The following is a 68,507-nucleotide window of genomic DNA, read 5'->3' as shown; positions in this document are numbered from 1 at the left end:
GCCTTTAGAGTTATGTTTAGAGAGGCTACCCCCAACCTAAAACTACATTTAATGTCTGTAGTTTTATCACAGAAAATAAGTTTTGGTAGCTGGTAGTTTAAGTACTTCCCCTACACAAAGATTCTGGGTTTTTTTATTCTTCATAACTTCTTGGGTAGAATCACTTCATTTATTCTTCCAAACTGACATGCAGCCGGCACCCCTCTTACAGGCCCGCAGGAAGTGGGGAGGGGGCAAACATGGAAATAAAGGAAAATCTTGAATTCCTTCAAGGGAAATTCCAGGCACCCAGCTAGCAACCTAATAAACAAGAAGGTAACCGTAGCTTAAAACAAGGAAGTTAGAGTCACAAAATGTTTGGTTCCCTAAAGAAACTAAAGATAACATCTTAATATATGTCCCTGAGTTGCTCTTCAGAAACCTGGGCCCCCCTCCCAAATGGATGCCCTGGCCTGTAGACCTCAGACAAGAGGGAGCTGAGGACTGAACTCTGCTGTTCTTTGTTGTAAATTTCTTCCTGAGGATCCTGATGGAAGTTGGGCCAGACCTGAACATTCCTTTCTGCTAACCCCAAGGTTTTAGACAAAGCTTCGCTTCCTTAACTTATCACAAATCAGAGTCTTTGAATTCACATATGACCTTTAAGGCTTCTCCTTCAAAATACCCTGCCCTTTGAGGGCAGACCAGTGCATAACCTCCATGTATCAATTCACGATTTTGCCCATAACTTCTCCTTTCCTGAAATTTACCCCTGCTTTTAAAAACCCTTGCTTGTAGCTGGGCCCAGTGGCTCATGCTTGTAATCCCAGCATTTTGGGTAGCCGAGGCGGGCGGATCACAAAGTCAGGAGTTCAAGACCAGCCTGGCCAACACAGTGAAACCTCGTCTCTACTAAAAATACAAAAATTAGCTGGACATGGTGGCAGGAGCCTGTAATCCCAGCTACTCGGGAGGCTGAGGCAGGAGAATCACTTGAAGCCAGGAGGCAGAGGTTGCAGTGAGCCAAGATCATGCCACTGCACTCAAGTCTGGGCGGCAGAGCTAGACTCCCATTGGGGGAAAAAAGAAAAACCTTGCTTGTAAGCCATTGAAGAGGTCGTATCTTAAGTATACCCGCTTCTCCTCGCTTGGTGCCCTGCAAATAAATGTGCTCCTTTCTACGGATGCAAAACCTCAGTGTTGGTGTTTCCTCTTACTGCACCAGGCAAGTAGACCCCAGTTCAGTTTTGTAACAAAATGAACTTTAGAATTTCTTTTCAATATTTTAAAAACGTGATTGTCTTTAAGATTCATTTCTCTCCACTCCATTCATTCAGGTCTTATTTTACCTGTCCCAGTCAAGTTGACTGTACATTAACTACTTAACTTTTATACTTTTTTTTTTTTTTTGAGACAGTGTCTAGCTCTGTCACCCAGGTTGGAGTGCAATGGCGCAATATCAGCTCACTGCAACCTCCGCCTCCCAGGTTCAAGTGATTCTCCTGCCTCAGCCTCCCTAGTAGCTGGGATTACAGGCACGCACAACTACGCCTGGCTAATTTTTGTATTTTTAGTAGAGATGGGGTTTTGCCATGTTGGCCGGGCTGGTCTTGAACTCCTGACCTCAGGTGATCGGCCCACCTCAGCCTCCCAAAGTGCTGGGATTACAGGTGTGAGCCACCACACCCGGCCCAACTTTTATACTTTATAAAATAAAATTCACAAATATGAAAAAAATCTTTGTCATATCATATAGTTTGGGGGTTCTGAAAATATGGTCATAGCATATTGTGGAATATAGGCCAAGTTTAGTAGTTATGGAAGAATGAATTTTTCTACCAACAGTACAATAAGAAGATGCTCCAGTTTTTACCTAAATACTTAGTAATTTAATAGTTAACATTTTGGGAGGCTTTACTTTGTGTCAGGCGTGGTGATAAACTCCTCACATACATATCTCATTTAATCCACTCAACAACCCTGTGCAATACGCTTCTGGTCCTTATTTTACAAATGTAACAACCGAGACTCTGAAATGCTCAGGAACTTACTCAAGGCCACTCAGCTGGATAGTGGCTGATTTGAACCCAAGCAGTGCCCCTCTGTCCTCAATGTTAACCACTAAAGTTGCATGTGTGCTGGCCCGGGCACAGAGTAAGCATGGGATCCCCCAGGGTTAACGAGTGAGTTTGGACATCTAATGCTTCTCCATTCCTAAAATTCAACTTGATCCCTACGTTCCTGCAAGAGCCTGAGAAGAATTCCTTCATAGACTCACAAAGTATCTTCTTCTTGTCTGTAATCCGTCTTTCATAGCAGAAAGGTTCTTCATTTAAACAAGGCCCTAACCTTCTTTCTGTCTCCCCAGCCTCCATTAGAGGAAATGTCTCTTCTCCCATTCAGGAGTTAACCACCTGCTGTAACTTCCTCTTTAGGCATAGCCAGAGGAAACTAAGTATGACTGTGCCTTCACTCTCCAGAAAGAAAATGAGTGGCGAAGGAGTTGTGAAGGGATTCCTGAGCCTTTATGCCAGCTGGAAGCTTAAGGCCTTGGTATTTGAGACTTCACCCTTCAAAATGTCTTAGAGGATGGCCCAGCAACCAGCCAAATGGCCCAATGGCCTAGCCCAGTGGAGACGGTCTCAGCTTTTGACAAGCTAGCCGGAGAAAGGGCTGGACAGGAAGGGGCCCACTGGACAGTGAATATTGATAGGGCCCCTGGGAGGATCAATTTTCCCCTCCAACAGTGCCTGGCTCCCATTATCAGATAGATGCAAAGTGGGCTGGCATGCCAGGGGGTGACAGGAACAGTGTCTCCAGAAATCCTCTATGAAGACACCCAAGTATTGTTTAGAAGCGGCCCTGTATCTGGAAGATGGAAAACTGCACCCACTTCTTGCAGACATACGGTTCCAGCTCCCCCTACAGGACTTGCTCATACATCCAACAAATATTTAATCAGTGCCCACCATCTGCCACTGTGCCAGGTGCCCGGCCTCATCATGAGTCAGGCAGAGGTGGTCTGTGCAGTTTTCCCACAATGTGAGAGGGTGCTGAGAAGACTTTTAATGCTTATTTAACTACGGAAATAACTCTTGGTTTGGTACCTACTACAAAATAAAACCAAGCGCTTCTTGATAATTTCTGGATGGATGACTGTGGAAAAGCTGGAGGAGACTGAGGATCAAGTGAGGAGAGATGGAAACTTAGCTCTAATGAACCTTCCCTTAACTATCATCACCATTACCTCCTGCCGCATCCCTACGGCGAATATGCAAGACTCTCACGCAGCTAATTTCCAGGGGTTTGCAGTTTGGGGAGGAAGCAGAAAGCACATTCCTCACTGACCCTGAGGAGGGGCAATTCGCTGGTAGCAGTCACAGGTACGTGCTGTACACACTTCCCATCCTTTGAGCCTTCCCAGCTGGAGGGCACCAAGAGAACGCAGTTGGGGAGGCCCCGAAAGATGAAGGGTTGTTGAGCTGAAGGCAGTGAAAAAGTAAATGGAAGAAAGCTCTCTGCCCTCCACTTGCCTAAATGCAGGATATAGATTTAGAAGGATAAAATGGGTCTGCTCCCTCTCTCGACCAGGGAAAAGTTAACCACTGAAGACAACTTTAGACTCTCGTGGGCCTGGAGCTGGAACCAGAGGAATCGACATGAAGGTGCTTTACTAACTCTATTTATCTGCCAGTTACTTACCTTTCTACAAGTTCTCCCCTTAGACACACAGAGTTCTTTTCCTTTGTCCTGTCGCTTCCCTAAAACTTGGCTTTTCTTTGTTGAAGATGCTATACAAGCTGGAATTCAAAGCTACCTCTTTGAGAACTACTCAATTCCTGCGTGTCTCCCAGGCAGATGTGAAATATACATGTTAATACACTTCCACTGGTTTTTCTCTTGTTAATCTGTCTTTTGTAACAGGAGTCCGTTCCAACCACAAATCTAGGGGGGGTTGAGGAAAAACCCCTACAGTGGCACACACTGAAGAAGGCCCCCTCACTTTCCAAGGTTTCCCATCTCAGGTGGAAGGAGGCCTGCTAAGTCATGTGGAAATTATTCAGGAAAAGATCAAAGTGCTTCTGCTTCTGCAGTTGTAAAAAGATCTTTAAGTGCATGAAAACATGTATAATGCATGACAGGGACGCAGGCTGTAAGAGTAGCCCTGGGCTGAGATCAAATGTCAGTCCCCAAATTCCACCACACAAGATGCTTTCCTGCCGCATATCTAGTTCCCAGAGTCTCTTGCTAAAAGAAAAAGAATCCAGCTGGTAAAATGAGTATCAGGTAGATGGCTCAGATTTCCTGCAGAGGAAACTGGTACATGTGTGTGCCCCATAACAGTGAGGCCTGCTTCCCACCCTTATCCCCCACCCCTGCACCATAGTCTCCCTCACCGGGACTCTGCAGCAGTGGCCAGCCACTCCTCCTGCCTCCACTCTGGCCCCATAAAGCCCTGTCTCCACTTAACCAGCTTGGCCCTTTAAACATGAATCAGATCAAGCAACTCCCTTGCTGGGGAACTCCGAAGCCTCCTGCTAACATTTGGACTAACATCCAACCCGCGGCCATGGCCTGCAGGGTTCCTGCAGACCTCATGCGCCTGCCAGACACTGCCCCAGCAGCCGCCACTCATTTCCACCTTAGGGCCTTTGGAGTTGCCTAGACGATCCTCCTCCAGGTCCGCATGGACTTCCGTTCTTCACTGTATTCAGATTTTGGCTCAAGTCTCCTCGCCTCAAAACATGCTTCCCAACAAACCCCTCTAAAATAGCTTCACACCTAGATGAGATTCCTAGGACTGCTCTAACAAATGACCACCAGCTCGGCCTGAAATAACTGGCATTTATTATCTCACAGGGCTGGAAGTCAGAAGCCCAGCATGTTTCACTGGGCCAAAGTCAAGGTGTCAGCAGGGCCCCATTCCCTCCAAAGTCTCTAGGGGAGAATCCTTCCTTGCCTTTTCTGGCTGGAAGAGCTGCTTCCCTGGCATTGCTGGGCTCAAGGCCCCTCCCTCTGTCTCCCAAGCCCGCAGCGCAGCATCTTGTTACACTTGTCACTTTGCCAGCCTGTGCTGCAGCTGAATTTCCCCCTGCACCCCCGCCAACACAAAGACACATGTAATTACCCAGATAGCCAGGAGAATTGTAAAAGCAAATACAAACCAAAAAGAAGAAAAATAAGTTTTCTTTCTCCCTGGTGAAAAAAGGCAGAGATGCTCCTCACCAACACCCCCTTTTCTTAGCACATTTACATTAGAAAGCTTGTGATTGTGAATTTTCCTCTGCCCATGTGAGATATATGCAAATCTTTTATTTTATTTTATTTTATATTTTTATTATTTTTTAGAGGCAGAGTCTTACTCTGTCACCCATACTGGAGTACAGTGATGCTCACTGCAGCCTCAAACTCCTGGGTTCAAGTGGTTCTTCTGCTTCAGCCTCCCAAGTGGCTGGGACTACAAGCATGCACCACCACACCTGCCTAATTTTTAAAAAAAAATTTGTAGAGACAAGGTCTCGTTATGTTGCCTAGGATGGTCTCAAACTCCTGGCTTCAAGTGATCCTCCTGCCTTGACCTCCCAAAATGCTGGGATTATAGGCGTCAGCCACCACACTGGGCAGAGATGTACATAAATATTTTTAAAAGCGAAGAAAAAACCATTTGGCAGCTTTACAACTCAGAACTGTTCTTCTCAAGGACCTGAGAGCTAGCTCTTTGAAATGCAAACATCAATAATCCCAGTACTTTGAGAGGCTGAGATGGGAGGATTGCTTAAAGCCAGGAGGTCAAGACCAGCCTGGGCAACACAGTGAGACTTCGTCTCTACAAAAGATTAAAAAAAGTAACCAGGCATGGTGGTGCACACCTATAATCCCAGCTACTCAGGAGACTTAGGTGGGAGGATCGCTTAAGCCCAGAAGTTTGAGGTTACAGAGAGCCATAATTGTGTCACTACACTGTAGCCTAAGCAACAGAATATGACCCTGTCTCTAAAATATATACATACACATATGTGTGTGTGTGTATATGTATATGAAATGTAAATGTCAAGGAAGACAGTGTCCCTATCTCCCAGTCTCCATGGGAGGGAGAGGGTTAGTCTCCTAACTTTGGCTCTAAATTGTAATATTATCCTCTATCATAAGATAAGAGTTTATTTTTCCTTTGGATAAAGGCAATTAGTAAACACAAGTGGTTATCCCAATTACCAAGTGAATTTAGAATGAACTAAGCGTGACAAATGGCATTGTCCAGTCTGCTCACTGAGGGTGAGTCACTTATTTTTGTGTGTGTGATGTTTGTGTGTGTGGTGGGCTGTGTGTGTGTGTGGTGTTTGTGTGTAGTGGGTTGTGTGTGTGTGGTGGATTGTGTGTGTGTGGAGTGTATGTGGTGGGTTGTGTGTTTGTGTATGTGTGTGGTGGGTTGTGTGTGTGTGGTGTTTGTGTGTGTGATGGATTGTGTGTGTTTGTGTGTGTGGTGGATTGTGTGTGTTGTGTGTGTGTGTGTGTGAGATGGGTTGTGTGTGTGTGGTGGGTTGTGTGTGTGTGGTGGATTCTGTGTGTTTGTGGTGGGGTGTGTGTGTGGTGGGTTGTGTGTGTGTGTGATGGGTTGTGTGTGTGTGATGGGTTGTGTGTGGTGGATTGTGTGTGTGTGGTGGATTTTGTGTGTGGTGGGTTGTGTGTGTGTGGTGTGTGTGTATGGTGGGTTGTGTTTGTGGTGTGTTTGTGTGTGGTGGGTTGTGTGTGTGTGGTGGGTTGTGTGTGTGGTGTGTTTGTGGTGGGTTGTGTGTGTGTGGTGTGTTGTGTGTGGTGAGTTGTGTGTGTGTGTGGTGGATTGTGTGTGTGGTGGATTGTGTGTGTGTGGTGGGTTGTGTGTGTGTGTTGTGTGTTTATGGTGGATTGTGTGTGGTGGGTTGTGTGTGTGTGGTGGGTTGTGTGTGTGTGTGTTGTGTGTGTATGGTGGATTGTGTGTGTGGTGTGTTGTGTGTGTGGTGGGTTTGTGTGTGGTGGGTTGTGTGTGTGTGGTGGGCTGTATGTGGGGGGGTTGTGTATGTGTGGTGGATTTTGTGTGTGTGGTGGGTTGTGTGTGTGTGGTGGGTTGTATGTGGTGGATTGTGTGTGTGTGGTGGGTTGTGTGTGGTGGGTTGTGTGTGTGGTGGGTTGTGTGTGTTTGGTGGATTGTGTGTGTGGTGGGTTGTGTGTGTGGTGGGTTGTGTGTGTGTAGTGCGTTTGTGTGGTGGATTGTGTGTGTGTGGTGGATTTTGTGTGTGTGGTGGGTTTGTGTGTGGTGGGGTGTGTGTGTGTGGTGAGTTGTGTGTGTGTGTGGTGTGTGTGAGTGGTGGGTTGTGTGTGTGTGATGGGTTGTGTTGTGTTTGGTGGGTTGTGTGTGTGTGGTGTGTGTGTGTGGTGGGTTGTGTGTGTGGTGTGTGTGGTGGGTTGTGTGTGTGTGGTGGGTGTGTGTGGTGGGTTGTGTGTGTGGTGGGTTGTGTGTGTGGTGGGTTGTGTGTGTGTGGTGGGTTGTGTGTGTGGTGGGTTGTGTGTGCGGTGGGTTGTGTGTGTGTGGTGTGTGTGTGTGGTGGGTTGTGTGTGGGGGGTTGTGTGTGTGGTGTGTGTGTGGTGGGTTGTGTGTGTGGTGGGTTGTGTGTATGTGGTGGATTGTGTGTGTATGGTGGGTTGTGTGTGTGTGTGGTGGGTTGCGTGTGTGTGTGGTGGGTTGCGTGTGTGTGTGTGGTGGGTGGCTGTGTGTGTGTGGTGGGCTGTGTGTGTTGGTGTGTGGTGGATTGTGTGTGTGTGGTGGGTTGCGTGTGTGTGTGTGTGGGTTGTGTATGTGTGTGGTGGGTTCCGTGTGTGTGTGTGGTGGGTGGCTGTATAAAAGAGTGAAGTTTCTTTTTGTCTTTGCTGTCTCCTAGTGGGTTTCCTGTGATGTGCATCTCACTCTGGTTTAATGGTTATTCAAGAATAAAACCTTTATATCTCTTCTGTTTTTGTGGAGAGGTTTTCTGGGTTAACAGGACATTTTGTTTTTAATTGTATTTCCCCACCGTAATATCCACACCTCAAAATTCTTAGCTTAATCACATGTGCAAAGTGCCTTTTGCCATGCAGGGTCATATTCACAGGTTCCAGAGATTAGGACCTGGATATCTTTGGGGCTCTTTGGGGCCCTTTTTTGAGCCTACGAAGCCCCTTCGCCTACCCCATCACCTTCCAGCCCCTACTCAGCTATATTGTTCATGGCATTCTCAGCTACCTGAAATTACTGATTCATTTATTCACTTGGATAGTTTTTGTCTAGTTCCCACCACAATAGAAGCCACACGAAGGCAGGGATTTGGCCTGTATTTTCACCACAATATAGCCAGTCTCTAGAAAGGTGTCTGGCCCGTGGTACATATTCAGTAAGTGTTTGTGGTTAAAATGAATGAGCAAATGTAAGCGCAATCCCATGGTTAAGCTAATTTGATTAGACCACACTGAACTGCCAATGCATTATACAGCAGTGGGAACCAATTTTTTTTTTTTTTTTTTTTTTTTTTTAAGAGACAGCGTCTCACAATGTTACCTGGGCTGGACTTGAACTCCTGGACTCAAGCATTCCTCCAGCCTCAGCCTCCTGAGTAGCTGGGACTACAGGCAAGAGTCCCCCGTACCCGGTATGTATGTGAACCAATTGTTAGCAGTAAATTTCAAACTGTTTTCCCTTGGCTGCTGCTTGGCAAGCAGGTGATGAGGGTCTGGTAGAACCTGCAGTGAGAGGAAATACCACCTTTTCTTAGAGAACGATTTAAATCAGCATATAAGTGAGGCAAAGAACAAAAACTTGGAAGAAAGGTTGTTTATAATTCTCTTCCTGGAAGGATTGATTATAGGTAGCAGGGCCTTAAATATACTCTTTTTTCAGGAACAGTATTCCAGTTAGGATAACTGGAACGCAAGAACCTTTAGGGCACCTCTTACGCCAAGGAGGACATGACATGGTGAGTCACCTGCTGGTGAGAGGAAGGCGCTCTGCTCCTTGCTGACCACTCTTAGCACTGTGCCTGTTGGTGATTTGGTCTTGGGGACTGCACACTGCCAACAACAATCTGCAACAAATCGTCTTGGTGCCTCAGTCAAGACAGGACATGCTCCACTTTAATTAGAAATTTGCTCTGTTACTGTTTTAAGGTCAAATCTCATTTATGATTACAATACTGTGTCTCTTTCTCCTCCAAACTGGTATCAGGTTTTATCTTCAACTTAAGTCAGAAGATGAATTTAGAGCCCAGGTGTACCTGTTCTTGAGTTTAATATCTGCTAACATCCAAGCTTGATTTGGAAATGCAAGGAGATTCTGAACAGACTCTGCTAAGTCTGTGATGCGGCAGAAGCAGGCGTATTGTCAAGCGGTAGTTTCCTGTAGGTGGCATGTGGGGCGGTTTATGAGCCATCTGTGCACATTTGCCAAATCACTGAAATACCACCGCTAACCTCAGCTCACTCCTGCCCAGACCCCTTTCACATGAAACCACTCGGTGACTTGGAGGAATCAGCGTGTAGACCTGGCTTCAACTCTTTACCCTCTCATCTGCTTCCAAGACTGAATCTGGGTCATGGTTCAACTTGATGCCTTCAGAGTTGGCCAGGAAAGTCCCAGATGCCTCCTAACTGGGTTGCCTTCACTTTCTTAAAACAGGAGAAGATAATATCTTCTTAACGGGATTTAAGAAGGTTTATTTTTGGAAATTATTAGAAATTAAAACAATGCCACATGTTTACTACATAATAATGTTCTATTAAATTACTACATTCTATAAATAATATACTAAAATTAAATTTTAATATACTAAATCTTAGTATACTATTAAATGTACTATATTATGTGTAATATAATATACAATATATTATTGATATATTCAAAATACATTAAAATTAATTTTACAAAGAACACTTGAAAAGCATTTAATTTCACAGCATCTAAACTACCCTAAGTGCCTTCCACTGGCTAAGATGCCACTCATTTTCTATGACCTGAGCTGGTTTATGGTTCTAACAAATAGGCACATGGCATATAAAACCAGTGCAACAAATTGGCATGATTTCTGGTTAGAATGAAATTAGGGGAAGTTCTTTTTACTTTTTAATATTTTTTAAAGTGGAAGATTGTATACCAACTTTAGTGACACTAATGTGAATCAATCCTGATAACTCAGTACCAGCCAAGAAGTTCTGAGGATGAAACCACAAATCAACACGGGATGATGGAAGTAGGTAAGAAAAATAATTCCACAGCATTGTTACTTGAAAAACTATAGAACCCCCTAAGTTTAAAGAGCAATGGACATGGGTTGTGCTCAGCATCTCCATCTAGTGGTAGTGTTTTTTGTTGGTTTTTTTTTGTTTGTTTTGTTTTGTTTTTTTGAGACAGGGTCTCACTTGCCTTGCCCTGGGGTACAGTGGTGCAATCATAAGCTGGGGTGCAGTGGTGCAATCATAGCTCACTGTAGCCTCCAACTCATGGGCTGGAATCCTCCTGCCTCAGCCTCCCAAGTAGCATGCACCACTATGCCCAGCTAAGCTTTTTTTTTTTCAGAGATGGAGGTCTTACTGTGTTGCTGAGGCTGGTCTCGAACTCCTGGTTTCAAGTAATACTCCCGCCTCGGCTGGGATTATAGGTGTGAGCCACAAGCCCTGTTTATAGCAGTGTTCATCCATTCATGAGGGCAGAGTCCTTATGACCTAAACCACTCCCATTAGGCCCTAATTCCCAACACAGTTGCATTGGAAATTAAATTTCCAACACATGAACTTTAGAGGACACAGACCATAGCTGGATTTAAACATATGAATTTGGGAAGGATATAGTTATGGGCTAAATTATGTCCTCCCCCCAAAAATTGTGTGTGTGCATATATATATATATATATACATAAATGTAGTAATTTGTCTTTCTAAGGAACTCATAGACTCTGGTTAAACATGGTGGATTAGATACATATGTTTATCCCCACCCACTCCTGTCGCATTTGCCGTGGTGGACTCAGCTTGTGTGCTAGGCCTCAACAGACCACACCAAAACGGGGTCGTTCATGATAAATGTGACATAATCAAACTGAAACTTCAAGGAAGCAGATAGTTCCTAAGACAGACCAGGTTTTGTTTTTCTATTGTAAACAGGAGATTCCAGCACAAGGAGGTCCCCTATACTCTCACTTTTACTCACCTTAGAAAACCTACTGTTCTACTATTTCCCAGTAGGATTTGGGACCAAATAAGTGCATTTATGATGGTGACAGGGTGACATTGATGCCTAAAGTTTTGAGACGTTGACTAAAAAGGGAAAATCATTAAGTTTAGCCCAAAGCTGCCTCCTTATGTGTTTTAAGTTTGGCCTAAAGGTTTCTCCTCCCTAGTGAACAGTGAGCTAACTGGATGTGTAAACAAATAACCTACTCTTGTGCCAAACACCAAGTTTCAGCCAATCAAAGGCAACCAACTGTTCAAACCAGGTTCAAATGAGGCAAACTCGAAGCTGCAACCAATCTGGCTGCTTCTGTACCTCACTTCTGTTTTCTTTCTGTCACTTTCCTTTTTCTGTCCATAAATCTTCTTTGGCCACATGGCAGCTCCAGTCTCTCTGAACCTATTCTTCTGGTTCAGGGGCCACTGGATTCACAAATTGTTCTTTGCTCAGTTAGCTCTGTTAAATTTAATTTATCTAAGGCTTCCCTTCTTTCCTTTTTTTTTTTTTTTTTTTTTTTTGTTTTTTGAGATGGGGTTTCGCTTTGCTGCCCAGGCTGAAGTGCAGTGGTGTGATCACAGCTCACTGCAGCCTCAATCTCCTGACCTTAAGTGATCCTCCCACCTCAGCCTCCTGAGTAGCTGGGACTACAAGCATGCACCACCACGCTCAGCTAGTTTTGAAAAAAAAAAATTTGTTTTGAGACAGAGTCTCGCTCTGTCACCCAGGCTGGAGTGCAGTGGTGTGGTCTCAGCTCACTGCAACCTCCGCCTTGGGTTCAAGCGATTCTCCTGCCTCAACCTCCCCAGTAGCTGGGATTACAGGCACGTGCCACCGCACCAGGCTAATTTTTTTTACTTTTAGTAGAGACAGGGTTTCATCATGTTGGCCAGGCTGGTCTTGAACTCCTGATCTCATGATCCACCCGCCTTGGCCTCCCAAAGTGCTGGGATTACAGGTGTGAGCCACCGTGCCCGGCCTGAAAAATTTTTTGTAGAGATGGGGTCTCACTATGTCGCCCAGAGTGGTCTCCCGCCTTGGACTCCCAAAGTGTTGGGATTGCAGTGCGAGCCACGGTGCCTGGCCAAGTTTTTCTTTTAACTCTCCTAAAACCCCATTAAGACAACAGCAAAGGAATAAAAACGTATAAATTCACAAGGAGAAAGATGGTGGGGAAGCAATAGTGGTAACGGACTGAGCAGAGCAGAGTCCCTGCAGTGGGGTGCAGCGGGGGGTAAGAGAATTGAATTGATTGAACCCTGAAAAGGCTCTGAACCAAGAGACACAAGGTGCAGGACAGACAGAATGAAGCTGGGGACACTGGAGAATGCCCCCTCAAATGCTCCACCACTGCAGGAGGCCAGAGTGTACTCTGCAGGGATGGAACAGGTAAGGGCGAAAGGCTCATACAGGGAAGTAAAGTCAAAGTCTCTGTGCTAAATGGTGGCTCTCAGCCTCCTGACCCCACTTGGCCTCCAGAACACAAACAGCCTGGTGGTGACAAAAGCTCTGAGGATTCTTTTTTGGAAAGACTGTATAGGCCCAAAGAAAAGACATGCAGGTAATACCGACATTTGGGATCATTTAAATAAACAAAAAATCAGCCTCGCTGCTTGATCACCCTACAACACAGCCCACAAGTTAACAGGGCCCCACCTTCCTATGAAGCTTTCAATCAGGCTTTTTAGGAATGATTCCAACATGAGAGACCAAAACCACAGCTGAAATAAGGAGATGAATGGAACTTTAAAAAGGAAATCCTATATTTATACGATGGTATTTTAAAACTAGGAATAAGCTTTTAAAAAGGAAAGAACTAGGCCAGGCGCGGTGGCTCACACCTGTAATCCCAGCCCTTTGGGAGGCCGAGACGTGTGGATCACCTGAGGTCAGGAGTTCAAGACCAGCCTGGCCAACACAGTGAAACCCCATCTCTACTAAAAATACAAAAATTAGCCAGGCATGGTGGTGCAGGCCTGTAATCCCAGCTACTTGAGAGGCTGAGGCACAAGAATCACTTGAACCCACGAGGCGGAGCTTGCAGTGAGCCAAGATCATGTCACTGCACTCCAGCCTGGGCAACAGAGAAAGACTCCCTCTCAAAAAAAAAAAAAAAAAAGAATTCTAGAAAGAGAAAATGGAGAGAAGGAGATTGTCAATGAAATAACGTAAAGACATATCCTCCAGCTAGAGAACATGAAAGTGCTAACTGAGAAACTGTCAATGAAATAACATAGAAATACATCCTGGAGCTAGGGAGCAGGAGAGTGCAAACTGAGGAAGCCCACGGTTGCTGAGATGAGGAACAGCACGGGACAATGTCCCGACAGGCCCCTCCCAATCAAAGGGCCAGGAATCAGAACACCTGACTTCCCTCCAGCAGCCCCGGATGCTGGAAGACAGTACAGCTGGCAAAATCCCAAGGGAAGATGATTTTTCAACCTAGAATCTTACCCACGAAGGATACATACAAATATATATATATATACATGTATTTTTTTTTCGAGACGGAGTTTCACCCTGTCATCCAGGCTGGAGTGCAGTGTGGCATAGTCTCAGCTCACTGCAACATCTGCCTCCCAGGTTCAAGCGATTCTCCTGCCTCAGCCTCCCAAGTATCTGGGATTACAGGTGTGCGCCACCATGCCTGGCTAATTTTTGTATTTTTAGTAGAAACAGGGTTTCATGATGTTGGCCAGGCTGGTCTTGAACTCCTGACCTCAAGTGATCCACTTGCCTCAGCCTCCCAAAGTGCTGGGATTACAAGCGTGAGCCCCCACACCCGACAAAGGCTATAATTTAAATGTAAGGTAGAATAAAGATATTTTCAGACATGCAAACGTGAGCATGTATTCCTTTGATGAAAATAAAAATTAATTTTTATTAAATTAACATACACACATGTTAAAAACAAAAAACAAAAAAACTCGGCCGGGTGCGGTGGCTCACGCCTGTAATCCCAGCACTTTGAGAGGCCAAGGCGGGCGGATCATGAGGTCAGGAGATCGAGACCATCTGGCTAACATGGTGAAACCCCGTCTCTACTAAAAGATACAAAAAAATTAGCCAGGCGTGGTGGCGGGCACCTGTAGTCCCAGCTAGTCAGGAGGATGAGGAAGGGGAATGGCGTGAATCCGGGAGGCAGAGCTTGCAGTGAGATGGTGTCACGGCACTCCAGCCTGGGTGACAGAGCGAGACTCCATCTCAAAAACCAAAACAAAACAAACAAAAAAAAAACTCAAGCATTTCAAAAGGAAGTAAAAAATAATTTCAATGATAAGACATTCTGGGAAAGGAAAAACTACGGAAACAGTAAAAAGACCAGTATTTGCCATGGTTTTGGGGACAAACAGGGATGAATAGGTGGAGCACAGAGGATTTTTAGAGGGTGAAATCATTTCCTATGATACTGTAATGGTGGATACACCTCACTGTGGAATGTGCTACAGGGACCAAACTCTAATGTAAACTGTACTTCAGGTAATAATAATCTATCAATATTGGTTCATCAATTTTAAAAAATTTACCAAACTAATGCAAAATGTTAATAATAAGAGAAACTGGGAGGGCAGCGGGGGTACAGGGAACCCTCTGTACTTTGTGCAGTTTATTCGTAAACTTAAAACAGCAGTAAAAAATAAAGTCTATTTTAAAAAGAGAAAAAAAGGACATGAAAGTTTCCTCCTCCCTGTAGTCCTCCAGTTAGCTTCGCTAGAGTCTGCTGTTCTTGCAAGTTCCTTGTAAATCTTTCCAGAATTACTCAATGCGATGTGTAAGCATGTGAGTACATTCCTATTTTTTACACAAATTGAAACATAGCACATGGCATACGTGGCTTTATATCTTCCTTTCTTTATCTTTTTATTTTTTAGAGATGGAGTCTCGCTATATTGCCCAGGCTAGAGTGCAGCAGCTATTCACAGGAGCGGTCATAGCACACAACAGCCTTAACTTCTGGGCTCAAGCCATCCCCCCCACCTATCTCCAAAAGTGCTGTAATTACAGGTGTGAGCCACCATGCCCAGCCTACACTGATTTTTTTTTTTTTAATCATGGAGAAACGTTTGATAGTCATGAAGTCAAATTCATCAATCTTTCCTCTGATGGCATTGGGTTTTGTATTATACTTCCCCAGTAAGAAGTTATTGAGCAAACAAATGAATAAAATCCTCAAGTTGTCATCTGGTACATTTAATTTCATTCATCTGGAATTTATTATAGTGTAAAAAGCGAGGCAGGAACCAACATTAATCATTTTCCTCTACAAGGCTAGCTATATATTCCAACACCATTTATTGGCTAATGCATCTTTTTCCTAAAGATTTGAAATGCCACCTTTATTTAATACATATATTAAATTCCCATATGTATTTGGATTTATGCCTGAGGTTTCTATTCTGTTCCATTTTTTTTCTATTCATTTGCTAATATCACTCTTTTCATTTTAGATTATTAATGCATTTTAACATCAAATAGACTATCTGAACATCTAAGAGGTCAACATTATTTTTATCTTCATACTTCTGTTTATTCTTGCTTTATTTTTCCATATAAATGTTAGAATCAATTGTCTTTTCTTGTTAAATTTAAATATTAGTTTAGGAATGATTTACATTTTTATTTTTTATTTTTTCCTTTTCAGACAGAGTTTCACTCTTGTTGCCCAGACTGGAGTGCCATGGCGTGATCTCAGCTCACCGCAATCTCCGCTTCCCAAGTTCAAGCAATTCTCCTGTCTCAGCCTCCCAAATAGCTGGGATTACAGGTATGGGCTACCATGCCCGGCTAATTTTGTACTTTTAGTAGAGACAGGGTTTCTCGATGTTGGTCAGGCTGGTCTCCAACTTCCCACCTCAGGCGATCCACTTTTCTTGTTAAATGTATATATTAGTTTAGGAATGATTTACATTTTTATGATTTTTTTTTTCCTTTTGAGATGGAGTTTCAGCCTTGTTGCCCAGACTGGAGTGCAATGGCATGATCTCAGCTCACTGCAACCTGCGCCTGCCAGGTTCAAGCAATTCTCCTGTCTCAGCCTCCCAAAGTGCTGGGATTACAGGTATGAGCCACTGCACCTGGCCACATTTTATGATTTGATTCTATCTATTTAGTCAAGGTTCCTTTCATATACCTTAATATTATGTTAAGTTTTTAAATATTCTTTTTGTTGTTGTTAGTTTTTTAAAATAGTCTTTGTATTTTTTTACTAAGTTCATTCCTAAGAACTTAACCTTTTTTTATTATTGTAAATGGGGTTTTAAAAAACTATATTTTCAGCCAGGCACAGTGGCTCACACCTGTAACCCCAACATTTTGGGAGGCCACGGAAGGCAGATCATTTGAGCCCAGGAGTTTGAGACCAGCTTGGGCAACATGGTGAAACTTCATCACTGCACAAAATACAAAAAAAAAAAAAAAAATTAGTTGGGCGTGGTGGTGCACACCTGTAGTCCCAGCTATCTGGGAGGCTGAGGTGGGAGGATCACCTGAGCCTGGGAGGTTGAGGCTGCAGTGAGCCATGAACGCATCTCACTGCATTCCTGCCTGGGCAACAGAATGAGACCTTGTCTCAAAATATATATATATATACATTTTTTTTTTCCGAATATATTCCTGTTAGAAAACCTACTGATTTTGTATATTAATCCCATTTCCTATCACTTATTATTTTATTGTTTCCAGTGATTTATTCCTGTTAGTTCTCTTGGATTTGGAAGGTACACAGTCCTACCATTTGCAAATAAGGATACTTTTCTCACTATTTTTCTTTTTTTTTTTTTGAGACAGTCTTGCTCTGTTTCCCAGGCTGGAGTGCAGTGGCGCGATCTTGACTCACTGCAAGCTCTGCCCCCTGGGTTCATGCCATTCTCCTGCCTCATCCTCCCAAGTAGCTGGGACTACAGGCACCCGCCACCATGCCCGGCTAATTTTTTGTATTTTTAGTAAAGACGGGGTTTCACCATATTAGCCAGGATGGTCTCGATCTCCTGACCTCATGATCCACCCACCTTGGCCTCCCAAGGTGCTGGGATTACAGGCGTGAGCCACCGCGCCCGGCCTTTTTCTCACCATTTTTCAAAAGAAATTTTTAATCATTGATTTTTTCATGTCTGCCCAATTACACTGGCTAGTGTTTCTTAAAAAAGTAAAATGATAATAGCAATAGAAGACATCCTTTTCTTGATCCTGAATTTGATGAGAATGTTTATTTTTCATCATTAAGTATGTTATATATAGTCATGTTAAGAAGGTACTCATAATCTATCTTATCAAAAGCTTTTATTTTTTAATTAGCAGAGGATATTAAATTTTCTCAAAGGTTTTTTCAGCATCTTTGGCAATGATTACATGGGGTTTTCTCTCTTTGACTGACTAATGTGATATATTAATGGATTTCCTGAATTTCCTCTTTTCTAATTTACATTTTTAGTTTTATTTGTTCTTTCCTTTTCCTTTCCATAAGTTTCACTGGTGGTTTTACTAGTTAACAATTAGCTTACTTTCATTTTGTCTTTCATTAGTAAAAAGAAAGGTATTTAATTGTACTTCTCAAAATACAGCTCATGGGTTCTAATATATAGTGTTTTCATTAATTTTCTTTGTTTGTTTATTTGTTTGAGACAGAGTTTCACTCTTTCCCCCAGACTGGAGTGCAGTGGTGTGATCTCAGCTCACTGCAGCCTCCGCCTTCCAGGTTCAAGTGATTCTTCTGCCTCAGCCTCCCAAGTAGCTGAGATTACAGATGCCCACCACCATGCCTGGCTACATTATTGTTATTTTTAACAATTCTGCAACATGTTTTATTTCTTGTTTATGATCATGTTTATTTCTTCTTATTGATCCAATAATTATTTGAAAAAAGTATTTTGCTTCTTTTATTGACAAGTTGTAGGATTTTTTGGTAAATTTTAGTTTTATTATTAATATCTTTTAAAATAATCAAGTTAATGACATATATAACAATCACATGCTGTGATTAAAAGTGGAACCTCAAGATTTCACATCAGAAAATGTCACTTTTCAAAGTCTTTTCAGGACCATCCTGAAAGATGGTAGATGGTAGCCATGGTTTCTGCATACAAGCTGTGGGCTTGCTCCTGGTAACAAAGACTGAAGTCTCATCATCAAAACATGGAAGCGGCAGCATATGGTCAGTTTCAGAACAATCCATGGGACAGAATTTGCTGTGCATCCCTCTTTATGTTCTGAAATTTACCTTTGATAAATGAGCAAAAGGAAAGGCATTTTCCAGATTGCAAAAAGAAAGGGGGAAAAATGAAAAACAAAGAACAGGAATGAGCAGTCAGTCTTCTGAAGGGGAGAGTCCCAGGCCTCACCACCAATCTGCTGCCCCAGACCTCCCTGGGTGGCACACGCCTGCCTGCATCCAACCCTACAGTTTGCTGCTTTCCCCTGCAGTGCCCCACTTACTATCTGCTTTCCTGTTGATTACTCCTGTCTTCTCTAAGTAAGACAAAGTACAACACACCTCTGTCTTTGTCCATTTGAGTTGCCACAACAGAATACCTGAGACTGGGTAATTTGTAATGAGCAGGAGTTTATTTCTCTTGGTTCTGGAGGCTGGGAAGTCCAAGGCTGAGGGTCCAACAACTGGTGAGGGCCTTCTTGCTGCATCACCCCATGGTGTAAGGGCAAAAAGAGGGCAAGACAGAGAAAGAGATTGAACCTGCAGCCTCAAACACTTTTATTATTTATTTGTTTATTTATTTTTGAGACAGGGTCTCACTTTGTCACCCAGGCTGGAGTGCAGTGGCGTGATCGCAGCTCACTACAGCCTCAACCTCCTTGAGGTTCAAGGGATCCTCTTGCCTCAGCCCCCCAAGTAGCTGGGACTACCACTATGCCCAGCTAATTTTTTTTTGTATTTTTTTTTTGTAGAGATGGGGTTTTACCATGTTGCCCAGGCTGGCCTTGAACTCCTAGGCTCAAGAGATCTGCCTGCCTCAGCTTCCCAAAGTGCTGGGATTACAGGCATGAGCCACAGCTTTATAATGGAATTAATCCACACATAAGCAGGGAGCCCTCATGATCTAAATACCTCTCATTAGGCCCCACCTCCCAACACTGTTGCACTGGGGATTAAGTTTCCAAAACATAGGCCAGGCACACTGGCTCATGCCTGTAATCCCAGCACTTTGGGAGGCCAAGGCAGGCGGATCGCTTGAGGCCAGGAGTTTGAGACCAGCCTGGCCAACATGGTGAAACCCCACCTCTACTAAAAATACCAAAATTAGCTGGGTGTGGTGGCATGTGCCTGTAATCCCAGCTTCTCGAGAGGCTGAGGCAGGAGAATCACTTGAACCCGGGAGACAGAGTTTGCAGTGAGCCAAGATCATGCCAGTGCACTTCAGCCTGGGCCACAGAGTGAGACTCTGCCAGAAAATAAAGAGGGAGGGAGGGAGGGAGAGAGAAAGGAAGGAAGGAAGGAAGGAGGGAAGGAGGGAAGGAGGGAAGGAAGGAAGGAGGGAAGGAGGGAAGGAGGGAAGGAGGGAGGGAGGGAGGGAAGGAATGAAGGAAGGAAGGAAGGAAGGAAAAAAGAGTTTCCAAAACATGTTTTCTGGGGAGCACATTGAAACCACAGCACCCTCGCTGGCCCTGGCTTCTCCCCAGACCCACCAGCTCTACCTTCTTCCTTCTTTCCCTCTGCCCTCCATGTGCTTCTACACTCACTCCACACTGAGACAGTTCTTGCTAAAGTCACCGCTGGCCTCGCTAGGTCCAGTGCTTTCTGGCATCATCTTCCTAAACCTCTGGGCACACACTGCCAGCCCTGCCTCCTCCTCCCAACATCCCCTTCCCCACCTCTGTGACACCACATGCTCCTGACCTGCCAGAGCTCCTACCGGCTCATCTTCATCCACCCACCCCTCTTACTCCATGTTGGATCCCCTCCCAGTGAGGTCCTAACCTCTTCCCTCCTCAATCTCCTGCCGCCAGGGCCAGCTACTTCCTGCTCCAATCCCCAATCTCATCTCTGCTCTGATCTCGATCTGCATGCAGATAACACAATTTCCCATCTGCAGCCAGAGCTCCACCAGCCCTGTTCAGTCAACATCTCCACTGGCATGTTCCACAGACACCTCACACTTCTCTCCTCACTGCCCTCCTGAGTCTCTCTCTCCCTGAGGATCAAAACCATGTCTACAGCTGTTCAAGCCAGAAACCTGGGATTCACCCCTCTCTGTTGACCTCGACCCCAACATCTTATCAATCACCAAACCCTGGTGCTTTAGTTCTGAGGTATTTCTAGACTTTGTTTTCCCATCTTCACTGCCTCCAGTTTTGTCCCTGCCACATTCATCTCTCACCTGGACAATCACAATTGTCTCCTGCTGAGATGTATTCCCTTTTATCCACTCTCCACACAGCAGCCAGAGTAAGCTTTCAGAAGTGCTACTGGGACCAGGCATGGTGGCTCACACCTGTAATCTCAGCAGTTTGGAAGGGCAAGGTAGGAGGATCACTTGAGCTCAGAAGTTCAAGACCAGCCTGGGCAACATAACGAGACCTCCTCTCTCCTGAAAATAATAATAATAATAATAATAACTAGCTGGGTGAGGTGGTCCTGTAGTTCTAGCTACTGGGAGGCTGAGGCAGGAAGATCAATTGAGCCTAGAAGATGGAGGCTGCAGTGAGCTCTGATTATGCCATTGCACTCCAGCCTGGGCAACAGAATAAGACTTTGTCTCAAAAAAAGAGAAAAGAAAAGAAAAGAAGACAAAAGAAAAGCTATTGCTTTGTTTTCTGATTTTAAAAGTATTAAGGCCAGGCACAGTGGCTCAAGCCTGTAATTTCAGCACTTTGAGAGTCCAAGGTGGGTGGATTGCTGAACCCAGGAGTTTGAGACCATCCTGGGCAATGTGACAAAATCCTGTCTCTAGAAAAAAATACAAAAATTAGCCTAGGATGATGGCATGCACCTGTGGTCCAAGCTACTTGGGAGGCTAAGGTGGGAGGATTGCTTGAGCACAGGAGATTGAGGCTGCAGTGAGCCATGATTGCGCCACTGCTCTCCAGCTTGAACAACAGAGCAAGACCCTGTCTCAAAAAATAGTTTTAAAAGTTATTTTTATATTTTAATAGACAAATTATCCACAAGTTATAAAAATTTAAAAGTACAAAGGGAGTACAGTTTTCCTGCCTCTGTTTTCCCCAACTGGAGAGATCCTCTCCTCATAGGCAAACACTGTTACAAGCTTCTTGTTTTTCCCTTCTAGAAATATTCCATGCATTTACAAACACATAAATTTGTCCATTCTTAGTTTTAGTTTTTACTCACATAATTGGTAACACATGCTCTGCCTGCACTATCCAATATGGTAGCCACCAGCCACAGGTTTAGGAACACTTGCCATGTGGCTGGTGTGACTGAGGTATTTATTGGAATGCTAAAACAAGAGATTGATGCTTCCAATGTTGCTTCATTTCACTTTAGGGTACATATTGAAGATATTTTTGCTCAGTTTTCTGAAATTTATTCTATGCAAGTCTCATGGCTACAGCCATTAAAACTAATTCAGTATTTAAGTGGAAATGCTATGAATCATTGCTGGTTTTATGGAACTGTTGAAAGCAATGAAAGACAATGAATTTAATGATCTTTTCTTTACCAAAGCTCATTGTCAGGGTTGTGGAAGAGTTTTCCTAAGATTTACTGTACTTTTAACTAACTCCAAGATTTTCTTGAGACAGAAGCCATGATTACCAAATATACAATAATAAGTATTATTATTATTTGTTTTGGGGACAAGGTCTTGTTCTGTGGCCAAGGCTGAGAGTGGTGGCTCGAGCCTATAATCCCAACACTGGGAGGCTGAGGTGGGAGGGTCATGTAGTGGCATGATCATAGCTCACTGCAACCTTGACTTCCCAGGCTCAAGTGATCATCCCCACCCTCCAGCCTCCTGAGTAGCTAGGACCACAGACTTTTGCCACCACACTCAGCTAATTAAACATTTTTTTTTTTTTTTGTAAAGATAGCCTCTCTCTATGTTGCCCAGGCTGGTCTTGAACTCCTGGGTTCAGTGATCCACCCACCTTGGACTCCCAAAGTGCTAGGATTACAGGCATGAGTCACTACTCTCAACCCAAATATTCAATAATTAAAAATAAAAAAGTCAGTGTTTTCTCACCAATACCACACTACATATAAATGGGCTAAATTTGAATATCCAAGGAAAGGAAACCTCATTTGTGACCTAGCCAGACAAATATAAGCATTTCAAATTAAATATTTTCATAATAGTGACAAATAATTACAATTTACATACTTTTGTCACAAGAATCAACATACAGAGGTTTTAATTATAATATACAGCATTATGTAAATTGGCAAAATTTCAAGAAAAATATGAAGAATTCTTGATATTGATAAATTTAGAGTGGCTTTTGAATTTATGCAATATCATTTTTGAATTTATGTTAATGGTACCAAATTGACACAAGCTGGCAAATGTACTTAACTTGAATAGGTGTAGTTTTGCAACTGATATGCTCTTGCTTCAAAGTCAAATCACTTCTTCTAAAAGAAATAACTATTTTTGTCAATGTGGTTGCAAATATTAAAGGACAATGTTTTTTGGTACTCAGTTCAGTTATTGGAAAACTAAGCTTGGAACAACTGGATATGTGAGTCTACTTTTTTAGCTGTGATGACCAGGAGATCATTCACCATCACTAAATAGTAAAGTCCTATTGTTGCTCCTCTGGATTGGGACATGTTGCCTGGAGCTGAGCTCATGAATATGCCCTAAGTAGTCCTTTCACACGTCCACACCTATGAGTGCTCTGCAGTAGGACTGTCCACCTCTTTGGGGTGCACCTCACATACCTACACCCAAAGTGAATTTTGTGTGGCCATTTAAGTACAGCCAGACTGGCTCCTCCCTCACCAACTCCCACCACCCTGCTCCCAACCTACCTCCCCACCTCAACTGCCTCACCTCCCCTGCAACAGGCCTGATGCAACTTTCCCCCCAGCCCCCACCAAAGTCAGGATGAGTTTCCCGCTTTGCTGAGCTCAAGTCCTACCTTGTCCTGGAAGATTTCTCTCCTCACCCATCCTCAGGACGGCCCCCAGCATGGGTCTGTGGGGGCCAAGGTAAAACTTCCCCTTTGCCTTCTGAAGGTTTGCTGAAAAATCAACTGATGAAAGGCAGATTAATAGAATAAATTGATTTATTTATATTTTAGAGACAAGGTCTTGCTCTGTCCAGAGAGGCTGAAGTACAGTTTCGTGATCATAGCTCACTGCACCTTTGAACTCCTGGGCTCAAGCAATCCTCCTGCCTCAGCTTTAACAGGAAATATTTATTAACATGCATGAGAGAGAACCACAGAGTGATTACCCCAACCCCTCAATGGGATACAGAAGCTTATCCACCATCTTGAGTTTATACAAATATGGGGACTCAGATAGTGGCAAGACAGGTTATGGAAGGGAGGGAAGAGGAGGCCTGGTTAGCAAAGGGAGTCTTGTTAGGTAGATGACACCTCACAGGTAGCAGCCCTCAGAAAGAACAGAGGGTAAATGTTTCCTTCAGATCTGTAAAGGTGTCAGCCTCACAGTTAATCTTTCCTAGATCTAGACAAGGGACAGCCTCGGAGAAAGCCTGGCTACATCAATGCCGATTTCCTCTACAGATGCAAATCTCTCCACAAAAAGACAGCTTTTTGGTTATTCTTCTATTTCCAGCCATTCTGAACAGCCACCTTGAAATGTGTCAAAGAAGTATTTTTTGGGGTGAAATATTTTGATTTCCTTCAAGTTCTTGGGCTGGGAAACATCTTTGGGTGCATCTTTTCTCTCTAACCCCATCTAAAGCTTTCAGGGAACGCGGATCCCGTCTCTTTCTGCTTAAGGGCAGCTGAGTAGCTCACAGCTGGGGAGTGAAATGCCCTAAGTAGTGGTGGGATTTCAGGCACCTGGAAGTGGTTAATGGAAGCCGAGTTTCTTTCTGGTGCCCCCAGAGCACACTGTAAAGGAAATTCTCAGCTCTAAGTGGAGAATCCTGGTTAGGGGTGCGTAAGTAGGGGACAAAAGCCTTGTGCTCGGCACTGGACATCAGTTGCTTTTCATGTTTCCTCATTTAATCCTCAAAACAACTCCTTAAGACAGAGTTTCTGATCCCCATCTTACAGATAAAGAAACAGAAGTACAGAGAGAGCCATGAAGTTACATGAGATCCTCTACTTCAGGTGATCCCTGCGGTGTGGGAACCAGAGGCATGGTGTTGGTGGTTACTGACGTGCAAAGTCCCAGAGCTTCTTCATCCTTGCTTCAGCGTACCCAGGAGTCGAGCCGGTATTTGGACAGTTTTCCTTGAGTTTCTGCTCACCTTATGAATTCCATCATGCCGTTCTGCCACACCCGAAGGCTCCCCCACTCCCCATGAGAATCTATCCCACGGAGAATGGGACACGACGAATGGTCAGGAAAGGCAGATGCAGGATACACACTGGACATCTTTGCTGTCGATCAAGGTTGCAGGCGCCAGAGTCCTCCCAAAAGGAGAGACCTTCCTTCTCAGTGTGGCTCAGGGAGTGGGAGGCGGGATCAGGTGTAGGGACCTCATCGAGGTCTCATTTGGTTTGAGAATGTCTGTATTTAGGGGAAGAAATCCCAGGATGAGTGTCTCAGGGACGCTGAGGAATGGTCCCCCGTAAAGGACCCAAGACAAGGCAGCCCTGCCTGGGCAGGAGTGGGGCACAGAAAGCCCCTGGGGGAGCAGAGCAGCAGAGAAGAGGCCCGGGCCGACCGAGACTGCGGAATGCTCAGGCCCGAGCCAGAGGGAGGTGGGACCGAGGGCTGCGCGCCTGGGCGAGCCGCCTGCAGCCGCGGCCAGGGTCAGGGTCATGAGGGCTGGATTGAGGGGAAGGAGGGGGGTGGGATGGGGAGGGAGGGAGCGGGAGGGCATCCCGCCCCAGAGGCCGGTCCCACGGGGGAGGGGAGGAGCCTGAGTTGCTGGAGGGGTTCCAGGAGGTGGGGGTGGGAGGAGGTGGGGGCCGCCCCGCGAGAAGAAGAGCGGGAAGAGGCGGACAGCGAGGCCAAGATTTCAGCTGCGGGACGGTCAGGGGAGACCTCCAGGCGCAGGGAAGGACGTGAGGAGGGGAAGCGGGCTGGGGCGGCAGCCGGGCGGAGGGGCAGCTGCGCAGGCGGAATGAGGAACGCCTTTGCTCTAAGGCGACCACCCTGGCAGCTCTTCACTGAGGGGCCTCGGTTTCCACATCGGTCGCTCTCCGGTCCCAAGACCACCAGGACCGACGGGGCTCTCCGGGAGGGTCAGCCCCTCCGGTGGCCCCAGTCATGCATCAGGGGACGGATCAGAAGGGCTGGGAGAGGGGTCGTGGGGAAGGCCCCAGAAAAAAGAGGAAGGAGGGAAGATTTTGCCTGAAGCGGGAAAGCCAAGGGTTGGGCGGCGCGAGACCCCCATTCCTAGCGACTGGGGCGGGCTGGTGGCCCGCTGCAGCCCCCGCGCCGGGAGGGTTAGGCCTCCCGCCGTTCCCACCCGTCCGGGCCCTCCCACGTGTTTAGGTCCTCCCAAAAGTATTCGGCCTCCGGCCCCTGCCCCTTCCCCCAGCCGGCCTGGACCTCGGGGACGCGGGGGGAACTCCGTGGGAGCAGGCGGATTCTGGACGGGGAGGGAGTCGCGGTCGGGGAGAAGGCTGAGCGGGGAAAGGAGAGAGGGGCTCCGGGGACGGCAGGGAGGAGAGAGGGGCTCTGGGGGACGGCAGGGAGGAGAGAGGGGCTCCGGGGGCGGCAGGGAGGAGAGTGGGTCGTGCCGGAGACCCAGGGAGACACAGAATGGGCAAGATGAGGGGTGTAGGGTGGGAGTGGGAACTGACTGATTCCCAGCGTGGGCAGGGGAACTTTGCTAAAACTGCAGGCCCCAGGGAACAGCGCGGGCAGGGTGGGAGGGAACGGAGAGGGCCAGGCGGACCTCAAGGTCAATTTGGAGAAAGGGCCATTTCCAGGCTCCTTCACCTCTGCCCAGCGTTCTACAGGCCTGGCCCCCCCGCAGAACAGGGCGCGGGAGGAGGCGGCTCGGGCTGGCTCGGAGAGCTGAGGGGCGCACACCCGCTTCGCAGGGCCAGGGTGACACGGAAGCATGCGACGGCTGCTGATTCCTCTGGCTCTGTGGCTGGGCGCGGTGGGCGTGGGCGTCGCCGAGCTCACGGAAGCCCAGCGCCGGGGCCTGCAGGTGGCCCTGGAGGAATTTCACAAGCACCCGCCCGTGCAGTGGGCCTTCCAGGAGACCAGTGTGGAGAGCGCCGTGGACACGGTGAGTAGCATGGCCCCGGCGGGAGCGGGGAGGGTCGCACCCCAGGAGACCAGCGCATTCCCAGGAAGCGGGACAGAAGTGCTTGGGCTCTGAGCCCCAGCCCTTTGGAGAAAAGGCCCCTGTCCAGCCTGCTGGGATGTGACTGCGTGAGGGAGGGATCACACCAGGGCTTGCTCTGCACCCTCAGCTGGCTACCGGCCATCCTCTGCCTGCCTGTCTGTCCGCAGCCCTTCCCAGCTGGAATATTTGTGAGGCTGGAATTTAAGCTCCAGCAGACAAGCTGCCGGAAGAGGGACTGGAAGAAACCCGAGTGCAAAGTCAGGCCCAATGGGGTGAGTGAAGGGGTGTGAGAGCAATGGGCACATGCTGGGTGAGTGCATGGACTTGGGGTTTGGGGTGTGGGGCACATGCCTGGGTGTGCGTGCGTGGAACTGGGAGGTCCATTAAGAAGCCCTGAAGTTAGAGACCCCACTGTGAAGAGCCTCCTTAGAGGTGGAGTGGCTCAGCCTGAGCCCAAGGTTGTGAGAGTGGCTGGTGGGAGCTGGGGCCTGGCAGACAGGAAGATGGTTTGGTTACCCCTGGACTTATCTTCATCAGAGCAGGGCTCACCTCTGTCTGAGCTCCTCTCTCAAGCATCAGGGCCTGGGTGGAAGGAGCCAGCTGTGTGGGTGTGCCTGGTGCGCCCCTAGCCTAGCAGGACTCCAGTCATCATCACGGAGGGTGATGCCTGGGCTGGGAGTGCAGTGACTGTGTTCTAGTTCCCGCTCTGTGAGCACAGCCTGGGCTCTGTATTACAGATTCTGTAAAGGCCCCAGTTCCCTCTGTCGGCTAAAGGAGGGCACTGGACTATAGCAATAATTCACCAACCTCAAATCAAATCTTACGAGAAAATGTAATAAATAGAATAGGTGACAGCTGAGCCACTCTGGAGGCGTTGGGTGGGAAGAACCTATCGGAGGAGGATTCTTGCCTTCACACGAGCACAAGCAGACACATCCATGCATACATCACACACCCATCCACCCACACTCCTGCATACAAACCACATACATGCGTGTTCATGCGTGTGCCACACAATCCATCTGGGAAGGACTCCTGCCTGCACACACACGAAAGTTCCATAGTTTGAAAAGTGCACGGGTCTGACTTCCGACATTCTAGGGTGGCTGTGCCTGAAACCTGCTGGCCTGCATGACCTCTTGCTCCTGGGCTCGAGGGCCTAGCTGGGGATCTGGTCCCATGATGGGCAGCCCCGGCTCCCACCCTCATGATGCCCAGGCCTCCCTCACCCCTTTCCTCTGCTCACCCCATGCTCCCCGCTCCCCCACAGAGGAAACGGAAATGCCTGGCCTGCATCAAACTGGGCTCTGAGGACAAAGTTCTGGGCCGGTTGGTCCACTGCCCCATAGAGACCCAAGTTCTGCGGGTAAGAAGGGGCAAAGGTGGAGAGGTAGGGACAGGGCTGGGAAGATGGATGGAAGCTGAGCCTATGGGCTGGTCTCGAGGCAGAAGCTTGGCCAAGGGGGAGGGAGGGCAGTGGGGGCTAGAAAGCGCTGTGCCTGGTTTGGACATTCTCCAGGGGATGTGGAGGTGGGCCCTGCCCAGGATGCTGGCAGCCCTCCACTGGCACTGCCCGCCCCTCCTACACTGCCTGAACAGTTTTGGGCACTGGCAGGAGCCTGAGGAGCACCAGGAGACCCAGTGCATCAGGGTGCAGCGGGCTGGTGAGGACCCCCACAGCTTCTACTTCCCTGGACAGTTCGCCTTCTCCAAGGCCCTGCCCCGCAGCTGAGCCAGCACTGGTAGGCACCAGGGGGCAGAGAGCACCATCTGGATGAGGCCAGCCCTGGGAATGCTGAGGGGCTGGGCTGGGCTTTGGGAGCCTGGGAGGGGACAGGTCAGGAGCCTAGGAGGAAAGCTGGGACTGGGGCTGAAGCAACCTCCCTCACCCCCAAACCTGTTGCCCCTTTTGTCTAGAGCTGCGTGGCGCCTCCAGGACCGCTGCCGGTGGTAACCAGTGGAAGACCCCAGCCCCCAGGGAGAGGACCCCGTTCTATCCCCGGCCATGATAATAAAGCTGCTCTCCCAGCTGCCTCTCAGCTCCTTGTGTTGCATGACTTCCTCCTCAGCATAGCTCAGAGGCAGCCAGAGAAGGCAGGGGGACAGGACCCTTCCTCTGGGACCCCTTCCTGTGGGCAGGGTGAGCAGAGCCTCCTGTGCTCCAGAGCCAGAGGTGCCCCCATGAAATGCCAGGCAGGGATGCAAATGAAAACAGAAGCATTTAATAGATGTGTGGACAAGAACGGGCAGAGAAGGTGCTGGGGGGAGGGGGTAAGTGCAGGAGCAGTCTGGAGAGGCACATTTGCAAGGCAGGGGAGTCCCACTTCCAGGAGTGCTCTGGGCCACTCAGCCTGCCTACTCTCTCCCAACAGCTGGGACGGGAGGCTGGCCCATCCCTACCTTTCTCGCCTGTAGCCTCAGGAGGAAGTAATTCCTTCCACTAAGTCGCAGGCTGGAGCAGCCCGGAGTGGTAGCAGCTGCGGACACAGGTTCACGGATGGTGGAAGCCCTTACACCTACTCAAGGCCCTTCAGTCCGTCCTTGCAGCATGGGGAGGGGCTGCTCTCAGGATAGGGAAAAAGCAATAGCCCAGTGTGCAGGGCCAGTAACCAGTGTGAAGCAACCAAGACGAGTGTGGGAGCAGAGAAGGGAACTGGGGGCAGCGAGGCCACCTGCCAGGCTGTCCTGGGCCACAGGCCATGTTCAGAAGACGAACGAAGAGGTGGGGCCCTTAGAGCTGAGTGCCTGCTCCGCCTGGGCCAGGCTGTCGCTGGCTTGGCGGTCCAGGTCCCAGCACTCCTGCAGTGTGTCCTGGAACTGCCGGCAGGCCTCCTCCAGAATGGAGCTGCTCTGGCTGGGCCAGGACTCCCAGTAGCCTGGCTCTACCCAGGGCTGGGCCTCGGTGGCTCTGGGGCCTGGACTGGAGCTGGGATGCAAGGAGCTGTCCAGGTCTCGGCACAGCTGGTAGAACTCACTACCGCGCCCAATCACACGCTCACCGTCGATGACTTTCAGGCCAGGCAGCAGCTCCCGGACTGCAGCCCAGTAGGAGGGGCTGGCACAGAGCGGGTTGCTGAGCCGGGCCAAAGGGTCTCGAAGCCGCAGGTACTCCAGGCACGGTAGCCCGGCCAGACACTGCAGCTGGCCCGGGATGGCCAGTAGGTTGCCTGCGGCATTGAGACTCTGCAAGTTCTCACAGGTGGCCAGTGGCTCCAGGCCCGTCAGCCGATTGTTGGAGACATTGAGCACGGCTAGCTGGCGCAAGGAGGCCAGCGGGCCCAGGTGGGTGAGCGCGTTGCCTGATAGGTCCAGCCACTCCAGGCCCAGGCACTCTCCCAGGCAGCCCAGGTCAGCCAGTCCCAAGCCACGCAGCTTCAGCAGCAGGATGGACTCCAGGGAGAACTCGCCTGTGCGTGACTTCAGCAGCTGGGGTGTGATCTGCAGCCCGCCAGCCTCTCCCGGCTCCTCCCGTGGAGGCTCCATGTGATGGAAGTCGGTTGGGATGGCCTGGGCCCTGGCAGGACTGTCACAGGGTTCCACTGGGGGTCAGCCGCTGCTTGCCCCGAAGCAGGCTCCAGGCCAGTGCCAGGAGGCCTGGTTCCGATGCCCTGCTCGAAGCCAGCCGGTCCCTGAGGAGAGACAGTCAGTCAGCAGGCAGCACTTTCTGTGTCTTACGCAGCAGGTGACGGCAGAAGTCTGACCCTGCTTTTACCATGAAAACAAACAATCTCGGCCAGGCAAGACCTGAAGACCAAGCTGGGACACAGGCCACAAAAGCCATCTGAGTGACAGGGATGGGGTGCAGGCCCAACCCAAGGGGAGCAGCCCAGACTGGCCCCGGCTGGTTAGGGCCATGCTGGACGGATTCAGGCCCAATATTACCAGTTCTTCCTGTCAAATCCAAACTAGGGGCAAACCATCATTATTTTACTTTTCAGTAACCACTCACAACCCATCCCTATTAATTTTGGGGTGTTTTTTAAACCGTTATTTTTGAATAGGCAATAGGTAACTACCATCACCAGTTTCTTTTGTTTTCTGTCTGGGATAATCAATGTATATACAATGCAAACGAGAGCACATGTGCTTTGTTTGATTCACTCAGTATTACTGTAATTCTTTCTAACAGCAATGAATTCAAACTTGTTTCCAGATTATATGGGCCAACTGGTGCCTCTGGTTGGAGCTGTAGAGCATAAGAAGTTGGCCTTTAGTCCTAAAGGAGAAAACTGAGGTCAAGGTAGGGAAGGGACAGGGAAGGCTGGGGTAAGTGGCCTGGCTAGATCCCACACCCTTGCTCCCACCGCTTCACTGCCTGCCAAAGCTAGCTCTTTTGCTCTGGCCTCAGCTGGACAGAAGAGCAAAGCTAGCTCTTTTGCTCTGGCCTCAGCAATGACCTCAATGGAACAGCACTGATATATGTGCAAGACAGCATGGTGCCAGCTGCAAATACAACAGAAATTTCCCAAAGGGCAGGCTGTCTTGAAGGGAGGGAACGGTGGCTCCAAAAAGCTGGGAGGGGCACATCAAATTGCCAGGGGCTGCAGGACCTGGTGAGTCCAGGTGCCAGCGCATGACTGTGGCACAAAGCAGGGGTGGCCTGGTGGAGGGACCTCAAGATTTAAGCAGTGAGGAAAATAACAGACCTCTTCCAAGCGCAGCTTTCCCAACCTGGCAGACTTTGGCCAGGCCCAGCCCCAGGAGTCTCACCCAGGCCGGCGGGGTGATGCCTGCCCTGCAGATCTGATGCAGGGTGTCGGTGACTGAGTTTACATATCAACACTTTTCATTTTCCCCTCTCCAAGGAAACCAGGCCCAGAGCCTGGTCCACTTAGCTCCTCCCACACCATCAACAAAGATATTTACTATGTTCCCAACCAGAGAGCTGGCAAGGATGTAAACGGTCTTGCCATCCTTATGTCCTCTCCACCCCATCTGGGAAGGGGAGTCCTTGTGCTTATGGCCCCCATTTCCTTATCTAGCTCCCTTCTAGTCTGCAACACTCCAGCTCATTCTCTTTTATTTATACCTCAAATATTTATATATACTTTCCAAAAGGGACTGGAAGCATCTGCCAAGAAGTGTGGATTCCCTCAGTGGGAATGGAATCTTTTAGGATTTGTAAACAGGGAGTGATGCAATCAACTTTGCATTTGATTAAAGCTGCTCTGGCCCCTAAGGTGGGGGGTGCAGGAGGAGCACCAGGCACTAGAAACCTGTCTGCTATGAAAACAAAAGATACAGGCCCTAAGGAGGGCAGGAAGCAATGGGGAGGAGGAAAAAGAGCCTAGGACAACTGGGGAATCTTGCTGGGTGACTGTATGCCAGGGGCTCTTTTTTTTTTTTTTTTTTTTTGAGACAGAGTTTCACTCTTGTTGCCCTGGCCGGAATGCAATGGCGCAATGGCACGATCTCCGCTCACCGCAACCTTTGCCTCCCGGGTTCAAGCGATTCTTCTGCCTCAGCCTCCCAAGTAGCTGGGATTACAGGCATGCGCCACCATGCCTGGCTAATTTTTGTATTTTTAGTAGAGACGGGGTTTCATCATGTTGGCCAGGCTGGTCTCAAACTCCTGACCTCAGGTGATCCCGCCTGCCTCGGCCTCCCAAAATGTTGGGATTATAGGCGTGACCCACCGTACTCGGCCCGGGGCTCCCTTCTCAGACATGTGAAATGCAGGTGGGACAGGTTGGAGACAAGAAGACATCCAGCTACACAGCACTCAGCTTGAGTGTGTGGTGTGGGGCTCAGGAGGAGCTGGAGCTTCAGGCTGGAGGGATCCAGGCACCATCAGCAGGGAGATGGCAGCTGGCATCAAGGAGGGCACGCAGTGCACAGAGCCAACCATGCTGGGGATACAGAGCTCTCTAAGAACCCGCAGGCCTCTCTCCAGGAGCAGGCACCCCTCCCACTCACCCGCTATTTCAAGAGTGAATGTGGAAGATGTCCTATGCACAACGAGCAGCAGAGGTGGAGGCTAACCTGTGAGGCTGAATGAACAAGTCTGTGAAGGATTCTGCCAAGCAGCCAGAGGGAGGAGAACACGGAAGCCTTTTAAGGACTGAGACCAACACTGCTAGGACGTCCCACTGCACTCAGACGAGATGAGGCTGGAGACACAGCCACTGGGTGAGCAGTCCTGGGCACAGGTGAGGCCAAAGCGGGACTGCAGAAGTTAAGTGAATGCCCTGAGGAACTGGGTCAGTGGCTTTTTAGATGGAGATGATGGCTCAGCAAAGGGAGAGAGCAAAGAAGCAGGCAGACAGAGGCAGGCAACTGCGCATGCTCACACCAGGAACATGGTTTACAGAAGAGGAAACGGAGCAGAAAGACCCCACCGGGACAGAAATCGGCCCTTCCCTGTTGCCCTCCAACACACAGCCCTGCACTAGTGTGGTCCCGTCCTGCCCTCACCAGATGCAGGCCTGGGTCTTGGTGATTCGTCGTGCAAAACCCTCATTCTCTTGGGGGTTAGTGACCTCTGCTGTGTTTCTGGTCCATCACCTGCACACTGCAAACAGGTAGCCCAGCAGGACTGAGAACCAGCCGGTGCCCACCTGTGCAGACCCAACTAACATCAAGCTGCCCGCAGACATAAGGAGGATGGCTTCCCACACGTCTACCTGCTTCAGCACTCCTCCAGAAGGAGCTGTCCTTGTCCTAACTATGGAAATGAAGGGAACAGAGACCTCCTGGCCCAGCAAGAGAGTCTGGAAAGAGGACTGGTGACAAGGATGGCACTTGGGCCCTTTGAGGGAGGCTGACTGAGAACCAGGGAAGATGGTTCCAGGCCTTGGTGAGTGTCTTCTGCCCGGGAAATGATGCCCACAGGGCAGAGCTAAGTCTAGGGGGAGGAACGCTTCAACCCAGAGCAGCCTCGGGTGGACTGGAGGCTCTAACGCTCTAGAAGAGGGCTTCCCAACCCTGGCATTACTGCCATCTGGGCAGGCTGAGCCTTGGTTGTGGAGGCCATCCTGTACATTGGAGGGTGCTGAGCAGCATCCCTGGCCTTTGTCCACTAGACACCAACAGAACCACTCCCCTTACCCCACTTGGAACAACTAAAGACACCTCCAGACATTGTCAATGTCCACTGGGGGACAAAACTGCGCCTAGATGAAAGTGAACGTTCTAGAGCCCAAGCCCCCTGGTTCGGTGCCATCAAGCTCTCTCACCCTCTTCCTTTCACCCCCCCCACCAATCTTCTCACATTCTTCTCCCGAGCCTCGCTGCCTCACCATTCTAGGCCTCCCAGTCCTCTCCCAGAACATGAGCCCGCTCGGTGATGCCACACAGCAGAGCCACGATGCCACTTCCAAGAACAGTTCTGACTGCTCAAGGATGGAAGCACAGACACACACGCTGCCCAAGGCAACCTGAGGATGCATCACATTCTCGGATCCTCCCCGCCCCGACATGTGAGTCAGGATCCTGCAAGTGAGGTGCAGGACACTGCAGGGAGCGATCCAGCAAGCCCTGCCCCTCCTATCCAGATGCAATGGCTTCAGTGCCAGGGGCAGTAGTGAGGCCCCTCCCCCAGACAACCCCAGCCCCCTATCACCTGCGAATGCGTCCCCACCACCCTACTCCCACACCTAGTGCTACAGGCAGTGGAGTGATCTAAGCAATCTGGAGGCCAGACTTTAATTCAAATCATACTACTCCAGTCATTAAATGTTTACAAAACTTTATTTAACAGGTGCAATTATTATACTGTGAAAATGAAAATATCGCATACTGAACAGTACCTATGGTATGATCTCAATGTAAAAGAGGAAAAAATGTCAAACTATTGATAGAGGCTATCTCTGAATGAAAGAAGTTAATTTTTCCTGCTTCCTTACATTTTCAGTAATATCCAAATGTTATAATGAATTGGTCACAGTGAAACACAGGGCTGACAACCCACCCAGGAGAGGCAAGGCAACAGGCTCCTGGGGCTGCCAGCCAGTGAGGGGAGAGTCTGTCCCCTCACCCCCATGGCCAGTGACATGCTCCAAGTTAGGCCTGGAGCCTTCCCCTGCCTCTTCCGACCTGCATCTCAGCAGCCATCCTACCCAGTGACCAGGAGCCCTTAAGGCTACCTGGTTGCAAGTCTTGCGGGGGGTGACGGGCCACCCTCTTCCTTCTTCTCCCGTCCAATCCCACTGGTTCCTGGATCCCAGGCCCTCAGCTCTGCCCTAAAGGAACTCTGAGCAATCCATGATGAGCGTGTGCTACACACATCCTTTCTCTCTTCCAAATAAGGGACTTCCCCTTTAAAAGTGGTCCAGGACAAGCAGGGGCAAGGGTGATGGCAGGCAGGGTGTGCAGCCAGCCGCCTGGAGCCCAGGAGAGCTACTGAGGCTACTGTCACTGGAGGAAGAAACCCCAAGGTTTCCAGTAGTCTGGAAATAGACTATTGGTAAGAACGCCATTTGAGGACTGGCGTCTCAGCTCTCCTAGCTAGCTGGTCAGTCCCTTCAGTCGGTTTCTCCGGCCACTCTGAAACCCCCAAAAAGACTGGTGTGTGGGGGTATGTGTGCACTTCCCTCTGGAAATGGCTATTCCACCCTTGGGATTTCCTTCTCCCTACAGTGAAAGCCTCAGAAAGCGCTGCAATAGCTTATCCAGGCCCCCAAAGGCTGAGGACATATCCCACCTGCCAGCACATGCCCACTCCACATCCTTGGCCACTTTTTGAGAAAGCAAGCCTCTTAAGGGCATGTATCCACTTATCCACACAGACAAGGTGTATGCAAGGACCTTCACACCCACTTATGTTTTAACAGAGCATCACGTGTACAAAGCCACGTAGTACAAAATTCAGTCACCTACGAAGACAGTAAGCCTCTTCTCGGCACATACCGCTAGACAAAAAGGAAGTAATGGGGAGATGGAAAATGACACCTCCCAGAAAAAACAATATGGCAATCTGTCAAGTGAGAAACTGACCCTTTCTTACCAAGTAGGTTTAAGATTCTGGCCATCAGTATGTGGCGCCCAGGATGCAACACCCGGCTCTCTGCTTTGACCTACTACAGGCAGGGGCTCTCTAGGAGTTCACGGGCAGGGTGAGCACTGGCACCTGCCATGTCTGCCATCCCACCCTGAGCAGACTGCAGGGTCTGTATCCCCTTGGCCATGTCACCACTAGAGCAGATGAGGGGAGGCGGGGTGTAGTTGGGGAACTGCTCCAGGTTGGCCTTCAAGAAGAGGAGATGCTCAATGGCCTCCACCTTGAGAGAAGAGTTTGCTCTACAAGGGTGGGGCTGTTCAGGGAGGCAAAGATGCTTTCAGAGAAGGCTCCTGTGGGGGGTAAGACAGACAGATGGTGGCCAGGCTTCTCGCTTCTTCTCCCAGTAAGCCAGGGGGTCATCCTGGGCTCCAACGGTCTCATTCTCCCACAGATACTTCTTGACAATGACGCTGGCTCAGTGGCTCTTGGTGGACAGCGAGCCCCCGCTCCTCTCAGAGGCCAGCAGCCCCACGCTCTCCAGCAAGCCCTTCTCCCTCTGGGCCAGCAGGAAGGCCCCAGAGCAGCCGCTGCTCTGCAGAGGCTCCCCCTGGCTCCTCCCCTCCACCCCGGAGCTCTTGGCTACCCTGGTGGGGTCCATGCACAGACCCCTGCGGCTTTGCAGGGGGCTTGGGGTGATCAAAGAGTATTCAGACACCCTAATCTCCTTCACCTTGTACACGAGGACTTGCTTCCAGTGCTCAATGTCGGCCCCCACGGCAGGATGGCCTCAATCTTCCCCTTCAAGCAAGGGTCCAGCAAGGTGGCCAGCACAAACTCCTCGCGGTAGAAGAGCTTGTTGAGCTGACAGTCGATGCAGAGCTGCAGGGCCAACCCCTCAGCCAGCTGGATGGCTGCGCCCCTCTGCCTGACACTCTGCTCCTGAAAGTGTGCGTGAACCTGCTCCAGGAAGATGTGCAGGTAGCGCAGCTGGGGCGCACCTGGCTCAGGGAGGCCTGTGCCGCACTCGCCTCGCAGACCGCCATCTGGAAGGGCTGCAGGAGCTTGCTGAGGCTGTCTGCCAGGCTCCAGAATGTGGCCGACAAGGCGACACCAGCCTTCCCCAGCTAGTGCCTGCCCTTGTACTCTTGAAGGGGCTGCTGCTGCTCCACCAGCCACTCCAGCAGGTGGTAGGCCGAGACCCAGTGGTCCAAGAGCTTCTCAAAGGGCTGGTGGGCTGGGAGGCTGCGCTGGCGCTGGAGCTGGGTGAGGAGTCCCTGGGCCTCCACAGAGCCTTAGAAATGGCTGCAGGTGGCCCTGGCAGCGCCCAGGATGATCTGGACACTGCGATGGTGACACAAAAAGTTTCTCACCAGGGAGTCGAGGCAGTGAGCGAAACAAGGGATGTGGGTACAGCCCTCGCCCTTGGCCACCTGCTCCAGGCTGGGGCAGCCGCTTGATACCAGGAAGCCCGCCCGCAGGAAGCTACGGCCCAGCCACAGGCTGGCCTGCTCCAGCACCTCCAGCTGTCAGTCCTCTGCGGCTCCCTCCAGGGGCAGGCCTCGCACCCCAAGAAAGGTTCCCAGCATCAGCCCTTGGAACTCCAACCAAGCTCTATCCAAATGCAAACAAGGGCAGCTGGGGGAAATCGCTCAGGACCCTACATGCTTTGTCTGAGGCACCACCGCTAGAATCTCCAGCTTTCAGAAGTGGCCTGGACAGGGAAGTTGTTTTCCTTTTTAAGAAGGACAGGTAATCACAATATTTCCCATGCTGGAGTGAAATGATTAGGCCTGAGACCAGATAATGGACCCAACCCACAGCCACTACCTTCTGAGGGAGGAAATCCCTCATGGGCAGGCCAGGCTTTATTTACATCTTGTTTCCTCACAGCCCACTCTTGGGACAGGGTGCTGGGAACTGTCCCAAACAATGGGTGGCAGAGACAGGCAGACAGTGTGGCTGGGGGACCGCTGAAGACCTGCAGCTCCCACACTCACCCCACCCAGCTCCGGGCCAGTGCGATGGGACTGATTTGCTCCCTTGGATACTGCACCTTGGTCCCCCGTCTCCCGGGTGCCCACAGCACTAGCTGTGTTACCCATACGTCCGTGCATCTTAGCTTTTACTCCCCTTAATGTTGTTTGTGATGTTGTCTACTTTAATCTCAGTCCCTCACTCCTTACTCTTCTCAGGTACTGAGCAACCTCAGGGATAAATTGGCAGAAGCTCCAGGCCTGCATAGCAGGAATACTTCTGGTTGTTTTTCTAACCATGAAGAGCAACTATATGGAGGACCCAGCCTATTGAAGTACCTCACGTTTGCCAGAGACTTGGCTTTTCTGCCATAGTGTCCTCCTGAAACCCCCCGACCTTGAAAATGTTTCACAGGAGACTAGGTTTCAACTGGATTGCATCAAGACTTGATCTCTGGCTACTGGAAGACTGAAAATTAGACTAAGGTGCAGAGACACCAAGGGACACCAAGGTTAGGTGAGGGTTTCCTAATCCTAGGGTATGGGACTTGCTTCACACACCAGATCCGTCCTTCACTGGATTGTGCTAGGCCTACCATCCACAACAGAGGGTATGCGTGTGTATTTGTAAAAAACATGACTTGGGAAGGCTAAATTTTAAGACCAGTGCCCCTGTACCCATCCTGTGCTGTCCAGGGAAGGATATATGAAGCAAGGACTAAAATTCTTAACATTTCCAAATTCTTGGGTTCAAGGAAGCCCTCTTCATGTGGTGTACACAGCCAGCGTCCTGCCCTGCTGCGCACTGATTCAGTATCACGGTAACTAAGGAGAAAAGGGGGCTTCATTTACATGCTATAGGATCACCGCAAACCTCCCTTGCTGGGCTGGAATAGGACAAACACGACAGAATATGTTCAGGGGTGCACATCTGATCCTGGGTTTGTTTCCCCCTGACGCTGCCCCCTCTAGTTCCTGTATTTGTCTGGACTTTGTAGCAGTTGGTGACTGCTAGGTGGCCTAGTTTGTGTAACTATACTGTGTTGGTCTTTCTCCGTGTTCTTTTGGGGTTTTATTGTTTACAAACTTTTTTGTATTGAGAGAAGAATGGCCAAAGCATCTTTACAGAAAGTTCTGAACCAGGCAAAAAGGATGTAAAACATGAGTTTGGGGGACCCTCATATTGAAGTAGGGATTTTGAACTATCCTTTCTTTGTGTTCCCCTTCCTCTATTTCCTATTTTGGACCAGATCTTCTGCCCTAAAAACTTGACTTCTACCGTACCTTCTTCTCCACTCACCTACCCCAAAAGAAAACCTACATACCCACACACGCATATACTGAATTCTCGGGCTGTCTCTGCAACTCTTAAATGATGTATGAGAACAACCTGAAGAACTTAGGAACCCTCCATCTCTTGTTCCCAACCTGAGTCAATGTGGTTCACCCCAGACACTTAAGACACTGCTTTATTTGGATGGATCAAAGCTACTTAATCTGTAATCTCAAAGAAGGGAGAAGCAACCGGGGGCCTTCCATGTAGAAGTGGGGTCAGGAGACCAGGCAAAGGAATATGAGTATATATCCAAGTCACTTAAGAACTTTTACCCAAGTGCAAGAAACTTTTTTTTTTTTGACACAAGGTCTTGCTCTGTCGCCCAGACTGGAGTGGAGTGGTACAATCTTGGCTCACTGCAGCTTCAACCTCCCAGGCTTAAGCGATCCTCCCACCTCAGCCTCCCAAGTAGCTGGAACTACAGGTGTACACCAACATGCCTAATTCTTTTTATTTTTTGGTAGAGACAAGGTCTCACTATGTTGCCCAGGCTGGACTCCAACTCCTGGGCTCAAGCAATCTTCCTTTCTTGGCCTCCTAAAGTACTGGGATTACAGGTGTGAGCCACCACACCCGGCCCGGTGCAAGAACTTATGTCAAAGTGGCTACAAGATTGTTTGAAAGGAGAGAGATGAATGTAACCCCATGTTTACGGCTAGAAACCAAAGCTTTATGTGAAATCTTGAATTTAGGGGCAGGGAGGGAGGGTAGAAAGGCTTGTGCCTTCCCTGATCCCTGCCCCTCATTCCTGAACTGCAGGACACCAGGGCCCCTCGGGCTTTGGTTACTCCATCTCTGGGGTGCATCTATTGGATGGTTGATTTTTCTGTACCAGGTACTTCCTTTCCCATTTTCTAATCACTTTGTAACACACATGCTGACCCTTTTCACTTCCCTTCTCCTTTCCCTGGAAAGATATAATGAATAAATAAAGACTTATTGGTACTGAAACTAAAAAAAAAAAAAAGATAAAAAAGATCTGACAATGAGCGATGTTAAACATTACTCACCAGGGTAATGTTTAAATAGGGTCACCAGAGATGGCAGGGCTGCCTATAACACGTGACGAGATGGCTGAGAAGGCTCAAGACTCTGGCCAGAAAGAGGAGCTCCTCCCAGCCAGAAGAACCTCAGAAGGGTTAAGTGGCAACAACTTCGAGCCCATCTCGAAAGAACTTTCAGCCACCAATAAATCCAAGAACTGAAGACCTATTGCAAGGTGACGCTTGTGGAGGGGCTAGGTAAAGCTGCAAAGGAAACACAGGCTGCTATCCTGGGTCCACAACTGCTCTCGGATGTCACACTGGGGGGGACTTAACTCGCACTTCATGACTGAGGAAACTGCAACCCCAGAGGGTGAACATCCAGGCCTCCAGAGGCCGTCTGCAGAACAAGGTCACACTCCAAAGTCTTTTTATTTATTTATTTTTAGACTGGGTCTTGCTCTGTCACCCAGGCTGGAGTACAGTGGCATGATCTAGCTTGTTGCAACCTCTGCCTCCTGGGCTCAAGTAATCCTCCCAACCTCAGCCTCCCAAGTAGCTGGGACTTCAGATGTGCACCAACACACCCAGCTAATTTTTGTGTTTTCTGTAGAGATGGGATTTCACCATGTTGCCCAAGCTGGTCTTGAACTCCTGGGATCAAGCAAGCCCCCTGCCTCAGCCTCCCAAAGTACTGGGATTATAGGTGTAAGCCACTGCACCCAGCACACCCCAAAATCTTCATCTTAAGACCTACCCAGTTACCCCAGGGCACCAGTCTTGTTCTGTTTCCCAATTAGCTTTGTCTCATCATAAATGCTATACTCTGTAGATACTCTTGATTCACTCAATCATTTAACAGAAATTCATCAAATGTCTACTATGAGCCAGCACTGTGCCTTCAAGATATGAATAGAGGAGAGTAGCTGCCTGGCTGGCACTTGGGGCTCAGGATGAGATGACAACCTAGAAATGGGCTCATCATTAGACCAGGGTGAAAGTGGGGTATGGTGCTATGAGGCGGAGAGGGATCCCTGGGGGGCCCCCAGGCTGACCTACTGAGAAACAGGGTCTAGTACACTGAAGAGCTTAGACCCGTCTTGCAAGGTGGTGTTTACCTTAGGCTATTGCTTCACAATCTTCAATCCTCGCAGCCCTGTCAGGTACATCTGGGATCTTGTGTCATCACTGGTACAACAGTAACACCACCATGTTCTCTTCCACAGAAGTACTTTAGGATGACAGTGCAGCTGGCGCTGTTGACAGCCAACCTTGAATCCAAATGAATCTAAAACGTAAATTTTAAAAAGAAAGTCATTGATAAATTCCAGCACTTTATAACTAAGAAGTTACTTGTGGCCGGGTATGGTAGCTCACGCCTGTAATCCTAGCACTTTGGGAAGCCAAGGTGGGTGGATTGCTTTGAACTCAGGGGGTTGAGACCAGCTTGGGCAACATGGCGAAACCTTGTCTTTACAAAAAAATCAGCCAGCTGTGATGGCCCGTGCCTGTGGTCCCAGCTTCTTGGCAGTCTGAGGCAGGAAGATGGCTTGAGCAGGGAAGTGGAGGTTGCAGTGAGCCGTGATTGCACCACTGCACTCCAGCCTGAGCAACAGAGCCAGACCCTGTCTCAAAAAAAAGAAGTTACTTGTGACACACATCACCACAGCTGACAACACATTGGAGGCCTACAACCACAACAAGACAAGATTCCAAGGGCTTCTAAGCTGAGGCATGGCCTTTTGGGCTGCACGCCTGCCCACAGTCGATCATGTGGGCAGCAGTCAGGAAAGCGCCCTAGCCAGGCCACATGGGAAGCAGGCACATCCCTGAGAGGCAAAAGGGAAAGAGGGCCAGGCCGGGGTGACGGCAGGGCGGGGTGATGGCAGAATGCGTGGAGGAGACTGTGGGGAGAGCTGTTCAGGAGGTGGCCCATGCCTAAGCCTCAAGTGGAAGAGGAGGAAACGATGGAGAGAGACTCCATAGTGATGCTCTTTACTCATACAGGTCCATGTGGGCTATTTTGGGGCAAATCTTCAGGCAAGTTTCTAGAGAAACTGAGGGAAAACACCAGAGGGGGCTGCCCAGGTAATGCTGACAATACAGGGAGGTGAGAGGATGAGCAGATCTCAAAGGTGACTGAGAGGCAGAGGGGAGAGACAAGGAAAAACCAAAGTAAAGTGAAGTTAGGGAAACCAAGAAAAGACTTTCCAAAAGCAGTGGTCAGCAGGGTCAAAGGTCCCTTCAGTGGGCGGTACAGCAGGAAGTGGGGGAGAAGCTGGAACTGGGAAAGCTGGAGGTGGGGATGGGAGGGAGAAGGCTTGGCTCTGCCCCTAAACAGAGGGAAGGTGCCCTGGGAAGAGCGGGGAGGCTAACTACACAGGGAAGAGAAACTTCCTGGAGAAAGGGATCCAGGGCACAGGCGGTGGAAGGGATTGGCCTCAAGAGACGAGGAAGAAATCTCATTTTTCCTGACAGAAGTAGGATGGGTCTGGTGGCAGGCAAGTCTTGGAGTGCAGTGCAGAAGGGAAGTGAGGCAGCTTATGCCTGAGAGCCAGGCGTGTTGATTGCTCAGGGGGAGCCGTACATCTGTAAAGGCAGCCAGCGGCTGGCTGAGTGATCTGGCTTAGCCTGGGCTGGGAAGCACCTCCGCACACTGGCTCAAGAAATTAGACATATTCTTCTTGCTGCTCTTACCAAGCCTTTTCCCAAGTGCGTGCCCAGAAGGAAAAGGGCCACTCTTCTACTTCTCTTGTGCCTGCAAGAGAAGTAGAACCCCACCCTGGGCATTCCATGATTATGCCAGGCCTTTCTCACTCCGCCCAGTCCCTCCAGCCCCTCTGCTCTCAACTCCAGCACTGTGGGGGGAGAGAGTGTCTACTCCACCCCCACCAGGCAGGGGATTTTAAGCACCTGCTGGGCCCTCAAGTCTCATCTTCCTCCACAACATCTGTGAAAAGATTGAAAGGTGGTGAGAGAAAGGGATTGGAGGAGATGAACGTGTGAAAGGAAAAGAGGAGAGCAAGCCATTGTATGTTTTGGGGTTTTATCCCACACGCAAATCTGACTACTTATAAAGTCTGAGCAAGATGTTTTAAATAATAATCATGCGTCATTAGGTTTCATACTGTGCAAAAAAGTGACACAAAGTGAGATCTGTTACAAACGACACGGCAGCACTCTGCTCCTTTCTGGAAGCTTAGGGCTAACAATGGAGTCTGAGCATGGCATCCACAGCCCGTCTCTGAGCACGGCCGTGATCCTGCTCCAGCACACGCCTCGGTTTCCTCGTCTACATTACGGGAATAGTAACAGCACCCGCCTCATGAGATTGTTAGGGTTAAACGAGTTAATTAATATCACAGTATTTCAGGGCAGTTCTCGGCACAGAGAGAGAGATAGGTAAGGGCTGGCTGTTCCGGATGATTCTGGCCTCTCCCAGTGTGTTTCAGCGCGGGGGCACGGCTGGCTCAGGAGGTGGCCCCCCGCGGCCGGCACGGGCCCCGACAGCCGCCCCCTTCCCTGAACCTCGGTGGGCCAGTCCCCGCTTACCTGAGGGGTGGAGCCGGCAGCCTGCGGAGCCACTGGCTAAGCTGGGAAGTCCGGCGCAATTCCGCACCGCAGAGCCGGCGCCTCGTCGGCAGGTAAGAGCCGCAGCTCCGCCGCCCGCCGCCTAGCGGCCCCTGACCCCTGAACCGCGCGCCCACCACCCGACGTGTTGGCCAACATGCAGCACCGCAGGCCTGAGCTCCCGAAACGCGCCCAGACGGCCTGGCCAAAGGCGGTAGTGGGCGCTCTGGATTCCGGGATGCGCCAGGGGTTACTTCCGGGAGCGCAGCCTGCGGAGGTCTTCGCGCGCACTCCCCGCCCCGCAGTTGGTACGTTCCTCCTGCCTGCGGTGCCTGAGTGCGCAGGCGTGGGCAGCGAGGCAGTGCGGCCGGAAGCGAAGGGGCCGTGAGGTCAACAGTTGGTAATCGTTTATTGGTGCGGCCTTAGAGAAAGGACCTCCAAGCCCTTATTCGATACGTGTTGGGTGGTGGTCACAAGTGCCAGTCTAGGACAGATGGCGGCCTAGATTTCCTCCCGGACTCGGTGGCACCCAAGGCCCCCTGCACGCCGGCGCTGTGCGTGCCAGGCTGACCGCCCGAGTGCGACCCGGGCCTCGTCCGCACGTGCAGATGGAAGGGGCCACAAAGACTATAAGGATCCAGGTCTCCCCGCGTGGAAGGCTCATCTATCAGTTCAGGAAACCCACCCAGGGTGTCTCCTGGTGTTATCAGAAAGGTGTCCCAATCCAGGCCCTAAGAGGGTCTCATGCAAGAAAATTCAGGGCAAGCCCATAAAGTGAAAACAAGTTTATTAAGAAAGCCAAGAAATAAAAGGATGGCTACTCCATAGGCAGAGCAGCTCCAGGGCTACTGGTTGCCCATTTTTATGGTTATTTCTTGATTATATGCTAAACAAGGGTTGAATTATTCATGAGTTCGGAGAAAGGGGTGGGCAGTTTCCGGAACTGAGGGTTCCTCCCCTTTTTAGACCGTATAGGGCATTTCATGATGGTGTCATGGCATCTGTAAACTGTCATGGTGCTGGTGGGAGTGTCTTTTAGCATGCTAATGCATTATAATTAGTGCATAATGAGCAGTGAGGACCACCAGAGGTCCCTCCCATTGCCATATTGGTTTTGGTGGGGTTTAGCCAGCTTCTTTACTGCAACCTGTTTTATCAGCAAGGTCTGTATGACCCGTATCTTGTGCCAACCTTCTGTCTCATCCTGTGACTTAGAATGCCTAACCTCCTATGAATGCAGCCCAGTTGGGCTCAGCCTCATTTTACCCAGCCCTTATTCAAGATGGAGTAATTCTGGCTTAAACACCTCTGACACTGGGGCAAATGCCTGCTGCCTGATGACTCCCAGAAGTCCTTAACACCTAACCCAGAGAACGTCTGGGCCTGCATCCACTCGTGCTCTGCCACTCCTGCAGCTACAAATTGTGCGGGAGCCAAAGAAGTCATGTTCCCTGGGCAAGCACAAAATGCCTGTTTGTCCCATGTTGGTTCCACATGTGCACCAAAGTGAACAACTTTTGTCTCCCTGGCTACCTTGAACTTCTTTCCACCTCCTGAGTTGGACATATTCAAGGGGCTGGCCCGGGGGTAGGCTTCTCTAGTCTTCCCAGGGGCAACCTCAGCTTTTCCCATCTCTTTCAGATGACCCTTCTCCTGCCCCAAGCAAATTAATGCCAAGCCAATCTAGTTCTCCAGCTTGGGCTACAGCTGGGACCCCTGCCCAAGAATAGTGATTTTTATCTTTACACTTTATCCAAGTTTTTTATTTTTATTTTTATTTTTTTGAGATAGAGTCTCACTCTCTTGCCCAGGCTGGAGTGCAGTGGTGTGATCTCAGCTCACTGCAACCTCCACCTCCTGAGTTCAAGCGAGTCTCCTGCCTCAGCCTCCCAAGTAGCTAAGACTACAGGCATGAACCACCACACCTGGCTAATTTTTGTATTTTTAGTAGAGACAGGGTTTCGCCATATTGGCCAGGGTGGTCTCAAACTCCTGACTTCAAGTGATCTGCCCGCCTTGGCCTCCCAAAGTGCTGGGATTGCAGGTGTGCGCCACCCTGCCCAGCCATATCCAAGTTATTTTTAATCTCAGTTGATCTCCATGCCTCAGAGATGGAAGTATTAGTTTCTCCATTATCAGAAAATTGAGACTCACACAGCATGTTACAGTAGGAAATGGGACTAAAACAAAAATTATTCAAACAATTGTTTAGGTGAGAGAATTTATTTAAGAACAGCTGCAATAGGGATTATGCAGTAGGGGCAAAAAAATCAGGCTTAACATCAAATACAAGGACAGGTGGAGATTCATAGTTAAGCAACAGGGTGGAAGTCAGCAGATGGAAAATTACTAAGAGGACACATAAAGGTTAGGGAGATTTTTGCTGAACGCAGGCCAAGGTGATCAGATACCAAGGGTAGGGGATTTTTGCTGAACTGACTCAGCAGGATTCTTGCTAAAACTGAACTAAGTGAGTTAAGGACGAGCCCAGGGTCAGGGCCTGGTCAAAAAGAGGAGTGAGAGGACCCTGACTCAAGTTTAGTCAAAGAGTGAGTTCTTTTCATGAGCTACCAATGATTTGAGTTGTATTGTCAGAGGTGTCCTAACTAGAGTGACACTATCCTAAATAAAGGCTGGGGAAGGCAAGACCTGCTGGGGAAGGCAAGACCTGCTGGGTTGCATTCCCAGGAAGTCAGCACTCTTGATCACAAGATGTTTATTGTTGAGGAAACAAGTTAATGGAAAAAGGCATTCTTGTTTTTATTTTTGTTTTGGAGATGGAGTCTCACTCTGTTGCCCAGGCTGGAGTGCAGTGCCACCATCTCGGCTCACTGCAACCTCTGCCTCCCGGGTTCAAGCGATTCTCCTGCCTCAGCCTCCCAAGTAGCTGGAATTACAGATGTGCGCCACTTTACCTGGCTAATTTTTATATTTTTAGTAGAGACGGGGTTTTGCCATATTGGCCAGGCTGGTCTCAAACTCCTGACCTCAAGTGATCCACCCACCTCAGCCTCCCAGAGTGCTGGGATTACAGGCGTGAGCCATGGCACCCAGCCTGGAAAAAGGCATTCTTAATTTAAACTATATTTTGCTCTAAAGATAATAGTCCACTCATAAATTCTTTCTGAAATTAATTGCACAAGAGAATAACAATACAAATAGTCTGTCACAAGCCGATCACAAGCCTTTGTAATAAAATACACTATTCTTAGTTCTAATATCCTACACAAGCAAGCATTACATTTGAGGTAGGGCGTTCTTCCTCTTGCTTCCTAAGGACACCCTACTCTAATAGATTAGTTTCTAATAAACCATTTTAACTTTACTGTACTCTGCGACTCACCCCAAATTCTTTCCTGTGCAAGATCCAAGAACCTGCCCTTGGGGTCTGGGGTGAAACCCCTTTTCTGGTAAGAGTACTGTTACATGGGATCCATACTATGGGCTCAGAGTTGGTCTCTTTCCAGCATTAATCCAGAAACACTCTAAAGGAGTTTCTTACTCAAAAGACGGCAAAACACCAGTCAGGGATGGATTGGGAGAGGAAGAACGGAAGGAAATGCTGATCTTCCTGTAGGTGCAAAACTTGTCACTGCAGCCAAGCCAAGTTTCAGGAGAGTGGACCTAAAATCATCTCGTTTTGCTAGGTGTTTTACAAAAGGATAAATAGTACTGGCTCCTGCCCCTAGAGCTTCCAGATACAGCATCCCTGTTTGCCCTGTTTGCAGGGGTGACAGAAAGTGGGAAGTAGCTACATTAGCTGCTAACTCTGTCTCGGGTCAGGGGAGAGGCTGGTGGGGTTAGCCCCAACAGTGTTTTAAAATGCAGAGTAATTGTCAAGACTGGAGTCAGGGCAAACAAACAATAAATAAATAAATACAAAGTAATTGGATGGACAAAGTGCTTTGCCTCCATCTTCCCAAAGGCAAAGGCACCTGAATTTGCTATCCTGCCCTAACTCTTCCTGGACCATTTCATAGCCTTGTGGAATGTCAGAGCTAGATAGACCCTTAAGAAGTTTGTTCTGGGCCAGACGCGGTGGCTCATGCCTGTCCTCCCAGCACTTTGGGAGGCCAAGGCAGGCAAATCACCTGAGGTCGGAAGTTCAAGACCAGCCTGAGAAACGTGGAGAAACCCCATTTCTACTAAAAATACAAAATTAGATAGGCATGGTGGTGCATGGTGGTGCATGCCTGTAATCCCAGCTATTCGGGAGGCCGAGGCAGGAGAATCACTTGAACCTGAGAGGCAGAGCTTGTGGTGAGCCAAGCTCACGCCATTGGACTCCATCCTGCCTAGGTAACAGAGTGAGACTCTGTCTCAAAAAAAAAAAAAAGAAAAGAAAAAGAAGAAGTCTGTTCCACACCCCCAATTTTACAAATGCTGTGCAGTGAATAAATTTCAGAGTCACTCGACTTGGAACTGGGGATTTTCCCAGTAGAGTGTATACTTTATAAATTCTTATATTTTGGATGCTATTGTAAACTGCAATCACAATACCATGAACTTCAGTTTTGAGCTGTTTGTTGCCAATATGAAGAAGAATTCATTTTTATATTGATTTTTTTGTGGTCCTGATAAATTCCTTACTATGTCTAGTAGTAGTTTTGAAGACGCCCTGTGATTTTCTGCATTACTTGATCATAGTCTGCAAATAAATACACTTTTACTTCTTCCTTCCTAATGTACATGCCTTTCTTTTTCTTGCTGTATTGCGCTGGCTAGGAGAGGTAAGAACAGGTATCTTTGCCTTGTTGCCAATCATCTTTCACATTGTATAAGGCTAGCTATAGTATCTCCATAGATGCACTTTATGAAGTTGAGGAATTTTCTTTCCATTCCTAGTTTGCTGAGTTGTTATCATAAGTGGGTGTTGAATTCTGTCAGTTTTTTTTCTACATTTTTTTCCTGCAAGGTTGCATATGGCTTTCCCCCTGTATTACTATCACTGTAAATTATCTTAATCAAATCTCTAATGTTAAACCATCTTTGCATTTCTGGGCAAAAACCAAATTGTTCATAACGTATCATCCTTTTTATATGTTGCTGGATTTGATTTGCTAATTTTTGTAAGGAAATTTTTCTATATTCATGTAGGATATAAAAATCCTCTGTGCTCTACCTGCTCATCCCTCCCTCCCTGTGTTAGCTGGGTTCTCCAGAAAAACAGAACAAATAGGATGTATAGAAATACAGAAAGAGATTATGAGGGACTGAGATGCTCTATGATTTACTGCCTGCAAGCTGGAAGCCCAGGAAAGGCAGTGGTGTTGTTCCAGCCCAAGGCTGAAGGCCTGAGGCCCAGGGGAGCCAATGATGCAGGTCCTCGTCTGAGTCCAAAGGCCTGAGAGCCAGAATGCTGACTTCTAGCTCCAAGGAGAGAGCAAGTCACCCTTCCTTCACCTTTTTGTTCTATTTTGGCTCCCAATGGATTGAGTGGTGCCCACCCACATTCGTGAGAGAGGATCTTCTTTACTGAGTCTGCTGATTCAAACACTAATCTCTTCTGGAACCACCCTCACAGACATTTGCAGAAATCATGTCTTACAGCTACCTGGGCGTTCTTTAGCTCAGTCAAGTTGACATAAAATCAACCATCACACTCTCCCATAACCCCTAGCAAGCAGTGATCTTTTTGTCTTTGCCTTTTCCAGAATGCCATATAATTGGAATCGTACAATATGTGCTTTTTCAGATTGGCTTCTTTCACTGAGTAATATATTCTTAACATCCCTCCATGACTTTTCAAGGCTTATGGCTTAATTCTTCTCAGCACTGAATGTTCCATCGTCTGAATGTAGTATAGTTCATCCTATAGTTCATCCATGCATGCACTAAAGGACATCTTGCTTCTGGGTTTCGGCAGTCCTAAATAAAGCCGCTATAAAACATTCCTGTACTAAAGGACATCTTGCTTGCTTCCAGGTTTCAGCAATCATGAATAAAGCTGCTATAAAACATTCCCGTACTGAAGGATATCTTGCTTCCAGGTTTCGACAGTCATGAATAAAGCTGCTGTAAAATCCATGTGCAGGCTTCGTGTGGTTTTCAGCTCCTTTGGGTAAACACCAAGGAGCACAACTGCTGGATTATAGGTTAAGAGTATGTTTAGGAAGAAACTTGCCAGAGTGGCTGTACCACTTTGTACTCCCACCAGCAGTGAATCAGAGCTCCTGCTGTTCACCATGCTTTTTAGTATCTGTAGACTCTAGTGTGCTTGCAACTCATTCCTGATGTTGGTAATTTCAGGGTGTTTTTTTTTTTTTTGGCTAGAGGTTTATCAATTTTATTGATCTCTCAAATCAGCTTTTAGCTTTATTTTCTCAGTTTTGTTTCATTCATTTCTGTTCTGGTATTTAATATTTCATTTCTGCCTCTTTGTCTAACTTGCTCTTTTTCTGTTAAGATGGAAGCTAAAGTCACTGAGACTTGTATCCTTTTCTAATATAGGTGCTTAATGCTATAAAACTTCCAAGTACTGCTTTAGCTGCATGCCACACACTGTTGTATTTTCATTTTTGGTCAGTTCAAAATAGCCTTTTGTTTTTTTCTCTGACCCATAAGGTATTGGGAAGTGTGCTAGTTTTTTATAATATTTGGAGATTTTTCCAAGTGTCTGTTATTGATTTCTATTCTACTTTGCATGACTTGAATTTCTATACGTATATCACACCTCGCTCAATATCCCAGAATATGGTCTATCTTGGTAAATGTTCCAAGTATTGTGTTGCTGGGTAGTGTCAATTAGGCCAAGATGGTTGTTTTTCTGTCTACTTGTTCTATCAATTATTGAGAGGTGTGTTGAAATCTCTTACTACAATTGTGGATGGGTGTACTTCTTGCAGTTGTAACAGAACTTCAAAATAAAGGCCACAAAAACTGATAAACTGGGATTATTTCTTCTTGATAAGTTGAACCTTTTATTCATGAAATGACCCTCTATATCATCTGTAGTAATATTCTCTGTGCTGAAATCTACTTTGTCTATCTATTCAGATGTCTTTCATATATCTTCCCATGCTTCTATTTTTAATGTATTCATAAAGTGAGTTTCTTATAGGCAGCATATAGTTGGATCTTGCATTTTTATCTAATCTGACTTTTAACTGTGGCATTTACATTCATTACACTTAATGTGATTATTGACACTGTTGGATTTCAGTCTACCATCTTGCTGCTCTTGTTTTCCATATGTACCATCCTGGCCTTTGAAGTCAAATGACAGAGAAAATATTTAGGATGTGGCGCTTAAACTGTTTTGTGGTTCAGATAAAATATCTGAGTGCATCCCCTGCAATATGAGACCATCTCTCCTCTTAAGATGTGGTTTGGGAGGAAGATTCACTTTATATTTCAGAATTTTTAGTATATGCAGGTGATTCCCAAATGTATTCTCTCTAATTGAGCTACGTCTTCCAAGAGTCTGACCTCTATATCCAACTGCCGGTTGAGCAGCTCTCCCTGGGTGCTGCACAGGCAACTTCGATGTCCAGTATCTAAGGTCACACAGCTCAAGCTAAGAAACTGGGATGCGTCTTGAGAGGCAGAGGACTCTACCGAGCCTACTGGGTCATCACCTGAATCCAAGAGCATGCAACACACCTCAGACCAGAGGCCCCAATACAAGACAAAATATCCTAAATAATCAAAAGTATTCATTATGTAGATTGTATCATAATTCATCAAAATAATTTTATAATAGTTAACTGCCATACTGTCTTATAAATGATGCCTTCTGAAGTTAAACATAATATAGATTCCGTTTTTTAAAATGATCTACTTACAACATACTAAACAAATAATAGAAGTTTTTTTTTTTTTTTAAAGCACTATCTCCTATGAAGTCTAAGAAAGGAAATCATGACAAGTTCCTGATCAGATAAAAACCACTGCATCATTAAAGGGGATTAAAAAGAGGCATAAATAAATCTGAATAGAAATATCCATTTTCCTGGGTTTTATCCTTCTGTACAAGCCCAATTCTAGGGTTAAAATGATACTCTGGTTTGCCTCTATAAGCAAGAAATTCCTTAGCAGCAGCTCAAAAATGACCTTAATGTCTGGGTGAAACATACTTCTTCACCTGTGGACACTCAGAGCTCCCATCTCTGTCAGACACGCGTCACCTCTGCTAACACACCCAGGCATCTCCAGGAGGACAGGGAACTGTCATCCTCTCCAAGATGGCTCTGCTCCACCCAACCCAGGCTTTCCTAAAGCCCCAAACTCCACACGGGAGGCAACGCCTGATGAAGCAACGTTCCCGCCACAGCATCCACCTTAACCTTCCAAACGCCACTGCTGTGAAGAGGAGCCATCGCAGATCGCCATGGCGACAAAGCCCTTCTGACCCAGGGGATCCACTGCTCTCAGGCACTGTCCAGCCGACACCTGGTATAGCCGATTGTTTTTCTGAAAAAAAGGTAGCAAGAAAAAAATACTGCCAATTACTGGCAAAACATGGAAATCCAGAGGAGATATGGAGCATTTAAGAATTCAGATTAAGGGATACAATAGTCCCCTCTTATCCAAAGGTTAGTTTTCTGCCGTTTGTTATCTGCAGCACAGTACAATAAGATATTTTCTGACCGCAATCACAATTTGTATTATAGTATATTGATTTGTTTTTATAGAGAAAACAAACAGGCTGTTGGGCTACAGCGATCCGCCCACCTCAGCCTTCTCAATGCTGGGATTACAGGCGGGAGCCACTGCGCAACCACGGTATGCTGTTCTAACTGTTCCGTTTCATTTGAGTTATTGTTGTGAACCTCTTACTGTGCCTAATTGATAAATTTTATCACAGGTATATCTCTAGAAAAAAATACAGTATATACAGGGTTTGTACTACCTGTGGTTTCTGGGGGGACCACTGTACTGCAGACTGAGAAGACCACTCCCCAAGGGAGAAAATGAGTTCATCTGCCACACCCCCTCACTCAACCTTGTGGGCCTCTGCACATTCTCCCAACATCACCGAGCACTCCTCACCCCAAAGGTCCACTGCTGGGATCCTCCTGACCCGTGGCATTTCATGAGCCGTGGCGGGTCTGATGAGCGAGTCTCTGACATATCCAGACAAAGGAGACTATTTAAAACCAATTCATGTTCTTCATTATAGATCCAGATCTAGAGAAGAAAAATAAAATAAAATTTAGATAACAAATTTTAAGACTGAACAACACTTTGCATATTCTTCCACATATTGATTCTGTAAGGTCTCAAAGCAGAAACAGACCAATGCACTAGACTTACAGGGAAGCAGATTTCAACTTGGTTCATTCCACTTCAGATAGCTAAGGCAGGAGAAAGTGAGGTGCTCTTCTGGGAAGAAACCTAAGCAGTGGCTGAATTTTGTTCATTGAATTTGACTGAATTAACTCTTTTCCAATTTTAGGGTTTAACAATAATATAACTCTCTTAATTCCTGGACTGTGTAGGTGACAGAGGAGCCCGACACCCTCTGGCTGACCCTCTGGAGACAGAAGGGCACACGGCTGCCATTTTCACCGATTCCTCATCGGTGGGGCAGTCGGGAAGTGCACAGGCTGAATCACAGATGATCTTCAGGAACACAACTGGGTGACATGGCAAGTGCAGTGAACAACTCACTCTCCAACATGCGCCATCACTACGCTCAAAAGGAATCTATTCTCTTCTGTTCTCCTATTTACTCATTGCTTCAACTTATAGAACCCAAATGGATGTGTGCGGTGTTCACTAATGTGAAGACCCTCGATCAGAGTCATAGGGAGCTGTGAGAGGATTTTCTGCAACACTGCTATTGTCTCATAGCCTGTGTGTCCAATAAGGGAGCTACTGGCTACATGCAGCTATTGTACACTTGAAATGTGACTAGTGGCTACAGAATTAGCACAACTATGCATATAAGCATAACTAAGCAATAAGCATAACTAAGTTATCCTTAGAATAGGATAACTCCATCACCCCAACTTATATTTTCTGGAACAAATTTCAGCTCTCATCTCACTGTGACCTACAGCACTGAAATTGCGTCACCGCAATTTTAATACTTCCACAACATTGCCACCTCTTCTACCCAGAAGATGCACAAAAATCCCTTTTTTTTTTTTTTTTTTTTTTTTTTGAGACAGAGTCTCACTCTGTCACCAGGCTGGAGTGCAGTGGTACAATCTTTGCTTACTGCAACCTCTGCCTCCCAGGTTGAACCAATTCCCCTGCCTCAGCCTTCTGAGTAGCTGGGATTACAGGCGCGCACCACTACACCCAGCTAATTTTTTTTGTATTTTTAGTAGAGATGGGGTTTCACCATGTTGGTCAGGCTGGTCTTGAACTCCTGACCTTGTGATCCACCCACCTCATCCTCCCAAAGTGCTGGGATTACAGGCATGAGCCTCTACGCTGGGCCCCAGAAATCCCTTTTAAACTACATTTTCAACACATGTATCACCTGAGATAGTGGGCATGAACTCTTCTGGTGGAACGTTTGATGAAATTTCACAGTATACATTATTCACCAAAAAGCCCAAGTGGCTTCTTTTTTTTTTTTTTTCATTTCTAAGTGACACCAACCCACCACTAAAATAGAAATGAGACACTACAATTTATGAGATTAGACTGCTGTTACATTATGCTATTTTATCAGACATAAACGAGTTTGAAATTACTGTTCTAAACTGAAGTAAGTTATTTGCTGATTTTTAGGCCCGTGTTAATATTATTTAGGAGACATCCATAAGCTGAAATTAAATTATGTGAATGGAATGAACTGAAATTCTGTAGTGCTTCCCTTGCCATTTCTAACAAATTCCTATGGCTCGTAAGTCACAATTTATTCCGTATAATATTAGAAAGTACAAATAATGGTGTAAACAACTAAAATGCTCTATGACAACGAGCAAAGGTAGGAAAAACATACACTTCAGCACTCGCCATGGCCGACAAAAAGCCCAAGGAAGGAGTCAAGTCAGAGAACAATGATCATATTAATTTGAAGGTGGCGGGGCAGGATGGTTCTGTGGTGCAGTTTAAGATTAAGAGGCATACACCACTTAGTAAACTAATGAAAGCCTATTGTGAACAACAGGGATTGTCAATGAGGCGGATCAGATTCTGATTCGACGGGCAGCCAATCAATGAAACAGACACACCTGCACAGTTGGAAATGGAGGATGAAGATACAATTGATGTGTTCCAACAGCAGACGGGAGGTGTCTACTGAAAAGCGAACCTGCTTCTTTACTCCAGAACTTTGTTCTTTAAAGACCAAGATGACATTCTCAATTAGAAAACTGCAATTTGGTTCCACCACATCCTGACTACTACCGCATAGTTTTCTCTATTCTTTCATTTCCCCCTTCCCCATTCCTTCATTGTACATAAAGTAGCTGGTATATGTGCATAAGCATATTGCATTTTTTTTTAACTAAACAGCCAATGGTATGTTTTGATTGACATCAAGTGGAGATGGGATGGAGAAAAATACTGATTCTGTGAAAATACCCCCTTTCTCCATTAGTGGCATGCTCATTCAGCTCTTACCTTTATATTCCAGTAAGTTATTTTGCTCTCACTGTTTTAACAACAACAACAACAAAAAAAAAAAACACAAAAATCCTTGCATACATTGTTCAATTGCAGAATTTTAATGTTTTTCATTTATCATTGTAAAACCAAGGATAATTCTATAACTTTTTTGTACGTAGCTGTTACATGTAGGGCAATCTGTCTTTAAGTAGGGATAAATTACTCTAAAACAAAAAAAAAGAATCCTAGATAGTTTTCCCTTCAAGTCAAGCATCTTGTTGTTTAAATAAACTTGTTTAAAAAAAAAAAGAAAGAAAGAAAGAAAAGAAACTCCACTGGTAACTTTCTGAGGAACTGCCAAACTTCACTTTATAGTTTTGTAGGTTGCAAAAAAATAATCTGATGTCCAAGATCACCAGAGGAACAACACCTGTTCCCCCCTCCTATCCAACGGTCTCCTGAGTGCAGTGACTTACTTGCGGAGGAGGAATAAACACAAAAGAAGAAAAAAGCAAGTCAAAGGACATAAATATGGGTGGGTAGATGTGGCTCCCTGTGACTTCTCTTATGGAGGTGTGCCCTACTTCACAGTCTTTTATACACAGACAGAAGATAGTCACCAGTTTGGACTTTCTCTTTGTTCTGCTTTTTTGGTTTTGATTTTTACTTTTTCTTCCTTTCTTACTTCTTTGTACTGACTCATATTTCTCCACATTACAAATGTAATAAATTAACTAGATGCAACATGAAACAGACTAAACAGGGCTGAAAGCAAATTAATGGCATGGAAGAAAGTATGATCTGGAGCCAGGTGTGGTGGCTTAGGCCTGTAATCCCTGAGTAATCTCAAAAAAAAAAAAAAAAATAGAAAAGAAAAAAAGAAAAGAAAGTTTGTGATCTGAGAGACCAAAATAGACACCACTTTATCGACTAAGTTGCACTCAAAGCTTCAGGAAATGAAGTTACCTATGGGCAGAGGGTTCAGGGCCTGGCTGGCATGGCAAATGTCTAAATTCCTTTGGCTAAACTCCCCAACAATAGGAGGTATCAATTCTGATTTACAACCCAGACCACTACAACACTGATTGGACAGAGGACGGACCTCACATTCTTTTCTGATAAGCTACTGCAGGCCTTTGGCCAGTTTCAGCAGCTTATAGAGGATTTGCACAAACTGTCTGTGTATCCTGTAGTTCACTTTTTGTTGTAAAGAGCCGAATTCCATCTCGTTTTAATGCTAAAACACAGTCTCAAAGTAAATGTGGGATGTATGCGACATATGTGTTTACCCAATTCCCTTATAAATATGTATAGCATTTCCCTCAAACCCGCTGAATATGATATGGTTTGGTGATATGCTTTGGCTGTGTCCCCACCCAAATCTCATCTTGAATGGTAGTTCCCATAATCCCGACGTGTAGTGGCAGGGACCTGGTGGGAGGTAATTGAATCATGAGGGTTGTTATCTCCATGCTGTTCTGGTGCTAGTGAGTGGGTTCTCACGAGATCTGATGGTTTTATAAGGGGCTTTCCCCTCATTGCTCAGCACTTCTCCTTGCTGCTGCCATGTGAAGAAGGACGTGTTTGCTTCACCTTCTCCCATGAGTGTAGGTTTCCTGAGGCCTCCCTGGCCCTGTGGAACTGTGAGGCAATTAAACTTCTTTCCTTTATAAATTGCCCAGTCTCAGGTATTTCTTCATAGCAGCATGAGAATAGACTCATACAATATGTATGATACTGGCCTTATGAGACTTAACTCTCAAGCTATCCTTCTCCTCTTCTAAGAGAGTGCACCTTCCAGCCACATCAGAGCCATAAGCCAAAAAAGAAAAAGAATTCTAAGCAATAATAATAAAGAGGACAGCAAAAGGGAGTAGTGGGAGAGAGTGCAACAGTGATGAAGTCCTCACATTCTTGGAATTGGATATCTGCAGCAGTCTATCAAAGAGAAAGTTTTACCATGTACCAGGATATCAATGGATGCTGTAAAAGTGGAAATATGTGGTTAAAACGGAAAGAAACCAAAATATTCTTCTGTAATATACTAGGGATTGTGGAGCTGAAGAAGATGAAAGGGCAGGGGACACTCTACCCTTCCCTCCGCTTGCCTGATGGCAGGACGGCACTTTACAAAGACAAAAGGTCTTCCTGCCTCCTCTCTGCCTTTCCCACCTAAAGACAGGACTTGCAGGGTTTGCTTATAAGCTCATAGACAAAAGCGCCAGAGACTTTCCTCTTCCCGTAGATTTACCTTCCGACATTTTCCCACCTTTTGGAAACCTGAAGATGCTCTCCTGTCACTATAGGATTTATAAGTCTTTGTTAAAATACTATTTAAGCAAGGCCCCTAAGCCACTGCCTTGAGAAAGAAATCCACTTGAACTGAGAAGCCTTTCCTGTATGATGGGTACAGCAATGACTCAATAAACTGTTTTTTTTTTGACATGGAGTCTTGCTCTGTTGCCCAGCCTGGAGTGCAGAGGCACGATCTTGGCTCACTGCAACCTCTGCCTCCCAGGTCCAAGCGATTCTCCTGCCTCAGCTTCTTGATTAGCTGGGATTACAGGCGCCTGCCACCACACCTGGCTACTTTCTGTATTTTTAGTAGAGATGGGTTTTCACCATGTTGTCCAGTCTGGTCTCAAACTCCTGACCTCAGGTGATTCACCCGTCTCAGCCTCCCAAATTGCTAGGATTACAGGCATGAGCCACAGTGCCCAGCCAAACTTCTGCTGACTTTTATTTTTAGGAGGCTATTTCACCTAAGAACCTATGAGGGAAAGAAAATAAAATATATTTTCTCTCCTAGAAAACACAGAATCACTCTTAGAGTTGTGTGTGTGTGGCTGTGTGTGTATGTCTGTGTGTGTGCTGTGAAATATGCCCATTTAGTAGCTTTTATAACCATAATCATTTTTCTTAATGTTAAATGACTCTTTTGGGAATTAATATCTCTAGTAGTAAAAAAAAATTCTTTAATTTCACAGATATGTCATTTTCTGTTAACTTTTTAAGTAAAATAAAATTTAGTAATTTCTATTTTAAGAAGCATGTGTGAATACTCTCCCTTTCATCTCTGTATTACTCTAGCTACCTATGTCTTTAAAAAATAAATACATAAAAATAAAAAATAAAAAACAGGGTCTCACACTGTTGCTCAGGCTGGAGTGCAGTGGTGCGATCATGGCTCACTGCAGCTGTGACTTCCCGGGCTCAAGTGATCCTCCCACCTCAGCATCCCAGGTAGCTGGGACTACAGGTGCGTGCCACCATGCTCAGTTAATTTTTGCATTTTTTGTAGAGATGGTGTCTCATTATGTTACCCAGGCTGGTCTTGAACTCCTGGGCTCAAGCGATCCTGAAACCTTGGCCTCCCAGAGTGCTGGGATTATAGGCATGAGCCACCACTAGGTCTACTTTAAAAGAAATGCTTAACGGAGTTTTTCAAGTAAAAATGAAAGAAAGCAGCTGGGTGTGGTGGCTCATGCCTGTAATCCCAGCATTTTGGGAGGCGGAGGAAGGTGGATCACTTGAGGTCAGGAGGTCAAGACCAGCCAGGCCAACATGGCAAAAACCCACGCCTTCTAAAAATACAAAAAATTAGCCAGGTGTGGTGGCGGGTGCCTGTAATCCCAACTACTCAGGGGGCTGAGGCAGGAGAATCAATTAAACCAGGAGGCGGAGGTTGCAGTGAGCCGAGATCACACGACTGCCCTCCAGCCTGGGCGACAGAGCAACACTCTGTCTCAAAAAGAAAAAAAAAAAGAATGCTAATTAATCACATGAAAGCATAAGAAAATATATAATATTCAGCAGTAAACGTGCATATGCTTGGGAGGCTGAGGCCGGAGAATTGCTTGAACCCAGGAAGTGGAGGTTTCAGTGAGCTGAGATCGCACCACTACACTCCAGCCTGCCAAACTGCATCTCAAAAAAAAAAAAACAAAAACAAAAAACGAGGCCTGGCCTCGTGCTCCCCTCCCATCCCCCCTTCTGTGGGTCCAAGCTGCCTTGGCTGAGGAGGGGGCTGAGGAGGTGTGAGCCCCTGCCAGGAACCCCCTGCCCAGACCATGTACTTGGCCCACAGGCCCCTGATGTCTGCGTCCAGCGAGGCCTCCGGTGGCATCAGCACGTTTGTGTGGAGGAACATGGAACCTTGCTCTGTGGCTGTGTTCTCCTGGTACTCTGTCCCCTTCCTGACCCCTCCCTGCGGCCGCGTGAGGCCCAGCAACCTGCCAGTCACTCAGTGGCCTCCAACCAGAGCAAAGAACCTGCCAAGTCAGCAGCTGTTGCTCCCGAGTGTCCACCAGGCGGGACAGGGAGTGCTGACCCTGGGCGGCCCCCTGGAGCCACCTGCCCTGAAAGCCCAGGGCCCAGAACCCCACACACTTTGGGGGTGGTGGAACCTGGTAAAAGCCCACCTCCCACCATGGAGGAGGAGCCCTGGGCCCCTCAGGGGAGTCCCTGCTGGATAGTGAGACAGAGAATGACCACGATGATGCTTTCCTCTCCGTCATGTCTCCTGACACCCAGTTGCCTCTACCACTCAGATGATGTCAGGCCCAGTCCCTCGGTGCCCTGCGCAAGGAACAGGACTCATCTTCTGAGAAGGATGGACGCAGCCCCAACAAATGGGACAAGGACCACATCCGGTGGCCCATGAGTGGCGGTCATGATCTTCAGCAAGCGGCACCAGGCCCTGGCAGGGTGCACCAGGGTCACCCCAACCAGGATAACCGGACCATCAGCCAGATCCTGAGCGAGCGGTGGTACACCCTGGGGCCCAATGAGACGCAGAAGTACCACGACCTGGCCTTCCAGGTGAAGGTGGCCCACTTGCAACAAGGACCGAAAGGAGTCCAGCTCAGAGGCCAAGCCCACAAGCCAGGGGCTAGCAGGAGCGTACAAGGGCTCGTGGGAGCGGAGCATATCAGAGACGGGCACTGCCACTGCCCCTGGGGTGTCCTCTGAACTCCTGTCAGTTGCAGCCCAGACACTCCAGAGATCGGATACCAAGGAGCAGCTTCTGTGGGGCAGAACGGCTGCACACAGTCAGGGAACCTGGCTCAGCCTGGCCCAAGTCTTCTCCCACAGGGGGGTACACAGCCTGGACGGCAGGGAAATAGACCGTCAGGCACTACAGGAACTGACACAGGTGGTGTCTGGCACTGCATCCTACTCTGGCCCAAAGTCTTCTACTCAGTATGGAGCTCCAGGCCACTTTGCAGCCCCTGGTGAGGGAGGTGACCAGTGGGCAGCCCTGCTGCTGCCCACCTGAGCTGCTCATTCCCAGCACATGGCCAGTGAGGACATAGCGAGTGACGAGGAGCACATGGTCATCCATGAGGAGGAGGGGGTGATGATGTCATTGCTGATGACAGCTTTAGCACCACTGACACTGATCTCAAGTTCAAGGAGTGGGTGACCGACTGAGAGTGGGGACAGCTCTGGGGAGGAGCCAGACGGCAACAAGGGCTTTGGTGGGAAGGTATTTGCACCTGTCATTCCTTCCTCCTTTACTCCTGCCACCCCTTGCTGGATCCTGAGCCCCCAGGGTCCCCTGATCCACCTGCAGTTTTTGGCAAAGTCTATGGTCCCACCCCGTCCTCCTCCTACACATACTCGGATGCTTCCTCCTCAACCTTGGCACCCACCTCCTTCTTACTGGGCCCAGGAGCCTTCAAAGCCCGAGTCTGGTCAGGGCAGCAGAGCGGGCTCCCTACGGCCCCTACCCCTGGGGATGGGGGCCCAGGCACGCCTTCCAAGGCGACCTATTTCCTCCCAATGGATCCTGCCACCTTCTGGTGCAAGAGACCTGAAAGTGTGGGCGACCTGGAGCTACCAGGCCCCTCAGTCATCACGGTCCCTCCCAACACTAAGGCTTTCCTAGGCAGGAGCTGGGCTGAGCCACCTGGGGGGCAGAGCCTGAAGAGGAGAAACTGACTGGGCATTGGGGGTCGGGGCAGAGGGAACACCATGGACATGGATCCCACACTGGAGGACCCCACCACGCCCAAATACAAGATGAGAAGATGCTCCAGCTGCAGCCCAAAGCCCAACACCCCCAAGTGTGCCACGCGTGATGGGGACAGCTTCCCCTTTGCCTGTACAGGTGGAGAAGCCGAGGACGGGCTCAGGGAACTGGAGACCGAGAAGGCGCTGTCCTCTTCACTGCACGCGCTCCGGACCAGTGCCGGCCCTGATCATGCAGCTCTTCCAGGCCCACTGCTTCTTCCTGTCCACTAGGCCACAGCCGCCCTCCAGGCCCACTATGCACGCATCTTCCCCTCCAAGGTTTGTTCTGCCCCTGCCCTGACTCTCAGCCCTGCGGAAGTCCTGACCCCACCTCACCCGGCTCAGACTCTGACACTGCCCTGGCTGCCCCACCACTGCCTCTGCCCGAGTCACATGAGGCTGAGAGTAGGGGTATGGGCAGCAGTGGTGCCAGTTAGGGGGCGGTCCAGTGGGAGGAGCCTCAGCCTCGCGGGCTGCTCCATGGGACTGATGACTGCATGATCTTCTGGGCACCTCACGGATCTTCAACTGCAGGTGAAACGGATGCTGCTGGTGGGTGCAGGGCTGCTGGGAGCCGCTACATGGGTCCCAGAGGCTGGACTGGGGCAGGTGCCAACTGAAGCTGCTGGGGCAGCATGGGCAGGATGTTCTGCACACAAACCTTGGAGAAGATGTGTGCATAGCGGGTCCACTGCTGCTGCCCCTGCCCTGACTCCCAGCCCTGCCTGACCCCACCTCACCCTGCTCAGGCTCTGGCGCAACCCTGGCTGCCCTGCCACTGCCTCTGCCCCAGAGTTGGGGCCTCCACAGCCTGGCTGGAAGGGGACACCCCAGCCCTGCCTCAACACCTGGGTCTCTCCATAACTACTACAGGCAGGTGGGCGACCCCAAAGAAGATCCCAGGACTCACAGTACCCCCTGAGAACATGGACAGTATGTGGGGGTAGCAATGGAGGGCAGAATGGTTATCTTCTCCCGGGTAAAGCCATTTAATCCTTTCAGCTTGGGACGGAATAAGGCCTGCTTCTCTTTTTTTATTTTATTTTATTTTTTGAGACGGAGTCTTGCTCTGTCGCCCAGGCTGGAGTGCAGTGGTGCGATCTTGGCTCACTGCAACCTCTTCCTGCCGGGTTCACGCCATTCTCCTGCCTCAGCCTTCCAGGTAGCTGGGATTACAGGTGCACGCTACCACGGCCGGCTAATTTTTGTATTTTTAGTACAGACGGGGCTTCACCATCTTGGCCAGGCTGATTTTGATCTCCTGACATCGTGATCCGCCTGCCTCCATCTCCCAAAGTGCTGGGATTACAGACTTGAGCCACCACGCCTGGCCAAGGCCTGCTCCTCTTATATATACCCCCTACCCCTGCAGCTGTGCCGGGGGAAAGCTGGGCAGTTTCCCGCCTCCGAGCCCCTGTACATACCATGAAGTGTGGGACCTTCAGAGCTTTTCACTTTTCTGAAAATAGCTCCTGCTGGGGCTACAAGATGGAGTGTGAAGAGAGCCTTGGGCCACAGGGAGGCGCCTGTGGAATAGGGGGAGTTCATGCACCCCTTCTTTCCCCAGAGGGGCTGGACTCAGGTGAGTATGGGGGTGGGGGCTCCTGCACTTCGACACAGGCAGCGGGAGGGTTTTCTCCCCATTCCCTCTGCACTCCCAACTTGAGTTGTACTTTTTAAGAAAGTGATTCACCCTGCCTTTGCCCCCTTCCCCAGAACAGAACACGCTGATCATGGGCGATATTTCTCATTGTGCCAAAAAGTTGCCATGACCGTCATTAAACCTGTTTAACACCAAATAATAAGGAAAATAAAATAAAAAATTCGGGCTTGGTGCAGAAACTCACTCCAAATAAATTACCTACTGAAATATTTATATAATGGTGGAAATATTTCAAAATTCCATATTTTGGGATTTATACAAAAAAGATAAAACAATTAGAGGCCAACAGGCTGCCGGAAGGGAAAAACGGGGCCTGGAAAGGCCATTGTGAGGAATGAGCCCCATGGGCCTGAAGAGGCCACCGGCAGGCGGGAGCTGGGCCTGCCGAAGCGGCCGAGAGGCAGGAGCTTTGGACTGGGGAGGCCGCAGTGAGGCGAGAGCTAGCTGGGTGTGGAGAGTCCGCTGTGAGGCCGAGGCCAGGCCCGTGCAGGCCTTCGGGAGGCAGGAGGCCAGGCCTGCAAAGGCCGACTGGAGGTCAAGTTCTGGGCCTGAAGAGGTCGCCGGAAGTCAAAAGCAGGGCCTGGGAAGGCCGCCGAGAGCCATGAGCTGGGCTGGGCCGAAAGAGGCCACTGGGAGGCAGGAGGAGCTGGGCCTGGAGAGGCTGACCCGAGGAAGTTTTGCACCTGGAGAGGCCGCTGAGAGGACGGAGCTGGGCCCGGGGAGGCTGACTTGCAGCTCTTCCAGGCCCACTTCCAGGCCAACTTGAGGACGACTTGGGCCTGCAGAGGCCGCTGGGAGGCCGGAGCTGGCCCTGGAGAGACCGACTCAAGGGCAGTCTAGGCCTGCAGAGGCCGCCAGGAGGAAGAGCTGGGCCTGGAGAGGCCGACTGGAGGAAGTCCAGGGCCTGGAGCGGATGCAAAGGAGCAAATGCTAGGCCGTGAAACGCTGCCGTGACGTCCCAGCTTGGCCTCCGGGAGGCAGGAGCTGGGCCTGCGGAGGCCGCCCAGAGGCAGGAGCCTGGCCCGAGGAGGCCACGGTGCCAGGCAAGAGGTGGGCCTGGAGGGCCCACTGTGAGGTAGAGGCCGGGCCTCTAGAGGCCAACGGGAGGCAGGAGCTGGCCCCGGAGGGGCCCTCGTTGAGTACGTGTTGCGCCTGGAGAGGCCCCGGGAGGACGGAGCTGGGCCTGGAGAGGCCAACTTCAGGACGATTTGGGCCTGCAGAGGCCGCCAGGAGCTGAGTCCAAAGAGGTTGTTGGGAGGCCGGAGTCGGGCCTTGAGACGCAGCCGGGAGGAAGAACTGGGCCCGGGGAGGACGCCAGGAGGCCGGAAGTGGGTCTGGAGAGGCTGACTTGAGGAGGCCCATCCTCTGCCTCCCGCATGGTGGCCTCTGCAGGCCCAGCCTCTGCCTCCTGCATGGCGGCCTCTGTAGGCCCAGCTGTTCCTCCTGGCTGCGTCTCCCGGCCCAGCTCCTGCCTCCCAGCAAGCAAGCTCTTTTGGCTCAGCTCCCGCAGGCGTTTGTAGGCCCCGAAGTTTCTGCAGCCAAGCTCTTCAGGCCCACGTCCTGCCTCCCGGTGGCCTGTACAGGCCCAGCTATGGCTGGAGAAGAGCCTCTGCAGGCCCCGCTGTTGCCTCCCAGGGGCCTCTCCAGGCCCAGCTCTCGCCCCACGGCAGCCTCCCGGGACCAAGTCCCTGCCTGCCTCCCGGCAGCCCGCGTGTGGCCCAGCTCCTCCCTCACGGTGGACTGTTCAGGCCCAACTCATGCCTCTGGCACCCTGCCCAGAGGCGTGAGCCCCTGCCTCACACTGGCCTCTCTCACGCTGAGAGAGGTCCTCCGTCACGCTGGCCTGTTGAGGCCCAGCTCATGACTCTAGTGGCCTCTCCAGGCCCAGCCCCTGCCTCGCGGAGGCCCTCCGGAGGCCAAGCTCATGCATCATGGCGGCCTCTCCCGGCCTGGCGTTTGTTCCTTTGCATGCGCTCCAGGCCCTGCACTTCCTCCAGTCGGCCTCTCCAGGCCCAGCTCTTCTGCCCGGTGGCCTCTGCAGGCCCAGACTGTCATCAAGTCGGCCAGTCCAGGGCCAGCTGCTGCCTCCCGGCGGCCTCTGCAGGCCCGGGGTGGCCGACTTGAGGACGACGTGGGCCTGTAGAGGCCGCCGGGAGGAAGAGCTGGGCCTGGAGAGGCCGACTGGAGGAAGTGCAGGGCCTGGAGCGCATGCAAAGGAGCAAACGCCAGGCCGGGAGAGGCCGCCATGATGCATGAGCTTGGCCTCCGGAGGGCCTCCGCGAGGCAGGGGCTGGGCCTGGAGAGGCCACTAGAGTCATGAGCTGGGCCTCAACAGGCCAGCGTGACGGAGGACCTCTCTCAGCGTGAGAGAGGCCAGTGTGAGGCAGGGGCTCACGCCTCTGGGCAGGGTGCCAGAGGCATGAGTTGGGCCTCAACAGGCCAGCGTGAGGGAGGACCTCTCAGCGTGAGAGAGGCCTGTGTGAGGCAGGGGCTCACGCCTCTGGGCAGGGTGCCAAAGGCATGAGTTGGGCCTCAACAGGCCATCGTGAGGGAGGAGCTGGGCAGCTCGCGGGCTGCCGGGAGGTAGGCAGGGACTTGGCCCCGGGAGGCCGCCGTGGGGCGAGAGCTGGGCCTGGAGAGGCCCCTGGGAGGCAAGAGCGGGGCCTGCAGAGGCTGTTCTCCAGCCAGAGCTGGGCCTCTTCAGGCCACCGGGAGGCAGGAGGTGGGCCTGAAGAGCTTGGCTGGAGAAAGTTCGGGGCCTACAAAGGCCGGTGGGAGCTGGGCAGAAGCTGAGCCAAAAGAGCTTGCTTGCTGGGAGGCCAGAGCTGGGCCTGGAGAGGCCGACTTCAGGACGACTTGGGCCTGCAGAGGTCGCCGGGAGGCCCAAGCTGGGCCTGGAGGAGCCCACCGACTGGACGCCATTTGGGGCCTGGAGACGCCGTCGGAGGGCAGGAGCTGAGCCTGGAGAGGCCACCGTGAGGCCTGAGCTGGGCCTGGGGAGCTTGGCCTGAGAAAGCTGTGGGCCGACCAGGCCCGTCAGGAGCTGGGCAGGCGCTGAGTCCAAAGAGGTTGTTGGGAGGCAGGAGTCGGGCCTGGAGACGCAGCCAGGAGGAAGATCTGGGCCCGGAGAGGACGCCGGGAGGCTGCAAGTGGGTCTGGAGAGGCCAACCTGAGGAGGTTCTGGGCCTGGAGAGGCCGCCGGAAGGGAAAAACTGGGCCTGGAAAGGCCATTGTGAGGAATGAGCCCCATGGGCCTGAAGAGGCCATTGGCAGGCGGGAGCTGGGCCTGCCGAAGCGGCTGAGAGGCAGGAGCTTTGCACTGGGGAGGCTGCAGTGAGGCGAGAGCTAGCTGGGTGTGGAGAGTCCACTGTGAGGCAGAGGCTGGGCCTGTGCAGGCCTTCGGGAAGCAGGAGGCCGGGCCTGGAGAGGCCGACTGGAGGTCAAGTTCGGGCCTGCAGAGGCCGCCGAAAGTCAAAAGCGGGGCCTGGGAAGGCCACCGGGAGGCATGAGCTGGGCTGGGCTGAAAGACGCCACTGGGAGGCAGGAGCAGCTGGGCCTGGAGAGGCTGACTCGAGGAACTTTTGCACCCGGAGAGGCCGCCAAGAGGCCAGAGCTGGGCCTGGGGAGGCCGACTTGAGGACGACTTGGGCCTGCAGAGGCCGCCGGGAGGGAGGAGCTGACCCTGGACGGGCCAACCTGACGACAGTCTGGGCCTGCAGAGGCCGCCGGGAGGAAGAGCTGGGCCTGGAGAGGCCCACTTGAGGAAGTTCTGGGTCTGGAGATGCTGCCAAAAGGCAAAAGCTGGGCCACAATGGCCACTGTGAGGCATAAGCTTGCCCTAGAGGCCACGAGGTACGAGTGGGGCCTGTAGAGGCTGCTGAAAGGCAGGAGCTTGGCCTAGGGGGTTGCGGTGAGGCACGTGCTGGGCCGGGAAAATCTGCTGTGAGGCAGAGGTTGAGCCTGTAGAGGCTGACGGAAGGCATGAGTTGGGCCTGGAATGGCAGACTTGAGAAAGTTCTCGGTCTAGAGAAGCTGCTGGGATGCAGGAGCTGGGCCTGGAGAGGTCACCAAGGCATGAGCTGTGCCTAAAGAGGCCAATGTTAGGCAGGAGCTGTGCCTGGAGAGGCCAACTTGAGGAAGTTTCGGGCACGGACAGCCTGTTGGAGGGCAGGAGCTGGGCCTGAAGAGGCCACCGTGAGGCATGAGCTGAGCCTAATGAAATTAGTGTGAGGCAGGATCTGGGCCTGTTGAGGCTGCTGGGAAGCAGGTAGGACCTTGTTTGGGGAAGGCCTCTGTGAGGCAAAAGCTGGGCCTGGAGAGGCCATTGTCACGCAGGAGCTGGGCCTGTCCAGGCCATTGGGAGGTAGAAGGTGGGCCTGGAAAGCTTGACTTGAGGCAGTTTGGGGCCTACAAAGGCCACTAGGAGCTGGGCGGGAGCTGAGCCAGAAGAGGTTGTTCTGAGGCAGGAGTTGGACCTCCACACAGAGTCAGAAGAAAGAGCACGGCCTGTAGAGGCCACGTGGGGGCAGCAGCTGGGCCTGGAGACGCCAACAAAAGCCAGGAGCTGGGCCTTGAGAGGCCGACTTGTGGACATTTTGGCCCTGGATTTTGTGGCCTGGACTTGAGGACATTTGGGACTCCTGCAAAGAGGCAGGAGCTGGGACTAAAGAGGCCGTTGTAAGGCAGGAGCTGGGCCTGTACAGGCTGCCAGGAGTCACAAGATGGGCCTCAAGAGGCCACTGTACAACAGGAGCTGGGTCTTGGAAGGTGGCCGTGAGGCAAAAGCTGGCCCTTGGGAGGCCAATGAGTGGCAGGAGCTGGGCCTGGTGAGGTCAACTTGAGAAAGTTCAGGGCCTGGAGAGAAGGCTGGGAGGCAGGAGCTGGGTCTAAAGAGGCCATTGTAACGATGGAGCTGTGCCCGTGGAGGCTGTTGTGAGGCAGTGGCCTCATCTGCGGAGACTGCCGTGAGGTAGGGTATGGGCCTAAATAGGCCATTGTGAGTCATGAGCTTGGTCTGTAGAGGCTGACTGGAGAAAGTTCTGGGCCTGGAGAGGCTGCTGGGAGGTAGGAGCTGGGCCAAAAGATTTAAGCACATTACATTTATTAGGCACTTTATTTCCATTATTACACTGTAATATATAATAAAATAATTATAGAACTCACCATAATGTAGAATCAGTGGGCGTGTTAAGCTTGTTTTCCTGCAACTAGATGGTCCCACCTGAGCATGATGGGAGAAAGTGACAGATCAATAGGTATTAGATTCCCATAAGGACAACGCAACCTAGATCCCTCACATGCACGGTTCACAACAGGGTGCGTTCTCCTATGAGAATCTAATGCTGCTGCTGATCTGAGAAGGTGGAGCTCAGGCGGGAATGTGAGCAAAGGGGAGTGGCTGTAAATACAGACGAAGCTTCCCTCACTCCCTCACTCGACACCACTCACCTCCTGCTGTGTGGCTCCTTACGGCTCCATGGCTCAGGGGTTGGGGACCCCTGCTCAAATGCATCCAGAACAACCCTTCCCACACCAGTCTTCATAGTGGTCAAGTGCAGCAACCACTTAGCTCCCAAGGCATGTGCCTCAGCTGGCATTTTGTCACAATCAACAGTAAGTGGTAGCTTGAGTCATTGTGAGGTCACTTCCTGGAAATCACCAGCATTCCATTTCTCACTGGCAAAGAGCTCAGCACTGCCCCCTGGGAAACCAAACCTATGCCCAAATCCCATCTGTGTGGGCTTATCTCCTGGGACCCTTCCTAGCATATTAGTCAGAGTCCAATCAGGAAGCATAAACCACTCAAAAGTTTAAAGTGGTAAAATTTAATACAGAGAATTATTCATTATAACAGGTGAATAGCATAATGAGAGATTGGCTAGCACAAAGTAAAGAGAACTCTAGAGAATATAGGACTAGCCCAGGCCAGGCATGGTGGCTCATGCCTGAAATTCCA

General features: G+C 49.3%; 2 protein-coding genes, 1 long non-coding RNA gene and 2 pseudogenes across 3 annotated transcripts; 4 read left to right on the top strand and 1 right to left on the bottom strand.

The window, feature by feature from the left end:
* Positions 1-25,181: 25,181 nt before the first annotated feature.
* Positions 25,182-28,604, top strand: RARRES2 (retinoic acid receptor responder 2). Its single transcript, XM_054494035.2, has 6 exons — positions 25,182-25,324; positions 26,312-26,505; positions 26,733-26,837; positions 27,836-27,931; positions 28,181-28,307; positions 28,483-28,604. The coding sequence occupies exons 2-5, from the start codon at positions 26,332-26,334 to the stop codon at positions 28,295-28,297; spliced, it is 492 nt and encodes a 163-aa protein (XP_054350010.1). The 5' UTR covers positions 25,182-25,324; positions 26,312-26,331; the 3' UTR covers positions 28,298-28,307; positions 28,483-28,604.
* Positions 28,605-28,765: 161 nt separating this feature from the next.
* On the bottom strand, positions 28,766-47,996 carry LRRC61 (leucine rich repeat containing 61). The gene is made up of 3 exons (XM_054494034.2): positions 43,348-47,996; positions 40,914-41,083; positions 28,766-30,194 (listed from the first exon to the last, which is right to left on the bottom strand). The coding sequence occupies exon 3, from the start codon at positions 30,046-30,048 to the stop codon at positions 29,269-29,271; it is 780 nt and encodes a 259-aa protein (XP_054350009.1). The 5' UTR covers positions 30,049-30,194; positions 40,914-41,083; positions 43,348-47,996; the 3' UTR covers positions 28,766-29,268.
* A 3,254-nt stretch (positions 47,997-51,250) lies between these two features.
* Positions 51,251-52,950, top strand: LOC129040114 (uncharacterized). Its single transcript, XR_008503550.2, has 3 exons — positions 51,251-51,899; positions 51,999-52,089; positions 52,806-52,950. It is a non-coding gene; the product is annotated as an uncharacterized LOC129040114 (long non-coding RNA).
* Positions 52,951-54,169: 1,219 nt separating this feature from the next.
* On the top strand, positions 54,170-54,945 carry LOC129040113 (small ubiquitin-related modifier 2-like; annotated as a pseudogene).
* A 3,998-nt stretch (positions 54,946-58,943) lies between these two features.
* On the top strand, positions 58,944-64,694 carry LOC129041662 (protein capicua homolog; annotated as a pseudogene).
* The last annotated feature ends 3,813 nt before the right edge of the window (positions 64,695-68,507 follow it).

The sequence above is a fragment of the Pongo pygmaeus genome, chromosome 6, assembly GCF_028885625.2.
Source record: "Pongo pygmaeus isolate AG05252 chromosome 6, NHGRI_mPonPyg2-v2.0_pri, whole genome shotgun sequence".
NCBI classification, from domain to species: domain Eukaryota; kingdom Metazoa; phylum Chordata; class Mammalia; order Primates; family Hominidae; genus Pongo; species Pongo pygmaeus.
Note: the sequence above shows the minus strand (reverse complement) of the source record. Positions and strands in the feature narration are given on the sequence as shown.

Bases quoted from the DNA above. Each gene is read 5' to 3' on its own strand.
- RARRES2 (XM_054494035.2), top strand. From the start codon at position 26,332: ATGCGACGGCTGCTGATTCCTCTGGCTCTGTGGCTGGGCGCGGTGGGC. The intron at 26,506-26,732 runs GTGAGTAGCATG...GTCTGTCCGCAG, and splicing joins TGGAGAGCGCCGTGGACACG to CCCTTCCCAGCTGGAATATT. The intron at 27,932-28,180 runs GTAAGAAGGGGC...GGGCACTGGCAG, and splicing joins TAGAGACCCAAGTTCTGCGG to GAGCCTGAGGAGCACCAGGA.
- LRRC61 (XM_054494034.2), bottom strand. From the start codon at position 30,048: ATGGAGCCTCCACGGGAGGAGCCGGGAGAGGCTGGCGGGCTGCAGATC.